The sequence below is a fragment of the Neodiprion fabricii genome, chromosome 1, assembly GCF_021155785.1.
Source record: "Neodiprion fabricii isolate iyNeoFabr1 chromosome 1, iyNeoFabr1.1, whole genome shotgun sequence".
Taxonomy (NCBI): domain Eukaryota; kingdom Metazoa; phylum Arthropoda; class Insecta; order Hymenoptera; family Diprionidae; genus Neodiprion; species Neodiprion fabricii.
The window spans coordinates 25011316-25083404 of NC_060239.1; the positions used below are offsets into that span (position 1 = coordinate 25011316).

General features: G+C 43.2%; 2 protein-coding genes across 2 annotated transcripts; both read left to right on the forward strand.

Annotated features, from left to right (window-relative positions):
* Positions 1-34677: 34677 nt before the first annotated feature.
* LOC124188116 (homeobox protein Nkx-2.5-like) lies at positions 34678-37823 on the forward strand. The gene is made up of 3 exons (XM_046580494.1): positions 34678-35598; positions 35718-35806; positions 35900-37823. The coding sequence occupies exons 1-3, from the start codon at positions 35295-35297 to the stop codon at positions 36671-36673; spliced, it is 1167 nt and encodes a 388-aa protein (XP_046436450.1). The 5' UTR covers positions 34678-35294; the 3' UTR covers positions 36674-37823.
* A 6017-nt stretch (positions 37824-43840) lies between these two features.
* On the forward strand, positions 43841-50585 carry LOC124188117 (homeobox protein bagpipe-like). The gene is made up of 3 exons (XM_046580496.1): positions 43841-44858; positions 49184-49400; positions 49502-50585. The coding sequence occupies exons 1-3, from the start codon at positions 44363-44365 to the stop codon at positions 49833-49835; spliced, it is 1047 nt and encodes a 348-aa protein (XP_046436452.1). The 5' UTR covers positions 43841-44362; the 3' UTR covers positions 49836-50585.
* The last annotated feature ends 21504 nt before the right edge of the window (positions 50586-72089 follow it).

A 72089-nucleotide genomic window follows, 5' to 3' on the forward strand; every position in this document is an offset into this window, starting at 1 on the left:
GGCGGTGTTCGAGGAATTCATCTTAATACATAGTTTGTCTTCCTAATCAGGTTCTCAATCATCGTCACAGCTACAATATTTTGTCTCCAGTAGAAAAATAGAGGTAAACGGACAAAAGCAGAGCTGCAGGCGGTAACGTGGAGCCGATCAATCTTCCCTTTCGCGAAAATATTCTCCCGGCATTTCAGTTGGTATTTGACAGCGAGTGGACGGTTGTCCGCAAACATGGGCTCTGCAACGAAGGCGTATATACTATATGCATATATATATATATATATACATGAGTATTATACATGGGAAATAGACGGATGGTAAATCCCTTGGGAAAATCCAGGGATACAATGGATTTCAAAATTTTATCGTATTTTAGCGTAATTTTCGTATTTCTGTGCGAGTAATCTGATATTCTGATAAGAAAACATTGACGGTTGCGGGTAAGACAGGGTCCTGTAATGCCGGTACGCAATGGTCATCCGACTCTGAGTCAGGGATGCAAACGTTATCCCTCGGATCCATATTGTATTTTATGCTTGCGCCGTGGCCTGCGGTTGAAGTCGCCGTATGTGCTACGGATCATCGATGCGTACCTCTTACCTGCACGGAGCCGAAGTTTTCCATATTATTCCAATGCCATGCCAACGTAGATTTTTCAAACCAAGCCGAGGAACGAGAGCCAACATCGTACGTCATATATAGATATACAATACACATAGAATATCGCGGTTGAATCACGCGGGTAAAATAGAAGAGACACCGCATAATATGAGTAAAGCAAAGGGATACGGGGTACATTACACACAATTAAGGCTCTACCTTTACTAATTGCCTCGTCAAACAGCCGGTTCTAACTCGTCACTGACCTAACTTAAGAATAAATATCAATCTCGCAATGCAAATAGAGTGAATGGTAGTCCGTGGTAGCCGGCCCGTCAAGTTGGTAAGTGTATTCATTTCTCAGCGGTATCTCGCAGTCGATATTGCATACCGTCTTCACGCGGACTTGCCTACCTGCCTTTCCACGAGCTTTGACCGAATCGTACGTGGGGTTTTAGCGGGAGAAAGAAAGAACTTCCAAGGAATAATCGGCTAGAACGAGCGAAAGATTAGCGCCGTTTTTAGCACGTCGGTAAAACGGTGGTCGTGCGGCGAACCGACGATATCCAACGGCAGGGCCTGGACGGTAAACACTCTTCGTCAAATACCGAAAAAGAGTCAAGTTACATTGTTCTATTTCAAGGGCCCCCGACGATCCTTGTGAGACAGTACGATAGCCGAGAGAAAATAATGTCCTTTCGGTAGTAAAGGTGCCGACCGCTCTTAAGTGCTCGTGCAGTGTTTCGAAAGCTTCAAGGGTGTTTGGCGAACGTCAGGAAACGCTCGGCACCTGGCTCACAATCAACCGACGGGAGTATGGGCCTGGGTAAAATAACCCTTTTCTACACGCCCATTTCAAGCTCTGTACACAACTATGACCGCTGCCTTTTCCGCAAGGATTTAATGAGAAATCCATTCGTTCGGACGTCGGATGTAAAGGCACTGCTGTTATGCCTCGGAGACACTGCGGATTATGCAGGCTATTAATCGACTGACTCGACCGGAAGACCATAACTCATTATGCTATCTGTTACACGTCATGATTCAACTTTGATATCTATGCGGTTAGCCTAATAGCTCAAACATATCTAGCCCCGCCGGGTTTCTTCGGCCTCGACTATTTCCGTCACAAGGAATATTCCAACGAATGGATTACGAGCCTCGATTCTTTACGAATAGATATATAAGGTTACTCGATAAGTACGCACTATTTGCACGATGGTATATTATCGAGTAACACAAGATTCTTTCGACACAGTGATTTGTAGTTCAAGAATGGTTCGAACCTCGGTAAGTCGATTGGAAAGTTAATATTTTTCAACGGATTTCTGATACCGCTACTTTGACGTCGCAACAATGAAATTGCAGATCACAGTTCAGACGTGATGAAATTTTTACTCGTACAGATTTCTCGACCGTGATCAGAGTCCGCGAGAGATCGGCACACTTGGCTATAATTGCAAAAAAGATGCCTGTCGACGGATTTCCGGGAAACGTTCGGGACGAGAAGATAAATATCGATAAATTAGCATAACGGAGTCCGATGGCAATAAAATCCTCAGGGATTAATCTGGTCGTTATTTAGCTGAGAGTAAATGAGCAGCGGGTGATAAATAAACGATCTGCGCGTGTATTGTCGGGACTAGGGAGGGTGGCTTATTAATATCATATAAAGCAAGGCGTAACGCGTATCGCGGATGATGAATGAACGAATGAATGAACGAACGATACGATACGTGCACGGACCGCGTGAGTGGCGGCGGCGAATCAACGTTCGGGAAAAATCTACATCCCCTTTTTAATAATCCGACCCCCGTTCTCGCACACACTGGAAACCATATCTCGGCGGTTGTACGGTGGGAAAATACACACCACCCCGCTGACTGAGGATCAGCGCGTGTAATCTCATTGTAACGATATTGTGTTATTTGCATATCGTGACGGGGACCATGAATTTATTACTGGTACTTAGAAATCGCACGGTATTAATTCGCCGCGTCAACGTTACCGCCTGTTTTTCGGGGGTTAACTTGCTCCGCGCGCCGAGCCGGATAAAACAGCTCCAGTTTCCTTGCTCCAGAAGAAGTCGACTGCAAGAAGGAAGCAGTCTTTTTACCCGCCCCTGGGACAAAGGGAGAAATTCACCAAGGGAGGAGCCGCCCTTTCACCATCCCCAATTTCGCTGTTAATAAGCTAATCTAATCAAGATTCAGCCCTCTGTCCTCCCGCGCTCTCGGGAATAGTCGAGAGTAGCTTCTCCCTCCGGCTTCGAGACGGAGGAGAGTGAGTGCAGGACCGCGAGGAAGACGTCGCGGGGAGAACCAATTTTTCGCATTAAAATTCCCCCGCTATGGAGGAGAGGAGCAGTCGCGATGTGCCGCAACGGCGGCGTCCATGGCCTTATAGAGGTAGGCCTAACAAGGTCCAATACTTACCCGGCTGCGGGAACCCGGGCAATATATTAGAGTCGAAAGCACGGGGGGCCCGGGCATTGTTGCCGCCTGTCGCCGTACGTCCCTGGGATAACTTTTGTCCCCGGGTCGAACCTCGACTTTTCATATACCTGCAGCACGGATATACTTGCCTGTATACGCTGGGAGACGAGGAACCAATTCGATTGATAGGAGGTGAATCCCTGTTGGGTCGTCGTCGCCAGGATGGATTCGTTGTAATTCGTTAGAATCAGCCTGCGGCCTCGGAGTTTCTCGGTTAATTGACGTGGAACGTTGGGTTCAACGGGGCAAATTACGCAAGCGTATAAGCTTATATTGGAAATCCTGGAGCTGGCGATGCGCGCGAGATGCCGAGAATTCGAGCTGTTCCGACGAAGTCAGGTATTCCGGACCCGTGATCTTGAATCAGGCGTTATTCGGCCGGGGCTAATTAGAAAATTAAGAATTCAAAGAGCACTTTTTGACATGCGAGCCTCGCGAGATCGCTGATACAGAGCGTGGATTCACCGACGTCGGTGCGGGCTGCTTAATTGCATAAAAGGAGTGAAAAAGCCGCCTTCGCGAGGCCCGTAAAATTTGTTTACGTTGCGACGAAAAAACGAAGGTGAATCCGCTGACGTTCTCGCTCGAGATGGGGTGAAGTTTGGAAAAAGGGAGCAAATCGAAGACGGAATACGATGAGGAGAAAAGGAGGAGAGGGAAAAAAACGAGCCACCGGGCCCCGGGCCCCGGGGGCCGGGTTGGTTAACGGATGATTTAATTAAGAGAGGCACAAATTACGGACTCGCTGGATGCTAATGCCCGTCTACGCTCGATTCACTCGTAGCTCCTTAATTAGTCGGTGGATTCATTAAGAAATTAATTTAGGATGAATAGGATGCGGTAATGAGTCTACTCAAGTGGCGCGCGCAAAGCACCTGGTTCTAGTCTTAGTTTTCGAACTTTCGATATACTTCACCGACTGGGAATACCTCCGGTGTAACCTTACGGTTATACCCCGCACTAGCTATCTATAACTGAGCTGTTACGTGGATGACGTGAGATTCGAATGGTCCAATAACGTTGCCTACTTCACAATTAACCAGATAAGGCCTGGGAACCCCTTTGAGCACTCGATGCGCCACTCGGCTTCCGACCACCTCATTTGCTTCGCTATCCAATCCTACATCTCCTAATTACGATCGACTCTATGATGTATCGAATCACGCTTCATTTATTCGGTCCAATCAAGTCTTGCCGAATATGTGCCAACCGCCCAATTAACTTGCGGATGCCTTTTTTCACATCGACGTATACTTTCACGGATTCTCAACATCCTCGTAACTGGAACCGCCACCTTCGAAACACTCGATCATTCGTCCGATGGTAAAAACTAGAGATTGAAAGCAACGTGTCTGATTTTTGCCAATGTGTTTTATCGGACGAAAGTTATGACGAGAAGCTACCGTTTTCGGCAGCGGTAGATCGTACGGTAGGTGTACCGAATCAGTTGATCGCATGTCTCGGAGAAAAGCTCATATCTTCATTTCGTGTTTCGTTTTTATCCCCGTACAATTTTTTAGCGGCTGATAGGGCCGGAACGAATACCTTGCACGATTTCCTAGGACTCGATTACTCATCGGTATGGAAAAAGTGAGAGAACTTGTTGGACGGAGTTTGTCACGGCATGCGGTAATCTAAGGGTAACGTGTATCATCGCACACGTAATGCACCGTGTGGCTTCTGAACTGTGTAGCGTATACGAATCGACTAACCGGGGAAGTTGCGTCGAGCAAGGCGTACAGTCCGCTGGTGCCGAGTGCGTTAATTAGTGCGATGCTCACGCGAGCCAGCAATTAAAACAACATCTTCATTATTAGATGTATGTACCAAACGAAAGGCAAACCTGTGCAAACAAACTCCGATGAATCGGTACGAGAATCACCGGTCCGGTTTTATCTCTCCGTGCGGAGACCTTCGTTCTTCCAACTGAGCGTCCAACTTGTAGTCAAAATAATTTTCAGCTATCCGTATTTTCAGAATCAAAATCACTGTCCACTCTTTCAGCTCATGCCCAATAACCGAGTAAGTACTAATAATGACGAGTGCCTTACGAATCTGCCGTGAAAAGTTTTCTTCAGATCTCAATAAGCGTTGCGGGAACCTCTGGAACGAATTTAATAAGAGCTCTTCTTCTTCTTTAAGTTCTAGCTTACTTTCAGCGTGAAAATTTTCTCATCCTTTCGCATATCGATCCAGAGCCTAAGTACTTTTCGTACGTCTTGTTTGTCCTCCCTAGCCTTCTTTCGCAAAAGATTGCCGCTGCTGCAGAAAAGCTCATGTCTTTTCATCATGTATGTACAAACGTTGATGCATCATTTTTTCAGTGATAGTAAGTAAAAAAGAGATTTTTTTTATTTTTTTTTTTGTTTGATAAAGTAGAAACAACAGAGCAATTTAATTGGTGTAAGTTTCATTACATACCTTGGAACTTTTTGAACGTCTACAATTAAAGTCAAGATCGCATTTCTCGATTCGCAAGTCAAAGAGTAGCTTGATGAAATTCACATTAATCCGAATAAATCAAAATCGAGTTAGCACAAAATTCCGAAAGACATATGAAGTTTATCTGTGTATCAATTCGATAATTGAGTAAAGTTCATTGAGTTTCCGAGACCGCTCAACTTTTGTTAACTTCCGATCACTTTCCGTCAAGGTGGTCAAGCTTCTCGACCGTATTTCCGTCTTCCTTTTGTATCTTGTTTTTTCTACTCATCACATGATATACCGACGAGTAGTGCTCCGATTTTGTTAATCCTGTGTCACGGACGAATAGCTGGTGGCGAGCTTGAAAGGGTGAGGGGAGTCAGTGACATAAAAACAGGGGCTTTAAAGTGTTTCCGTTTATTAAATGAACACCGTCGGCCTCCATCCCGTCCCGTCTCGTCTCGTCTCGTCGCGCCGCGGTCGTGTTGTGTTTGACATTCGACACGCGTCGGCATCTCTCTTGATATCTACTCACCACGTAGACCTTTCGGCTATTCCCGACGTACGATCCTCTCTTGTTCTTTTTCTTTTTCATCCAGTCTTTCAGTTTCCTTTCAATTTATTTTCACATTTTATCATTTAGACCTTTTTCAAAGTCCCGAGCGTTGAATCGCAATTAGCTGACTGCCGTGAAATGGTCCCTCAAAATGTAGCCGTACACTCAACTAAACGAGTTGTACCCAACACCGACACAATTCCGCAGGATTAGACTCTACGGAAAGATGAAAGCTCATCGATCGATGATAGAAACATCACCCGATCTTCTTCCTTTTCACGCATTGTTCCCATAAATGTCAAAAGAAAAGTGCTGACACAGATCGGACTAAGAATTGAAAGCGATGCATAATTAATATGCCGTGTATAATTTATAGCTGATTTCACATTTCCATCCTTGGCAATAATCGTGCTGCGGTATGTATCACAAAGTACAAAGTAACTAACTGACTGTATAGATACATACAAGAGAAATGTTCCTAAGAGAAGCATAATCACTATTACAACTACGTACTTCAATTACAAAACAAGGTTGGAGATTATCTCGAGCATCAATCAAACGTAAGCAGTCATCCAAAGCGCACCATGTGAAATTTCAGCCGCGCCTAGCATCCCTATTAAAGTTTCGATCATGGTATGCCGGTCGACTATGGCTTCTCATCGAATATAATTTTTTTTTTTTTTACAATTTCGTAATTAGCTCCGACGAATCGTGCTCCGATATCTTGGATAGGAGTAGCTTATAGTTTTGATGCTCTTTGCCGGTCATTTGTCAGATAAACTCAAAGATTCCGCACTGATGACAGTGTAACGACCATCCATTAGCCGAAGCTGGCTCTTCCCGGGGAATCGGGCAATGTACATATTACACGTCACTCTCGATGAATTATCATCGATAGATTTGTCAATAATGTAAATTACCCACCTTTCACAGTAATTATCACTCCTAGTCATGCCGCAAACCGGCTTGCCTGCCTGACGCCGCCTCAGCAACTTTCGACTTATCTAATTCCAAACATTTTTATATCGTCCGTTTCGAGTCTATTGGCGGACAATTTACAGTTAAACAATCTTCTCGATTTCCAATTTTGCATAATCTTTACAAAGCGACAGCAAAAATTTAACGTTTGATCATCGAATTGAGATGACCAATAACTAGAATCCATTCGCTTCGATTTCTGCTAATTACAGACTTTATTATCTCCCTAGTCGTTGCTATTGAATAAATCATTCGCACAAATTTGCTCCGACTTTTTGTACTATCAGTGTAACGAATGCTTATGACTGACCTGCAATTGAATCGAATCACCGAAGCGGCTACTGCCGAGCTTCATGAGATCCGATTAAAATAACGGATAACGTTACACGTCAAGTAGTATCCTCACAGAGCACACGCGCACGGCATTAGCTTGGCGGCTGAAAAGGTTCCCAGATAAAAGAGAGCAACGATACAGGGATCGGTATATCGAGGAGTGAAATCATTGCTCAAACAAGAGTATTATCCGAGGCGTCAAAAGTACCGCAGGAGCATTGGCAACAATGGGAGTCAATTGAGCGACCCTGGAATCCCCCGTTCGTTCGACCACGTTTAAGGGAAACATATGCTAACCCCCCTTGATGAGGGTTGGTCGAACCCCGCCGGAGTTCCCACCCTAGGCGGGGAGCTGCCGAGTAGGCAGCGAATTAATCCGGAGTTAAGTCCCCGGTAAACACGATTAAAAACCCCGGATTGGTGACCGGTTGCTGTTTGCATTTCGCACAATAAAAATTATTGATGACTATACGGCCACGCGTCGACGTAAAAAAAGAGAAACCTGGTATATTACAAAAATTCAGCTACTCTGACGCAGTCGATTTTGCCCAGTCATAAAAATACTCATATCGCGTCTCACTGTGATTTATATTCCTACATATTATTACTCGTATGACCCATGAGCTTTATGCGGGATGAGTTAGGATATAAATTTCAGTTCTTCCAACTTTCGGACACTTTTTATGACTGCCGTAATTTGATTCAACATTTTTTTTTTGTTTTTATTTTGCTCGATGTTCAGTAGTCTATTACTTTTCACGTACCACTTTCAAGTTTCGTCTTCACAACTGTGTACAAGAGATTTAAGAGGCAGAAAATTTTCTTATCTACAGTATTATCCGGTTATTTTTAACTTACACTATCCCACTCTGTATTCACAATTATTGGATCCATCTGCCGCAAAAACAATTAATCCCTCTGAAAAACAGATTAAAACTAACCCTTTGGATAGTTGAGTAGAATTTTTTGAATTGAGTAAACATAATCAGTTTTGAATTGTTGGTAACAAGATTACTGTAGACAAATTTATAAGCAAACATTTTTCTGGATCACAACCGAAAGAACAATTTTCAAACCGATATTGGTAAAATGAATAAAGAGCAGCATGTAATCATAAACAAGATAGAAACTACAAGTTCCCGCAACAAAACAAATGAAAATTGAATAGAACGGAAAATAGGACAAAATAGAATTTGCATATTTTTTTCATAATACCATATCTTTCAGCAACACGAAACTACATTGTGATGTAACTGATGCGAAACTTGATTGAAATTTGGACAAAGGACCGCCTTGAGTTTGATCTGATCATAATATTACTGCGGCATGGATGAAAAACTTGAAATTAAACAATCTTGCGGGGGTGGAATTAAGATCACTAAATTTTCAGCGCATTAGACCGAAGACTAAATACATTTAGAACCGTGGATCTCGAGGGTGCATCTAAGTGTTTTCGGAGATAAATCGGATCGGTAGCTCTCGGGGTTTGGCGTTAGTTCTCCAGTTACACGATATTTCACGCTCTTTTTCTCCCGCTTTTTTGCACCGGATGCCATCAGCGTTTTTCCGTTTCCACTTGAAGGGCGCCGCTGTACGTGTTAAGTGCGATACTTGAGTGGCACTTACAGAGTGATTATTGGCTGGTAAGTTGAGATATCCTTTGGCTGGGCAATCTTCTTTTTCCTCTACCCACCCGACTACAGATCCATTCGAACCCATTCAATGACGTCAAATTAATTTTCCTAATCACCCGGGATGCGCTCAGCTGTCTTCTCGCGCATCCGGTTGCTTGCCTGTGCCATCAGTAATCATCAAGCTCTGGAAAGGGTGTCGGCGTATCGCTAATCGCTTTGCCCGCTAGTGACACTACGCGTCAACCGGTATTATCGGGGTTTAATGAGCGCGTACTATCTTAGACATTGCCAAATTCAAGGTCACTTGTCGAAACTGACGTTTGGAATTGGCACTGCCTGTTTCGTTGCCAAGACAAAGGCCGACTGACTTTGCCGTTCAATGTTGGATCATTCGGTTTATCCATACTTGTGTCCATGTCCGCAGGGATAAAAAAAACCGTTTGTTCGTTAGAGAGCAATGGACTGCTGCAAATTAGTTCTATCACCACCGGTCGACATTGAGACGAGCTGCTCAACAGTAAAATATAGTCACTTGGATTATTCGCCAGAGATATTTCGATGTGGCGTATTAAATTTCAACTAGAAAGTTTCTTTTTTGTCTTTTACTATAGTTAATAGACTCACAGGTGAAAAAAAATGGTACAATGGTTCGGAAGAGTTTCCCGGAATAGGTATTCATTAATTGGAATATTTCGATACTGATTGGACCGTGCGCTATATGTATAATTTCATAGCAGTTCGAACTTGCTACTGAAATAAATCTTGTAGAAGACGCACGGTGGATGGGAAAAAAAAAAACATTCACATGACGTGATAAAGAGATTATTCAATTGCCCTATTACCCTATTCCAGAAGTTTGTGGCGTGCGTAAGATAAATAATTGTTACTGATGCAGTTACGAAAGGAAATGAAGTAACCGTTTACCCATCCGCGAGATAAAATCGTTGAAATACGATTAAACACGCGCGTGTTGGATTCGATTTCTAGAAGCATCAAATCCACGCCAACAAGTCAAAAGTATTCGACAGGTTATTAAAAAGTGAGACAAGGGAGTGGGAATACGCGATGCAAATTAGTTTTCGTTTTACTCAACTTATTTAATTTACGAGCTATAGTAAAATTAACGACTATTTGATTCGCTGTTATACTTTAATTAAGAGCTGTTCTACATTCGGCGTTTGTAAAACGATCATCGTATGAAAAACCATTTCGGCTTCATCTATTCGATATACCGATTAATAATCGATCAATATTTGATGCCTTTGTTATACAACGAAAGTCGAAAAGCGCAAGTAAGCGAGTGACTGGATAGTTGCAGCAGCTCTCGATGCTGGGACCGAGTGAACTTTCTGGCGAGCGATAAAGAAGTGGGAGGATGAGAATGGACCAAAACCAAAAGAGGAGGAGGGAAAAAAAAAAGTGGAGCCGAGAGAAAAAAAGGCCAAATAAAAAGACAAAGGAAACATCGCTTTCATCCGAGCACGTACTAATTACCTACCGGTTGCATTGGCGTGGCGCTGGACTGACCTAAGGAAAATTAACTAGGTTTAATTAAACCGACGCAAGTTTCGGCGTCGCGCCGTTCGCGCGTGCTTCTTCCTCTCGAGCTACAATCTCAAGCCGCCGCTACGGCAGGCTGCTGATCGCGTTCAAACTTACCTACAAGTATCGTGCATGCGCGCAACACGTGAAGTGGTAATTATTTAAATCATGGCGTTTGCTGCGTCTCCTCAGCCTCTCAGGAGGACCAAAGATCGGGACTTGAGATTTCCGTGGAATTCGAGGACTCCCTTCTCTCTCGTTCACCCTCTTTTCCCTCGTTCTTCACCACCGCTGGCTCGGGACAGTCGTATAGAAGTCCGCGGATTCACGGCAGTATTCTAGCGTACGTTGCGTAGCGAGATTCGAATTTAAAATTCTAATCTTATGATTTGTGGGGAGCCGGCTACTTTTGACGGCGACTGTACCAAATGACTCTATTAGCCAGACTTTGTTCGAAGCCGCCTCCGCGATACGAGGGTCTATAGTTTAAAGGACCAACCAGCCCGCCACAACAGCCCATCGTATAACCACAACGTTTTGTTTTCCTTGTTCAATCCGAGCACAATGTTAAAAATGAAAGTCGAGCCTCCCCGTGACATAGACGAGTTCTTGGAAGGCACGGAATATACACTACGCGTACGGTTATACATTTTTACCACCGTCATTCTCATACTTGTATGTATACACATATTATACACGCGCACAAAACTCCTGAGGCACACGAAAATACGTATCAAGCTACCGTATGCACAATAAATTAACTACGCACACGTCCAAGTTAATGTGTTGTACCAACAACGCGAGATGTTCTCACATACATGTATATATTGTAACCGTAATTGACGTCTAGTCAGTCACCCTTGACTCAACAGTCTAACAACACCATTGTGAGCCATTTATGCACACCTCACTAATTTTAAGCGTTTTTTTTTTCTTCTGCAAGAGTTTTTGGCCAATTCACTATATTTTACAATTTCATTAAACATACCTCATAAAAACTAATTACATTTTTCACGATATCCCGATTCACGGAACAAACATGTTCCGATTGATCAGAATACGCAATCATTCTGAGAATCACGCCTGTGCCTCAGGTCCTAATTTTGTTTTCAGTCATCACAGTAACATTATTCTTCGTTTCATTTGCGGACATTCCGTAGCTCATTGTGTTCGAAATTACATCCGTGAAAACACAAGCAATTTACGAAAAGTAACGTTTTTAAAAACTGAAACTGTGAGTTCAATTTTATCCCAACGCGAATGCTCAAAATTCGATACTGCTGCATTTCTGATGCTGTAATTCGCTTCTGGAATCTCGTCAGCGATCGGTTTTCATCGAAACGGTATAATTTCGAGAAAGAAAGGAGTTCGGATCCTGCCGGGCGATCCGGAGATGAAACATCCGGCAGAAAACAAAGTGCATACGGTAGAGAGAAGGCGGGCGACGCAGCGCGTGCAGTAAGCAGTTGCCAATTGCCAGTTTCCACACGTTCAATCAATGGGTTTCTTCAACGAGGCCACCGCGACCAGGTCCTGAGGCTTTACGGTGTGCCTGCCGTGCCCACTTCCAGAGAAGAAAGAAAAGCCCTAATCAGCATGCGTACCGTCCAGCCAATTAGAAATACTCTGTTTTACCGACTGTCACAGAGGATCGGGTATTGAGTTGTACGAGCAAAGTTATGTTTGCTTCGTTAGCTCGATGGCTTCGCCGCTGCTGAATCAGTTCAACGTTCCGTATTGTATATACAGGGTCCTGCGGTTGATTTACTGCTCGGCGACCACTTCGGGAATAAGTGCGTATAAGAGAGAATCAGAGCGCCCGCTAATAGTCTCCTCCAGCCTGGATCATTCCCGCGCCCCCTTTAGCTACCCCCTATGCTCTACCTGCAGACCTCCGGATAATATTCCAAGTCTCTAATTGGAATTGATTAGGGCCTTGGCTTGCAACAAATATAAGGAGACCACGGAACCGTTGAGGATTTTCACCCTGCGGTACGGGGTCTGTGTGAAGTAGATTACAAGTAGACTTTTACCGGAACAAGACAATCCGCAATCTGCCAAATATCACTGAATAAATCCACTCGGATAGTGCGATTAAATGTAAAAAACTATTCACCATAAACACACTTTTGTTCAAGGATTTCGTTTTGTTACGGCACTTGAATACGTGCCTTTCAAAAATTTCCATTTGTCATCTATCTCTGTCATATTTCGATGTATCTTGATCAAGAGACTGTGATTAACCAGCGATTGTTTTGTTGTACCGCCGTTCGAAAAATAGCAAACCGCTAATGATCCGTCTCAGTTTCGAATGTGGCAGGTAAACGTACGAGGAATAAAATCATCGCCAGACAATTTTAATATGGATATGAAAATCTGAAGCAATGGTAAGCGAGGCAAAATCTTCCGACGCAGGATTCAAGGTGTGGAATGCCTGGACTGCGTATACGGTAGATTATGCACGAGAGTGAAATTGGATCTTGTTATTTTCGCGAGGTTTGCTGTAATTACTTGTCCAATCCAGGTTCTCGCGAAGAGACCATACGGCGTGTATGCTTCTATCTCCGTACCTTGAGGTTGCCCGCTCGCTATCTCAGTCGAACGCTAACGAGCCTGTTAGCAGCAATTATTCTAATTAATATCTTCTCCCGCCTCCACCTCGGCCCACGAGGCTCAAGGGTCCTTCCTTCTTTTCTCGTTCGTCCTTCCATCCCGTCCTCCTCAGCTCTCTCGCCCATCCTGCATCCGGCCTCGTCGCGCCTCGCTCCGCAATCCTCATCTTCCGTCGGAGGATACCCTAACCCATTCGCTTTACGATGCTCAAAGGAGTTTTTGCGAGAACGGTATGATTGGCTATTACGCCTTCTTCTTCTTCCTCATCTTCTTCTTCTTCTTCTTCTTCTTCTTCTTCTTCTTCTTCGACTTCCTCATCTTCTTTCCCGGTACCAACTGCAGCCCATATACTTGCATATGTATGTATACAACACTACCGGCTCTCCCGAGAGCACAAGAGATATGGCAGTGTTGTGCAGGCTGCTGGCGCAACGTCCAACCGACTCGGATTGAGTCCTCACTCTAAAGAGGCCCGTGCGCCGTGGGTTCGAGACGTATCCTATGCCCAGCCGCCAGCCAGCCTCTAATTGTGTTTGCTCTCGCGTTTAAGACTTTTTAGGCCCTTTTCGCTCGCTTATTGGCGTGGGCCCGCGGGCCCTACGAGCGGTCGCGGTCGCGTTTCACGTCTCGAGGATGCGTCGAGGATGGTTGGATCCACATGCCCGTTCGAATTTTAAAAACAATGAAAAAATTCGTCTGATAAATTTGAGCGAGAACCAGACGAGCCGAAAAAATGCTCAGACCCAAACAGAACGCTCAATTCTGATTTGAACGGGGACGTACAGCTAGAGCAACGGAGACCGTGTGCCGGGACAGCAGACGAATTCTTGGCATTCCCGTCGGCGGTAGGTGCCTATATATAGTTATACGCAGAGGCAACCCCGCAGGCCAAGAAGAGGTTCGAGTACGCGCGGATATTGCAGGACGTTAGAGACGCTAACGGCAACTCGATTGGACTCGAAGACGAGCCCTGAAGACGGGCCAGCAATGCGATTGAAGCTAATTTGAAATTTTAAAACCGTTTGGCAAGCACGTACGGAGGCATTCGTGGATCGAGGAACGCTTTGGCGATGGTGGTGGTGGTGGTGGTGCTGTTGCTGCTGCTGCTGCTGATGCAGCACGCAAGAGAAACAAAAGGAGACAAACCAAGGGCCGGACTCTGCAGCACGGCAGCCACGGCGCGCGGGGCAGACTGAATTATCGTGATATTTAAATTAACAAATGACATGCGGCATTACCATAGCAGTCCGCCGGTAGCCAGTTTCGAACTCCTCGCCTCCCCGGGACAAAGACGTCCTCAACAGTTTCGCCGCGATGGTGCGACGCCACACCGTCCAACATTTTCTGTCGGTGGGTACCTGCTGGGGCAAATCGCGACACCGCGCTGCTACCGCCATGACGGTACTCCTCCATATGAGACGCCATTTGTGACCTTCTTTTCGTGCCCCGTACCTACACCGAGACCATCATCCAGAGCCCGGTTGTCCAAATTAGACCTCTAATAGGACAACGGCTGTACCTGTAACTGTATACACAGTATACTACCAACGGAGCGATAGAGAAACAGCCATTAGTGATAAAATAATTAAACGCTTGCCGCGGAGGCTGGGTGGAGACATAGAGAAGGATCGCTACTCGGCCTCAACAAAAGAAGCCGCTCGCGTTATCGGTCATCGTGATACTTGAGAGGGTTGGGGAGGGGGGCACATTGCTCACTGATCACCAATGTCTTACCAACCGCTGGTTCCTGCTCACTGGTCATTACTATACAGCCACTGTTAGCCTCCTCAACACTGCCTTATTGGCTACCGGACGCACCGGGCTACCGGATCCCTCACAGTTTCTTTTTTTAATACACTTTTTGTGGCTTACGTCGACGCTCATTTGTTTCGACGTTACACAAAGGTCGTCCGATCGCCGGTTACTCCACACTCGTCATCGTTTCGGAGCCGGCTGTTCAACGATGATAGACCACCGCCGATGAGCGTGGAATGGCGTAAAGTTGAAATTTAGTAATATTTTGTACAGAGAATCATTGATGTTGCTCACAGGTTATCTGGCTCAAGATCGCGGTGATGGTGTCTTTGGCAGCAAAATAGGGGAAAGTAGAGTATATCAAACCTCCATGTTAAATTGGACCGTTCCATTGGAAAGTATGGGACAAGAAATGTATTCCTATAGAACGGTCCAATTTATTTGGTAGTTGAATATACCCTACTTTTCCCTACCAGAAGAAAAGCGGCGATGCAGCTCTACAACAGAACTGTGCGAAATCTGAAAATCACATCACAAAATGATTTAGAGCTTCCAAAAAAACGTCTTGGGACTAGAAACGCTTCGTCCAGTTGCACACAGTACTCTGAAAATTCCAACTCTAACTTCAACCCTAGTGTATAACAATGAACGAAAAGGAGTTACATACGTTACTCGTCGTTACAAACAATAGGAATAGGATGCGAGGAATCGTAACAGAAAAAAACAGTATTCTCTTAACTATTAGCAGAGCCTTGCACTATTTTGATATTGTTACTGCTATCAAGACTACTTTTTTGAAACCTTGTTCTAAATCTTTTGGTATTACCGAACTTGAGCATAAGAAGTTTCTGCACTGTTCACATGGACCTTGAAGTGATTGGAATTTCGTTCAGTGTTCATCGTCCTCTGATCCCAACGCGCCGACGTTCTACAGGATCCTGGAACCACTGCGAGGGCGGAAGTCTTGACAGAAAATACAACGACCACGGTATGAAAGACGTGGTCAGGAATCATAATATCTTTGGGGATATTTTCTTGCGGTGTACGCTACCTATAAACAAAAGACCATCTGCACCAAGGCGACGGAGCGGTAGGTACTATACGCCGAAGAGTAAAACAGCGGAACATCGAGCTTCGCGTGTTCCCTCCGCGGTGGCTGAACAAGAAGATGAAGAAGGTTGAGGGAGAAGAGGAGTAGGACGAGTTGAAGTAGAAGTAGAAGTAGAAGGGAGAGGCGGTGGCGGAGGCGCAGGGGGACGAGGAGGAGGAAGGAGGAAGGAGGACGCGGTGGTAGAAGGAGACTTTGGTGCTTCGGTGAACGGAGGTAGATCTTGGCGTGGAGATAGCAAGGTGATCTGTGGGACCTGGTGTGTGGCTCGGCCCCTTTCCGAGTCGGCACGGTTTCTGCGAGCCTTCCAGGGTAGAGAGACGCGAGATGGTACCACCACGGTACCGTCGGAGGGATACCAACTCACAGACGAGAAGGGACCAAGCCAGGACTCTGGCTGGACGCGGCCCAGGGCCCCCAGGACTCGGGACCCTCCAAGGAGGTTGGATTGAGACGTCTTGCCCTCTTTGTACTTCCATGATACCTTCGGGCCAGCATCGTATTTACGAGTGACGCCATCCGATGTAGTGCAATGCTCGAGGCGCATTTAAATTCGAATAAAAAATTCGAATGCACGTCCGACTACTCGGAATCATGGTTTATCCTGTTGCGGTGATACCGGCACGGTCCCCCCGCCACTTCGCCTTTTCCCCCTTTCTCTCGAGCCTAGCTCGCCAGTCTTCTTCGAATCTTTGCCCAACAGTCGCACGTTTTCTGCATACGGATTTAATTTGCTTTCGTTGCATTTAAAGAGAATGGTTGACCGAAAATTGATACCTTATATCGATTCCATCACGAGATGATCGTGAATTGACGATATATCGAGTTATTATCGCGAGACATCGTATATTGTACTCGATCTAGATCGCTCGACTTACAACCATTTTAAAGAGAATAGTAATGTAGCACCGATATCTGAGCGTTAGTTTATAATTCTAGTATGTTTCGTTTTTCCTATTTCTATTTTTAAGAGGGCTCCGTAGCCTTTGAACATAATAATTTCATCAATGCTCAATACACGACTATCGTTTGATGAAATTAACAACAAATATTTCATTCAATTACATTTTCATCATTTTCTACTTTCACCCTTCGAGAAGCTGATCCCCAAAGATACGAGAGGTTGTCATTAGACAGCAGATAGTTGAAACTCGTTTTTTGATCCGGATGATCCCTGTTCCGTTTCATTCGAGTGAATTCGTCGGTTTTTCGCCGAGTTCGTCGTTACGCGTCGATGTCACAGAGGCTCGGGGAGATCGGATCGGGATAATGCGAACTCGGGTAACGTGCGTCCGTCATATCACAACAAAGGCTCGGCCTGCAGCATAAGCCCAATTAGCTCCCTGGATCACTTATTAGAGCCGTGGATCATTAGAAGCGGAGGCGGGCAGACGGGCAGGCGGGCGACCAACCACCACTGTAATACACTGCATCCGATGCCAACCGCCACCTGCAGGCGGATGAGAGCGCAAATGCAGCGAGAGATTGAGAATCTATACCCAACGTCCCGTGGCCGCCGCCGCCGATACGTGCCTCAGATACCGATCTCTATTGTCATTTGTTTGTCTAACTTAACGGATTAGCGCGAGTCATCTGCGTCAAAGCGGACCGCCTCAGTGATGAAGCTTCGATACCAAAATGAGCCTACCGACGTCCCGGCCTCTACCAGGGCGTTCTCTCACTCAAAAGGCCACCCCTGAGACTCGCGAAGAGGTCTCTCTCGGGGAAAGATATCGAGCTGTGACTCATAAAACGATTACTTACCGATCGTCTTTCACTTTGCAGGCTCGCCGTTGAACCTTGGTTGTGTCAGTGCGAGTTAGGCCTCTGCCGATTTTGCCACCGAATCAGGAAATCTGCAAATTTACAAAACAAGAATTAGGATCTACAAATTACCTGTCAGTTGACTATTTCATAATTTGAGATCAAGATATCAAACAACTCGAACGTTGCAGTTCTGAGTTACATTCAACGCGTGTTAATGTACCTCAAAGCGGATACGTTTCTGTGAAAAGTGACGGTTTAGAGTAATTGTTTGGACTTTCTCTTTCAAGAATATCGACTGAAACTCGCGGGTAGAAGAGTATCCGTTAACGAAATGGATAGTAGAAATACCGATCGATACTTCATTTCAACCTATCCTCAAATTCAACGCAGTTAACAGTTCCTTTTTTCCCCGAGTTTAACGAACCACGCGGTTATACCGGAGCTGGGATACACTCACTCGGAGCTTGAACGTAATTGCCGCGATTTCTATAAAACGTTAGAAGAAAAGAGATGCGGGTTTTTCCCATTCCCTAAGACAAATTCAACCGCTTCGGTATTATGCTTCGAGATACCTCAATGAGACGGATGACCAGTAACAAGTCAAACCTTCAAACATCCCGCAATCTTGTACCGCGTCGCCCGGATGTGTTCTGTAACAGCTTCGCGGTGTACATAAGTGGTAAAAAATTCTGGCAAACAGCGCGTGACAGAAGGCCTGCAACGTAGACGAGATGAAATTGGGTCCGAGTACAACCTGGCTTATATACCGCGGTAATGTGTAGTGGTCGAGCTAATCTTAAAGACGCGCACCTTCCCGGAGATGGTCGTTTTGCATATTACGACTTTTTGCAGTCCGCGTTGAAGCGTGATTGGCATACACGTGAAGATCGGCGTGCAGCGGATTCGTATACGTATATAACCAGCGTACGTTCGCACAAATTTATAACAAATTTCATCGAGGAGAATTTTCTGCGAAAGAGTAAATATTTGCCGTGCTCCATGGCAACCAGTCGGAGCCTTTGAGCCATCAGGAAGTCACCATGGAAGCGTCTGTCCCTAGACACGTGTACGTATGTAAATCGGGACTCGCGTAGCAACGCTCGACGTTAATTACACGGTCATATTAATTAATCTAATCATTGAACGCCGGTATGTAACTATGTACTAGCGGATTTGAAGCAACGATCCTTGTGCAACTCGCGCATATCGTACGCGTCTGTGTGCCTTGGCTTCAGGCTGTCGCAAAATGCTGCAACGACGTTACAGCGCAGAGCTTTTGCAGCATTGACGTCGCAGGGTGCGCATTTCTGCATCGTAACCGCACGCGTTGAAATAAATCCATGAGAACGGGAACCATGAGTCCCGCAAGCTGAATTCGTTGAGAGGAAAAAAGTTATTTACGTGGGAGTATATCTTCGACAAAGATGAAAATTTTCCAAACGATTAGATACGCGGAAGATGCTGCGGAGGTCTCGAAAAAGCAAAGGCGCTGTAGGTCGGGACTTGGCCGGGTTTTCGAAACAGGTATAAGGGTGTCGGCGGACAATGGCGATTGGAAGAAAAATTGTTTCTTAAATCCAGCTGACCTTTCCGTTCGGCACGACGACATTTACACTCGGGTGGTAGTAATTTGTATTTTTTGGACCCGGCGGGGGGCGGGGCGGGAAAATTAAAATTTCTGGGTCCCTGTGGATACCGGGGACCTGCCGGCTCCATCGTTTGTCATCGTTAAAATAATCTCCTTTGTTTGCGCCCAACTTACCCCACTAAAAAGGCAGGTAAAAACGGGGAACCTGCTGCAGACCCGCGTGTAACTCGGAGATCGAATCAACCACTGGACCACTGTTCGCAGCTTATCACGTTCGGCCTATTTCCTAGATTTATTACCCCCGAATCTCTTGTCTTCGATCGCAATCTTTACGAAATTTTGATCCGAGCACCTGCGGGTCAAATATTTTTCCCTCCATTTTGCTCAATATCATTCGCTATTCTACAGATCTGTGCCAGCTACTTCGGCGTTTGGTAAAATATCGCGTAACCTTGTTAGACGGCGAAGCACGCCGTACATTTACATACAGGGCATAATTAATTACCGAGATATCTATGTAAAACTTCCTAATAAAGTCGTAGACTCGGAGCAGTATATGCGGCGAAATGATGCTGCCGGAAAGACGACTGTCTTGTCCTTTGGACAAAATTCCTTAGATTTTTTTCTATCCATCGTCTAATATATTGCCGACCGCTTCGAGATATGTCAATAAAAGATCACGAGGTAGGTACTAAAACCAACGTATAGTGCACACGGTAGTTGTATACGTAAAGAATCATATCTTCGTCGGCTTCCTTCTCATTTACGATTTTCCACTATCACCGTAATTTAAATGTCAAGATAACAATACTCGTAACGGACCGGCGGACTCAGATTAGGTAAATATTAATGACACTGATAAGACGTTCCGTTGATTAATTTTTATCGGGAGCCAGGGAGACCATCGTGCATCGGAAGAGAGAGAGAGAGAGCGAGAGCGAGAGAACGGCAGATAGAAAGAATTTTCCAAAATATATAACTACAATTAATCGTTTTCATCTTCCAAGAGCCTGTAACGACTAGTTTTTATCGTCTAGTCAACCAGACGGTGAGTAATTTAGGGAAACGAGTTGAAAAAAAAAAACGCCGAAACAAAAAAATGATAGCCGAGAAAAAAAAAGAAATGAAAACACATCCGTAATATATTATATTTTGTCGGAAAAGTAATACTTGCGTTAGACGGGTTTACTTTGCATTTAAAAATGGTCAAACCTTCGAGATACTTGATACCCACTTACGATTTCTTACTCTTGAGCGACGCGTGATGTTTACAAATGATGGTCAAGCAGGTTTATAAATACATTTTTATGCCCGAAAAGTACCGCGGTAAGAAACACACACAGGAAAAGCCGAAAGTCTTTTAAAAACGCGGTTGTATTAGGTGTTGGCATTTACCAAAGTTTCCTCAAAGGATCCGCCTTCGTGCTCGGATCTATTTAATCTTCGAACGAGATGATATCCACTGCTATATGGGATGTACCAACGCTTAATGAAGATACAAATAATAAACCCGAAAGGGCATGCATATACCTACATACGTGTGTGTATATATATATATTTATATGTATATGTATATATTTATATGTATATGTATATGTGTGTGCATGTACGTATATATGTATATCGGAACATGAATTATACCGAGCGGACAATCCTCAGCGCATGGTTACTTCGAAGCGCAATCAATAACTGTTCTCTATGACAGACCCACACGGGCAAACTGCAGCTCGGATTCTATCCGGGTGTGGTGAATACGATGCGTATAATACAGGGCCCCGTTTAGCCGACAAAGGCCCGGCACTGCCCGACTTGCATTCAGCATTTGTTTCAGACGATACCTCAGATCGTTATCTCATCGTGTCTGTGTGTTTGCCAAGGTTCACCCAGGACCGTCTTAAATTTTTACAAACTCGAGTTCGGACTTTGGGCTCGACGCGAATCGACGCCATCTTGACTCCGTTTTATCTAGCTCACGGGATCCCGTTGGTTCCGATTCCGTTTCTCAATTTGCAGAAGAGCTGATAATCTCCGGTGGTGGAAAATATTTTCCAAGCGTGAATCAGTCGCAAGTGTACCATTGGCGAAAATCAGTGTACGCGCACTTGTTTTTTTCCAGTGGTATATACTTGAACGTGGGAATCAGTGAATTTTCACTGATTCAAATTTAGAGATTAGCGGTTACGGATCTGCTATAAATTTAACCGATTACTTGAAATCCGAGTCTTTAAAAGAGAGTTTGAACAGGCTATAAAGAGAAAATGGAAACACGGGAGAAGTATGAAACGAGAATCGAGTTTAGGATTTTTGTAGTTTAGGAGATTGAGATATTTGACATGCGTTAGTATTATTATTGAGAGAGTCGTAAAAACGGCAACACGATAAAGTTTAATAAGATACGTCGGAGAAATGGTCAGAATAATTTAAACGTTTTGTTAATTTAACGAGTTTCAATTAATGTCAACGTATTTATTGAACGATAAATTCATATTCTTGAAATTCGGGTATGCGTGATTTCGGAGTAATACTAGACATATGATGGCAGAGTTAATTACTCGCTTCTTTTTAGCGCGTGTTCGAAATATCGCATTAAGAAAACCGAATAACAATAACAATATTCAAAGTTGTAATTAGAAACAGGAAAATAAATTGTTACTGCGTGAGCTCTTGACTGTTTTCGTTGCACGATCTTAGCTCTTATCGTCGTAACTTGTTGCAGAAGATGAGAAAAAACAGCATGAGAAGAACGATTACCACTCCGTAAATAGACTTTACGAGCGATGAAACCACTGACCCGCTGACGCATTTCTCGGGGAATCCGTTTGCTCAGCGAAATACGACGACAATGTTCAATCAAACAAAAAATAAAATAAAAACATTACCACTTTTTTTCTTTCAACGGTTGCATAAGTTAGATCAAGCCGCGTGTTGGTAGAAGTTTCTCATCGAGGCAATTACCGATGTTGAAAGATGCAGTGAATTTTTTTTCACCTCCGCCGTGTTGCGTATTACGCAAAATTTTGAATGGTGTTCAAGTATAAATAGTACGTTTCGAAAAGTCGGTGAACTCTACACTCAAAACATGTAATTTGAGGATAAATGTTCTCCTTAGCAATGGCGCCATATGCATACGCGTGTACTAAACAGAAATGGTAATTGCCTCTGGCACACCTCCGTAAAAATTAATACGACTATTGCATGATGGTATTAGAAAAATATGAAGGAAAGAAGAAAAAAAATTACAAAAAAAAAACCTCTAATCAACAATCGGCTCTCGTACTTACCGCGAGCAACTTCGGTATGTTTATAAGTAGAAAAAATTCATTGTCGACTTCGAATCAGTTTACAGAATTGTATTGATTTCCGAAGAGATAAACGACACCTCGTAAATTTATTCACCGTCATTCGTAACTGTGGCAATTTCGGGACAATAATCGATCTAAAGTATAACCGCGAGTACAGAGCACAGTGTGTCGTATTTCTCTAATGACACGGAACACGGACAGAATAGTGGGAAATTAGTTTGATTAGGTATGCAAAATGAGGAAATAATTGGAAGCATACAATTCTAAAGGTGTACTCGGGTTTTCTCGGAGCTTGAGGCGATCGACACCGTCGACGTGTACGGCACAAGCATCGGGAGGCGGGTATCTATAACCGATGTCAATTACGATGTAATTACAGAGAGAGAGAGAGAGAGAGAGGAGGGTCAGGGTATAACAGAGTCGCCGGGAAAGATGTTGTCGAGTCGGGTGGTTTCATGCCTACGGAGTCGACAAACATTGACGAATCTGAGATCAGGCCGCGTCATAATTTAAATCCAAGCCGAATGCTCCTCGTAGAAGACATCCATATCAATTATAGCTGGTAGGGTAACTTGAATGGACCGCTAAGGAGTCCGTGGTGGAGACAGCTCCGCAGCGTCCGAAGCAGTTGGCTCTCGATATTTTACGCAGCGGGGGACTCGGCGAGTTTCTAGCCCAGCTTCGCCGGTCCGTTCGGTCCTTCCTTCCTCCCATTCTCTCTTTCGTACAAATTAAATTAATTTTCAACCGACAAACATTACTCTCTTATGAATTCCTCCGCCGGCTCCGAAATGGAGATGTTTCTCATCCCACTGTCCGGAGTCGAAAACCCGAAACCATTAGTAACGAATATAGGTATACTTCCTTTTGTTCTATTCGATTCATTTTCTTTTTTTATTTTTACCTCCTTATACACATGCGTTTTTTGTGTTTATTATCCTTCAACGGTTTCGATTTTTTTCTCACTTTTCAACCGTTTGCCCGCTCGTCTCTTTACTACCTCGATGAGACGTCTGTTCCGACAGTTTTCCGCCGTGTTAGAAGATTATTAGCCACACCGAGAACAACTCTTGGAGCGGGTCGTAGAGGAAACCTTAACCGAAAAAATAATCTTGCTAATTCGAAAGACTTTTAGTCCCGTTTCCCGAGGTCTCGCCTCGACACTTTACGGATCTAAAAATGCTTAGACGTATCCGTCTTGGTCGAGCGTATCGTACCTACTCACATCGATTTTTCACTTCTCACAATCGTCACAAGCAGTTCGTTCAGGGTTCAAATCTGTAAGTATCTACGTGATTAGACATGGAACGGAACTAGAAGGAAAGATTGGTAACGCGTTTAAAAAGAGACCCCTTACTTCAAGGATGCGATAAGAGCAATGCCTGTTGCAGCCGTGTTATTTAACAGCAGTGGCCGATGTCACGTACAATTTCTGTAATTCAAAATCGGAGAATTGTCGAGGCTCGTTTTGTACAAGAGCATGATTGACGCGGTGACAGAAAGAGGGACCGTAAATGATAGGGAATTACGACGCATATCCAGTGGGGAGATAATTACGAGTTGGTATGACTGCCGGGTCGGGAAACGAGAGGATCGAGCGTGTTTCACGCGCATTTGTATTTCGGTTGGCGGTCGCGATAGCGCGGCTTTATCTAAATTGTAACAACACAAATGTACGAATGGGTATGGACGCATGTATTCACGCACGCATGAATTCGAGCAATCGAGTTACATGCCCCGATATTTCATTCCAGAAACGTACAGTGCAGCGTAGTTTTGAACGAAACAGGCGCGTGTGCGCGGTATCGTTTTAAATGTACAACAGACAGACAGCGCAATAAGCGTCGATACGTAGGTAAATACGTCGTCGCACAGGCTTGACGTAACATCGGTGTGCAGAATTGGTAAAGGAATTGTGACAAGCGGCGTGTCGTCGCCGCGAGTGATTTCTTCCCGTATTATATACCGTTACAAATTGTTTATCGTCTTCAGGTTGGCAGCACGATGCCCTCGCCTTATCTCCGCCGGTTGACCCCAACGATACTTTTACGAGCTTGCGGTTCGATCGAATCTCTTATTGGCCGAGAGGCTGGAGAGCGGCCAATAGCGCCTGGGTGATACGGTGTCCGAGGAATTAGGCGATCCGCTGCAAAACCCGCGGCTTTAATTTTTTGTCACATATTTCAACCGCCCGGTGTCAGTCACTGCGATTCCTCTCCCATAAATCCACGTCAGACTCGCGTCTCCGAGCCGGAGATGAATCTGCGCTCTAGTTCAGCGCCCGATAAGCCCGGGGCCAGTTTGAAATCTCTGGAATACAACATCCCTTATCGCGAACCGAGCCTCTCTTCCATGCCGACCAGCTCGCATATGCACCCGCAAAAGCGACCGGCTCTCGCCGTCTGCGGATCATCGCAGGCATCTCGTACCTACAACTGCACCGGCCAGTTGAGAAGGACGCCGAGCATCGTCAATCTTTATCATTACTGGCCTCGGGTCTGCAACAATATACAATATCGGACCGGCAGACAAATTGGACCACCCTGGGCCTACCCCCCGGTGTCCTGCGCACGCAACTCAAGAAGAAAACACTCACTCGCTGCACCGGCGAGACTCTTCGGATACGTCTGCAAGCCCACCATGGGGTACCATGGAATTTTAACCCCGTTGGTCAACGGTCCGTCCAGTACCAGCGCCGCGTTTATTCGTCGTGAGATATGCTCTCCTTGCCATGATCTTTCACCCTGTCAAACGGTAGTGTGAATGTTTGGCAGCTCATGCTTTAGCTGACACTTATATTATAGGACTGATACTAGTTTGTAATCGTAGATGTGGACACGTAATCGTTGATGAGTTCGGCTTAATAACCGGCAATTAACTTCGGACGCTATCTCCGATCGAGTCGTATAACTTTATGGATAGCTTTACGACGCCCTAACGTACTCTTTAGGTTTTGTAGTACGAGGATCGACCGACTGTCTCCGATAGGACGAACATCCGTTTGGAACGAAACATCTATGCATCATTCCGAATCCATTGGCGACAGACAGTTTACACGTTATGATATGTTTGATTACCGTTTTTTTTCACTCTAGCTTCAGGGTTTTGCAATTTAAATGAGCCTCGCTCTTTTTCTCTCAATCGTAGCAGACCAGTGACCATTTTTAAACGAGTATTTAATTACATGTACATTGAACGTGAGAAATGGCTTGTAAGCTTTTTTTCTTTCTGTTCTCTTCTGCGCAGAAGAAACGCATGAAGCAAGAACTAACAAATCAACTGAAAGGAGATCAATCCAATGGACTTAATGTAACATCATCCTTGGGAATCAGTTGAAATAGTGGTCATTCTTTCAGCTCCGCAGCATGAAATTTGAGATAAAAATTTTCGGAATGTTTCCCAAAACAGTGTTATCACGATAAATGTTTCTCGTAATATTCTTTAAGAGCAGTGCAGGAAGCGTCGTCGAAGAGAAAAGTCGGGGATAGGTAGAGTCAAGATTTTCTTTTTTTCTCGGTAAAAAATCGTCGAACGCCTACACGGACACCCTTGTTCGCACCGATCAAAATATTATTATAATTCTGAGGGCGAATAACGACCCTAATTGACTTCTCCGGGGGCGAGAGTGCCCGTGACTCCTCCTTTCACCTTTCCTGGAGCGGAGGCAAGAAAAAAAGAGGGCAAGAAAAAAAGAGGGCAAGAAGGATTAAAAAAAAATCCTAAATCCAATTTCCCTTTCCCGTGCCGCTCAATGGACCGTGGGCATTTTTTGCCCTCGTCTTGTCCTATATTTTTTCGTGATTTACGAGTTTTAAATAAATGGCCTGGGAAGCCCTTTTCAGCAGCAGAGGTTCAAACTAATTTCGTAATGTGGCATTTGTAACCCTTGTCAGGAATTCATTAGCGGCTGATAACTAACTTGATTAAGATATCGGGAACGGTCTTTCCTCCCGGGTTTCGGGGTGCTTTTTTAGGCCGGTTCAAAGAGCGCGCCCCCGCATGGACGACTCCTGTTCCAGGCAATCGGAGTTTTTTTTCCCCCCTTATTGAATATTTCAATGGAGAGACTATATGCTGCCTGTCACTGCCTCGTATATTATTCTCAAGATAAGTCAGAAGTCAGCTAGACTGTGACCACTTGTACCGTTGCTGTATAATCGAATACCCGATGTATAATCGTAACTCTCGCCTAATTTGTTAACGAAAACGATTCAATATATTGAAATTCTATCCTTGACCTATAAGAAACTTGATCCCAATTAAAAACTACGAACATAATCGTATGGTTTTTGGTATTTTAATTAACTTGTATAAATTCTAGTTCCACGGGATCATTCGTTTCGAACGAATAAAACTAAATAGATTCATCGCCGGTATGACGCGTTTAATTAATTCATCACATTTTCTCGAAATACAAATTAGTCCTTCACACTTTTACAACCACGATATAGTGGCAGTAACGCATTTCGTGGAAACATGATATTTGACTAAGGCAGTTTGTGATTTCCACAATTAGTCGCCCCCCCCCCCCCCCCCCCCCCCCCCCCCAACAACAATACACAACTATGATCACCGACCGTAGCGTCATCTGGCGATGAGGCAACTAATTTCAAGCTCTGGATATACGGTCAAGTTTAGTCGACTCCCTCTTCTGAAGCCTCCGAGATTTTCTATCCATGGTAGAGGACCTTCTATCGACCGACGTTAATTCCACTCTCCTGCCGACGTCGGCCTGAACTGAGATAAATCTCTACTTTAGCGACGTCGATAAACGTGAAGCTACATATGTTCAGAAAGGATTCTGTCATCAAAGAAACAAGCACCAACAAACTGACTCAAAAAGATGATATCCATTCGATCGGTAACAATTGTAAACAATCATACTTCGGCTATGCTAATCCAAACTATTTGAATTAACTCGACAAGTTTGACAAAAAATTGTTAATTATCGTAAAACAAAATACGTAAAATAAAAATGAACCCAAGAATAATTTCTTTCTGTTTGTAATAATTTAATTTTTCCCCTCTATCCTACAACTATGCAACGCGGTACGTGTGATGAATTCGCAGTGCTAAATGATCGAGATTATTGGTTAAATTCCCATAGCAAATAGTGTCGAAATTGCTCCTACCACTTCTGAACTAATAATTAAGCTGAGGGCACATCCCCTGTATATGAAAATAAATAAATATTTGCGTTCTCGCCTGTATCGAATGCCTGTTTGGCTCTTCTTCTGCAGTCTGTCTACGACTTAAGTGGTCCAAGGTTCGTAATCAACAACCTGGCTTGTTTATACAATGTCGGACAACGATAAAACGACAGTTAACCCAAGTCAAGATGAAGTACGTCAGCACAGAACTTGAGCAATGCATTCTTTCCCACATACGAAGGGTTGCGGTTGCTTCCCATCGGTTCAGAAATCTGAGTCACGCCTCCCGATGTCTTGACATATTACGATTAAGATATTTTTTACCTGAATGATTAAGTTAACGAATTAACATCATGTCATGTTATTTCCCGCCTTCGCATTTTCACTTTTTCACTAATTTCAAGATAGGCTGTTGGGTGGAAAAATGTGAAACTATGAAACAATGGATCAGAGTAAAAGTAGTCTTGCACTTCCCAGTTGGTGTAGATTTCCTTCGAAACAAGCAAACTTGTACGAACTACCGACTTATTCACACTAATTTTGCACAAGCGCGTGTAGAGTAGAATTTATTATAGAAAAATGGCCGATTTCGAACGATATCATGTGAAATTTTATCCACACGCAACATTTTTAATAATACTGTATGCAGAGCTGCTTTTCTCCCACTTGCAGTGAAAGTTCAAATTAATTTACTAAAGTCTTTCCAGTAACTTGAATCGCGAAGAACAATTAGTGCAGCAAACTTTCGAACAATTCATGCACAGATTTTTCTTTTATCTTATAAATCGTTATGTGAAATATCTTCAACATCACGTCAGTTTAATTCATTCAAAATCACTCTTAGGGTATGTCTTGTGCGCCTTGACTATACGTCAAATTTTCATGTCGTTGTACTACTTGTTTGATTTTCTTACATGTTTTCAAAATGTAAAATTATATGCATCGCGTTGGTATTTGAAAACGACGGTAAATTACTCGAGACGACGCCGACGGAGAAACCAAGTCGCAGACAGTGGCGTCGTGACGTTGTCCAGATCATAGCTGCGTCTTCGTCTGTGTATTCAAGTTTTAGGACGCGAGTTAAAAAAGAAGAAAAAAAAGGTTATGAGATAAGATTGTAATTGGAATCAGGCTACCGTTCTCACCGGATTTGATTATTTTTATTGATAACTACAACGTCGTTCGCCATATCGAACCAACGATCAGACGATACCAAAGTTGTTTTTCTTCATTAATTTACTGATAACACGGCTTCAATCAACCATGACGTACTTTTTCATTCAACCTTCGAAGTCTCTTAGTGAGAGTCTCGATTTCATAAAATAATCAACAAACGATATGCAAAATCGTTTCAATCGGATTGAGGTATTTTATGCTTCGATCAATCGAGAAATTGAATTTAAATTCCTCATTATTATTTCCCGTCTATACACGACGATAATTTCCAATGTATCTATAGCGTCGAATGTTGAGGCAAGTCTCGGACTGGAACGATGTTGAAATACATTGTTAGGAGAACACATAAGTTTCTACGATTTCCGAGCCTATCCGTAAGTCAGAGACGACAGAAAGCGAATCTGGTAAATGTAACCCGCAAGGGATGCATCCGTCTAGACAGTCAGATCCACGCAATTGTCTAGAGCCTGCAGTTTTCAGGCCTACACGTACGGGGTCGAACCGCTCGTGAGAAAATTTTGCGTCTGGCTTAGATATAGAAGTGCAGAAATTTAGTACAAGCTTCTTAATAGCTACTCTCGAGACAGAATATACAGGCCATTAGGTGTACGGCGGGGAACAGAGAATCGGTTGCAATAACGCTAAACCGATAAAAATTGGCTTTTTATAAATAATAGTAGATTCTAGTGAAATGAGAATCCTCGAGGTAACGTTACAAATATACATGGTTGAAATTACAAGTAAATGTAGTTCAAGTCAGTGTTTAGTGTGATTGCAATTTTCAATACACTGCACTCACTGATTGGAGAATTGTTGATCTCTTTGCTTAGTTCACTGCATCTTTTCGGTTAAAGGTCTTCGCATCCATTTATTATTGGTCCAACGTCAAATTGTCCAAATCGTTATGATAACCAATGATTCCGAGTACAATTGCCAAACGTTATAGTAACACAAACTAGATTTTCTTGTTACAGATACAGAACGCGTTTTTATTTTGTACCGAGCACTATAATTTTTGGATCCGATAAAGACCAAAAAGAGATAAATAATGAGAAGTAACTATAAGTAAGAGCTAAATAATGAGAAATAAGTAATGACAACTTGAAATTTTTTTTAAGTGAAAATGGAGATGTGTGACCAGACAAAATTTTTCGATCCTTTCACAATCAATCGACGCATTGTATCATATATATCCTCTGACATAGAATACAGAAATTATTACCGCAGTGAATTTGAAAAATTCATATACTTGATAATGTTTCGGTTTAATCGCAAAAAATATCATACATACTCAATTCCCGTTTAGCAATGAATATAATAGAAAGATAACTCGATATTATTCCGCAACGATTTCTTGGGTAAAAAAAAGTTAATTACAAAAAATTTAATTTCTTGGCTCTTCCCAGAATTTTCCAAGCCATAAATTTGGATTTGCATACATAAATTAAGAAGTTGTGTTTGTTTATTGATCAATATTTAATTATTTTTTCTGGGCGCAATATGCCCCAAAATATATTCTTAAATTAATCAAAACGGTACTCAGGTGAAGTTTATTTATTTTTTTTATTAATGAAATTAATTTACCGACTTTTGCGTGACATTTTCAATTCCTTAAAATTCTCTATCTTTTTCTGATTTTCTTGATTGTTCCGATGCATGCTACACCGACAATGATGCATAAACTTCCGTTATAACAAACGTACAGCACGTTAATTGTTAACCAGCTACAATAATTTCAGAGGTCTTTATCAAGTTGCGGATTAAAAAATTTGAACCGTGACTTCTTTTGTGAGTCAAGACACCGACGATTAAATCGACTGACTACACTAATTTCTGAATAATTATAAGCCCTTGTATGATTTCAGTTAATTTTTTTAAGAAATTGAAAATATGTAGGTGCCTTTCTCAGGGTGCGCATAGGGATAAGTGGTATAAGTGTGGATATCACTGATAGCACCTTCTTAATACTACATGGCTAATAGTCACAGGAACGAAGCATACATCCGAGTGAAACGAAATATGACGTGTAACAGAATATTCAAGCGTTAATCGTGCAAAAACGAACCGCGCTTGATCCTTCCACCGAATCTTCATCTCATCCCAAATTTCTAACTAGTAATTTTGGATATCCCCGTGATCCAACGTCCGCATCACGTGTTCCACGAAATCTTGCGATAACTAATGATATCACCGCGAGTAAAAATTGATCATCGATTCGAGTGCGAAAATGACTCGTACGTTGAACGATTTCGGGCAGTCGATCAAAGGAATCTAAAGTCGGAAGTGCGGTAAGGAGCTGCTCAGTTTGCCAAAGGACTACTTCCGGTCTTTGCTGCACCTACACACAGGCGGTTTGAAAAGATCAGAGCCGCCGTTTTAGCCGCACTGTTGTGCAAAAGCTGTCGCAACCGGCGCCTATGCCAATGCCCGATTCGTGCGTGGATGCCTGGGTGCATCGGTTACGTGAGAGCAGAGAGGAAACCTGGAGCAGACGGACAGGCCGAAAGAGATCCTTGGAGCGTACGCGTATCTCCATGGGCGGTGGGACCCCCCATGCTAGTGAGACACACCACCTTCTCTGTAGGATTTTGGTAAGCGATGTCCGAGGGACCCGTGCCAGGCCTCGCCGATCGGCGTTTACCGCCATGCCATGGACACGGCACGGTTGTTTAGACGTGGGAATACAAAGCGCCCTTTTATATGCGCCAACGCCACCGTCGAGGCGTCTTTTCGACGGCCAGCGTTCGTCCAAGACTCTGGAATCGGACACCGCGACACCCGGCTGCTTAAGCCTCCTCCTGACGCCCCCCGGGCGTATTCTTTTTACACAATTTTACGCTACTTGAGCTTTGACGAGAGAAAAATAAAATCGTGCCATTCGGAAAGGGGATTCAAGCACAATGCGTAATTAAAAGCGACTCGAACGGGGCTGAACTTGCGGAGAGTAGCCGGTTTCGTTAAACTCTTTGACAAATTTTCAGCGATAAATCAGAGGTCACAGCGAAATTACGATTGGAACGATGTCTCGACTCGGGTAGCCTGAAAAAAATTGATTCTTACAATCAGTCCAGACCTTGCTAATACAGGCTCGTCAAGTTTCTCAGGGACTTAGAAGTAGCCAGCCGTGATCCTATTCATCGAGAATTCATTCGTTCAATCACGCTTTTGTAAAATATTTTCTAACAAGTCGTCGCGACGCCTCATTTTTGACTAATGAAATTATTTTTAGCAGCTTTCGTTGAATTTTGAATAAATGGGGAAAAAAATGTCAGAACCTAAATTGTCAAATTTATCGAGCGAATAATTTTTCAATTTTGCAATGACGTCATTGCTCCAAAGTCGTCGTCGTGTTTCAGGCGTCGCGCAGACGCCGACGCCCGCAGCGCGCGTTCCCACAGTTAAAAACGGCGCCTACTATCGCCTGGCGCCTGCATCTTACAGCTAGCCAGGCACGCGTCTCATTTTTCAAAGAATTAAAACTCGAGAAGGAGTCAACCGATCCCGGCAAGATTTTTACCAGATATTCACCACTCCGTCGTCCGAGTTGCTTTTAATTTTCATGAATTTAGCTGGTGCCGTTTAATTAATTCCGAATCTTCGAAACGGAAGATCAGAAATTCAAGTGTACATCCCGACAGACGCGTCTGGAACGTGTTAAGAAAAGAAACTGACACTTGCTCGGCTGAGCTGTCGCTGACGGTGGGAAAATGAATTGTCTTGTTTTTTTCACATCCCGGTTTTGATAGAGTTAACTTTTCCTGCTTTCCTTATCAGCATTTTTGACTGACACATTCCCGTAAATAAGCTTCAAGTGCGAAAGAGACTCGGATTTAATTCGACACATTTATTTACCTTATCTCTAGTTCAAAATTGTAGACTAGTTTTTAATCTGCATTTACGTCGAATGATACCTGCACTCACGTATCTGAATTTAATACAGCTGATCTCCTAGAGCCATTGCTAATATTAACGTCCCGCTGAGATATGAGCAAAGGGCAATGATCGAGCCAAGTTCATTAGCTTCGAAACGTGAGCTGATCCGCGTAACTTGTTCAATTAATAAATTTGAATCATTAAACGTTTGATCGTGCAAGTCATGTGGGTGTGAATCGTATAAGGAGCAAAGTATAATTCTACTCATCGTGAGCTGAAAAAACGGATTTCAATATCCAGCCCCCTGTAATTTGCAACCATTGCTTCATCGGTACGGAGAAAAACGTGAGTCAATATTTAATGTTAAAATACTCCGGCAAGCTGGTATCGTCGGGATTGGTCCAGACCTTCTGAAAAGGCGGGTCTTTGCCTCGATTCTCCGCCCAGAGAGTCCAGAGCTGATGCAACAGTATGGCTGGCTAAAAAATCTAATAAAATTCATCGACACACGTCAATCAATGTTTTCTACAAATATATTATGATACGAAATGAACTTTGTTCCAAAAGTCGTTCTGTGTAGTTCGAGATATAAAATGTTTTTGCCAAGAAAAAAAATTCACTGTACTTTTAAACGAGTAGCTATTCATAGGGTGAATATATTTACAATAATGTAATACGCGAAAGATTAGTTCGATAAAACGAGGCGTATTCGAAATGGCAACCACTTTTTACTGGAACACTAGATAGCAATTAAGCCGATCCATTGGAAGCTTAACGAGCTCCTAGTGATTCAGATTCTAAAAATGCCTATTTTATTCTTACCAAGAATGACGATTTTTTCCGAAAATACGATACTTCGACTGATACTAATACTTGCAAATCAAGTATTTTCCATAAGCCTGTTTGAATTAATTATATTCAATACATTCAGTCATAAGGATATAAAGACGTATTTTTGTTCTTCACAAAAACCTGCCGCAAAAAAATTCCTCGGTTATCGTAGGTACGTCAAGAACATGAATTACTACACAAATTGTGATGCGGTACCGTTAATTTTTTTCTCTAGCATCAGCTACATGCAAAAGTAAGTAGACGACGAAATGTTTTATTTTTTTTTACCAAGTTTTCATAGATAGAAACCCCTAAAATATTTATATTGTATCTGATGAAAAAGTAACTGACAAAATCGCAATTATGATGGTAAATTTATGCTTCTTGCTATATAGGATAATCACGATTGAAAAATTTGAATAAGTCCAACCGATAAAAATGGTGATGTCGGAAAATTTTTAAAACACACGACCTAACATTTTAAGGGCTGATAGCTGGGAATATATTCGACATTATTAATTCGAATCGAATGCTGGAAAACATTTATTTGCGTTAGCCGTATATTTATCAGCAAAAATTTTATGTTTCTAAAAAATGTTCGCAATGTCAGTGAAGTATTCTTGCAATTTCTCGCGAAATAAACTAATCCAAATATCAATTGAATCCAGTCTCCATATTTCAACCGGAGATTATTCGGAAAGAGATCTCAATGAATCGAATTTGTAAATGATCGATGCAGCGCATACACAAATCGCTTAAAATGATCGTCTCGTACTGGCAACCAAGTAGGCAGGTTTGATGTGTGGGTTAAAAATGGCCGATAATCTGTGAGCTCACCACCACAAACGGCAGTCGGACATCCGTGGGTTTCTCCGACAGTGAACACTTGACTGTTTGGAAAGGAGTCGTGGCGAACCTCGGCGCGCACTGTGCCTTTGCCCTCCGACCTGACCGGTGTGACCGCATCACGGACCGAGAGATCACATCGTCCCAATTAACCGTTTCACTGGATTTTACTAAGTAGTCGTTGTGTCACATTTAGTGACGTCTCCCCGCCTCACGTGCTAGTGCAGTAAACCTTCAAGTGTCTTACGGTCGTTAGTGTATATTACAAACGTCAGAAGTGGATGTACGAGGTTTTATTACGCTGTAAAATCGCTAAGCGTAATTCCTCCCGAAATCCTTACACATCGAGGTGTCAAACTCAACGAGGATCCTCCTCGGGATTGAAGAGGTGCCGAAATATTTCGCGACAAATTCAGTGACACGTGCGTGATCGGTCTCGGCTGATTGATAAATTTCCATTTTTTGTTCGTTCGAGAATTTTTTAAGCGGAGATTGAAGTGTGACAGTGATCGGTGCGGCATTTAAATATTGTTGGATAAAACCGGTCTTGATAATTTGAAGAAGTCACCCAGTGTGTAAAAGTAATCCAAATTCTTTCTATACGGGACAGATTGCTTCCGCTGCATACGTAATCAGGGAAATTTAGAAAACGAGTGATTGTGGATTTGAAAATAAAAAAACAAACATTTTACGAACGTTGAGAGGTATTAGACTTGAAAATGTGTTAGAATGCTGTCGTCCTTCACTTCGGCAACCCCGTTTAGCGTCCGCGATATCCTGAACGAAGATCAGCAATTTTGTGCCATGGATTGCTATCCACAACAGCAACAACAGCAACCTCAACCACAACAGCATCTCCCACAAGATTACTACACGTATAACATAGTGCCGGATAACAACTGGGAGGTAGAAAAGTACAAAGAGCAACAAGGAGTAATTTCCGGCTACCAGAATTACCACCCCGAAATGAATCACGTTCACCAACTGAGTCAAGTCATGCCGCCGTATCAGGAGACCTCGGTTGCCGAGGATGGTGAGTAGTTGCTTTCCGTTTACACCCATTTTTACATTAAATTAAATAACTCAACATTCAAGTTCCGCGACCGTTAGGTTTCAATTACAATATGCACAGTATCATTTTCCGATTCACAGGAAACGTGGTAACGTCCAGCAAAACTGAACTTCGAAAGAGTCAGTCCGGGAAAAGATCAAAGCGAAAGCCCCGAGTGTTATTCTCGCAGGTGAGTAGAACAGAAAGCAATATACTGTTTTTACTCCAAATACGATTGTCGTAAAAAGGCTGCTAAGATAATCATGAAATTGTACATTTCCAGACCCAGGTATACGAACTGGAACAACGCTTCAAGCAGCAAAGATACCTGAGCGCTCCGGAGCGAGAGTTACTCGCCCAGACATTGAAGCTGACGAGTACGCAGGTGAAAATTTGGTTCCAAAACCGGCGGTACAAGAACAAGCGGGCGCGACTCGAGGACGCGGAAAAGATGCAGGCACAGAACATGAAGAATCAGTCCCTGAAGAAGATCCCGGTACCGGTACTGATCAAGGACGGAAAACCGAACATCCAGGACGCGTACAGCACGCCTTACTGGCCGAACCTGCGGCCTGAAATCGGGATGGGAATGCAGCCGGCTGATTTCCGCTCCGGAGACGTCAGGCTGAGCCCGGAATTCAGGGGAAATCATCAACCCGACATGCGTCTCGACACGAGCGTCAGCCCGGAGTTCCGATCGGATCTGAATTCGGAACTCAGCGGACGGTCCAGCTTGAACTCCGATGTGCACAGACACATAAGTCCCGAGTTCAGGGCGAATTTAACGCCGGAAGTTCGCCCGGCGATGCAGTGCGACGGAAGATTGGTGAAGACCGAGTGTTGCGTGAATCTCTCCAGCGATGGTTCGCCCTATTCCGATCACAAGATCGTCGGCGTCGAGGCCAAGCCGATGACGAACGAAAACAGAGTAGTGCCGGAAATTTTGGGTACGGATTACAATTTCTCAAACTACTTGGGCCCGCCGAATTATCAGATGCAGTACGTAAACTACATGGACCAGGTTCCGATTGAACAGAACCTTCAGAGGCTGTGGTAGTGCAATATCATTTTAGGCTTCGCTGCGCCAACGCTTAACCAAAATTATAACCAAAAAGTATTCACTAGGATTATTTAGGAAGTTTGAGTAAGCAGGCTGACGTTCAAGTAGGATGATAATACTCAACGTAAATAGGCTAGTTAACGAATATATAGGACACGTTATTGGCAGCTGTATTTTCTAGAGTAGCTGTAGGATAGTTTTTTGTTCTCTATGTTTTAAGTGCCGCTCAAGAGAGCAGGGCGGAAATTGTTTGAGTGCTTTTTGCGGAAGCATCAATTCAAACCTATTCAACCTGTGTCTTCGCCAAAAACTGCAGTTGACGCATTCTGTTAAATTACGTTGCGAAGTTCAAAATTTCTGTATCGCATTAGAATTATCGTTATAACTATTATTATTAGTAGTAGTAACGCCGTTCGTGTACGATGGAAAATTTATTTTACATACTTGAATGTAGTTAATCGTGTCAATACTGCAAAAGTACGCGCTCGTACAACCGATTTAATACCGTTTATAATTTTTCGCAAACTTTCCAAGTTCATCAGAATCAGTAGACATTAATGTTGAGTAAGAAAAAATTATACCGATAAATTTTGAAAATAAAATCAATGCCAAATGTACAGCTAATCGAACCGAGTGTCTTCGCATTGTCGTTAATAATTCACGGTTTCATTGTTCGAAGGTTGATTTAATCCCGTTGCGAATTTGGCAAATAAAAAAAAGAACCAAAATATTAAGTTTATAAATAGGTGAGTTCTGACAGCTTGAGCAATCCCAGGGGCGCTTTTAGGTTATCAGCCAAAGCACGATGGGTCATCTGGCAGTCAAGTGGCCCAACTATAGCGTACATATAGGTGGTGCCTTTACTCTCTATACTATTATATCGCCTCGTGTCTTAGCATGGTGCTACTGATGCCATTAAGGGTCCTGGGAACGTAACGATAAAACTGTCAGGCTTAATTTTACCCGCCAGGTATATCTGTTCCACGGAACAAGATAATATTCTCAAGTTGGCGCTAAATAGCAGCCCACCTCGATTCCGATGTCGATGATTCTGAAACCGCTTGGCTATATTTTATTCCAAAATTGGAAAAGCACCTGCAACACGTGTTGACCATGATTGATACCAAATGTACTTAATGGTTATTTTAGCCAAATAAGAAGCAAAGAGATGGATGTCTTCTTCTTTTTTTTTTAATAAACTGTTTACAAAAAAAGAAATATTTTCCCTCAAATTTCCTCCAATATCACAAATATATTCATATTTCATAGATATAAGTTTTATCTCCTGGTAAACGTAAGGTCAACACTTTAATCGCAGGACAATGGATCATTCGTTATTCAACCAACATGTTCAGATTCACCCTTATTTGTTAAACAGAACTCCATTACATCGCCATATATTCATTCAATCAATCATGATAGGTACCGTTCAACGTTGAAATTTGATCTTATTTAACTATACCTAAAGCCAGAAGGGTGACTACCTCCGCGCATAATGCATCAGATTTCCGTGTTCCATTAGAGCAGGCAAAATCGCCCCCCGCGTTTGTATTCTTTTATCAACCTCACGAGGTCGTAATTATTTAATCGTATGAACACGGAATTACAAAAATTTTCAAAATTATTAACCATCGGTTTCAATTTTTACCCTCGCATTATTTCGAAGAAAAAACAACATGTTGCAAGTCAATTTGATGTGAGAATCACTATGGAAAAAAAAATGACGCTAGAAGACAAAAATTGATTCTCCGTTTCGAAAACAAGCTTATCAATAATACAAGGGGGTCCGTGCACTCCGACATCTTCTAATACATACGCAAGCTCGGTAAGTACGCGGAAAAGCTTTATACGAGTCTATATGGTAATGTGGACCAAGTTCAAATTATAGTTTCACGAAAGCTGTTCGCTTTACCGACCGTTGCGTGAGCTTTGCAAGCTCACACGCCGGCTGAAAGTAAAACCGAAAACATTTACCGTGAGAGGCTAATGGTCTTCTGTAGCAGCCATGGGGAATTCCGCGACAGTGAATCATTCAGTTTTCTTTCGACGATCAGCGAGTCAGCCCGAAGATTAGTCAGACCTCCGCTGCGATGATTCGCGTCGCCCCTTTGACATGTGAAAAGTATTTACTCTGATTTACGTAATACAACACTGTCCAAACACCCTTCAACTGTTGGAACAACTCGAAAGCCAGGCTCATGACTGCGGGCATATTTTGGACATAATTTGGACATTTGGGTGTCACGAATCAATTAGCTAAGTAAATTAACAACTCGATAACTGGGGCCAATTCAAAGAGCCTGTTTGAGCAACGCTCAACATTAAATCTGCACGAATTTGTCATGTAATCGATCGTTTCCAATTCGATCTTTGTCTGTAGGGTGAATTGGGATGTTGCACAACGTGGACGTGCGAAAAGCTTTGGACAGAAGGATCATATTTGAAAACCGCGGAATAAGAGCTAATCCGATCTAGAATAGCGTGGAGTTATACTCTTGTCTAGTTAACCCCAATGTTAGTATACCCTGGACTTTATATGCTCGGGGTATATCCGAAGTCAGGCTAGAGTTTAGAGTGAATATACCGGGCGGTGAAGGCACAGTAGTGTATACTAAGCACTAATATTACATCTCCGGACTGACAGACACGCGGGACTCTAAAACCCAAGACTAACAAACAATCCGCAGTCATCCGGTCCCGGTGTTTTTATAATTTTACCAAGACGCCCTCGTTGGTTGGTTACCGGTTTGTTACTTTCTCGTTAAATATGCGTCGGTGTAGAATTTCTGAGATTGCGATTGAAGCTTCCTTCCCACCTCGTACAACGGCGCCCTGAACGAGTGCGCGCGACATGGAACCTGGGGGGTCGTGATCGGAGAGCCCGTTCCTCCGGCTCAACGAGCCGAGACTGTCACGCGAATGCCGTAATACTTTCAGAAGAATACTTATCCTTTGATCCAGCGTCGCGTCGGTCCGATCAATCGACAAACTGTCGAGTTACGGGGATCAGCAGTCGATTGAAAATCTTAAAAATTTCGAAAGCATAGCAAAATAGGATTGCAATTTCCTCGGACACGATTATTGATCACTGATTGAAATGTGTTTAGAATCCACACCTCCGCATTTTGCGATAATCTTAATATCGCTTCAACGAATTCGCGAACAGTATGCTGACAATGAAACATTTTGTTACACGTTCCAACAATTACTGTACCGAATCATCCAAGTGGTATACAACCGTTCCGTAAAGTTTTAGTAGATATTTCACCGATGTGAAAAACTGGGTCAGCATAATTATGCTAATTTGCAATTGAAATGCGACTCCAACTGCGCGCATAAAAGCGATGTTAAATTTATTGAACGCGCTTCACTCCTTTCGATTCGCGTTGAATAAAGTGCCTGTTGTTGTAAGGACGAAACGACGACCTGCTTTCCTGGCACCCTTCAGCCACCGTATGATTGGCGTTGGTATGAAATACAGACGGAAAAATTGAACGGCAGAAAAGAAGTAACGAAAGGAAGAAAAGAAACCCAATGATTCGCCGGAAAGAGGGATGGACGAGATGGAGGGTGGAGGACGGCGGGAGGGTATGGAACGGTCTATAAGGTATAATTTTCCGCGCCAATTAAGGTCTTTAAGGTCTTTAAGAATCGCAACCAATTGAGCAAGAGGGTCAGAGAAGACTGGCTTAGGGGAGACCCCTGTCATTTGTTATTGATTAGATCCAGTCCAAGTGAAGAAACGACTCTTCGTGTCACCACCGACGAAACGGCGGATACTTCGAACTGATATGGAAGAAATTAATTTCACAGTGAAGTTTAGGCAATCTACGCACGATTTTCAATGCTCGTTGGTCTAAGGCTCGTCAATTTAACGAATCACTTATCACAACGTATGGCTGCAACATGTTTGGCTCTGCGAGAGACAATCAGAGTTTTCCCGCTGAACATATTTTAGTCGGTATTTCGGAAAGTGCGGTAGGAAAAATTTATTTAAATTCTAAATAGTTACTGGGTACGATTGGCAACTAGATTTTTAAATTATCTAATACGAAATTATAAAGCGTGCAAATAGTTGTAATTTGAATTTTAGATTTTACATTCAACAATTATGATCAGCTGATTGTTGAAACAGTGAAATGAAACTATGAAAAAAAGTACAAGATTCCGATGTGCGGATACACTGTTAAAAATTTCGAGTTCTTGTCACGCGAAATTTCACACGGTTTTGGGCAAAACCGACAATTTCCTTGATTCACTTTGAGTCTGACTGCACATTCGTGCAAAATTTACTTAAAACCGTGTATAATGCTCGCGAAAATTTCCTCGTTCGGATCAAAATTCGTTTGAATTTTTTTGAGGTTGAGTACAATATGCACGAGTTGGAGTAAAATTCAATATGTGTGCATGAAAATATGCGTGTAAAAACAAAAAGGAAATCTTTTTAAAGGTATTTGCTCAGTGATGCATCAAAATTCGTGAATGGTGCGAGAAGCGTATATTATCGGTTGAAAATACATCGCATCTTGACGCTTCGGACATTGAAAAATATTTTTTTAACCCATATTTCATAACTGCTTGCCAATAAATGTGATTCGATTTATAAATATGTTGCAAGAACTCTCGACAGCCTTATAAAATTATTTGAAAACATCCACTTCAACAATAAATAGTAATTCATTTTTATTTTTGTGAAATCACGATTCTGACGAAGGCTGCAAATTTGTCTTAAAAAACCATGGTATTACGTAGTTCGATTCGAAATTAAAAGAATTTTATCAAAACCTGTGGGACGTTAATCGGAGCGCCGGTCCATTCCGTGGCCGACTTCGGGTCATCATCGAGTCAAGTGAGGCGTGAGCTACACTTCTGCGGTTCACACTTAATTAAACAGACTATAGGAGAGCGTGGAGCCGTAGGAGTTGCCACGTGGCAGACAATGGTGCAAGTCTTTAGCGCCGATTGTCATGTAAAACATACCCTATATATGCAACGGGCAGGCAACACCGCCTCCAGCTAGGGAAACGCCTGCATCCGGTACACCGTAACTTGTTACCGATGTGAAGATGACTCTTGCCTCTCGGAAATCATTCTTTAAATAACCGAACTGATCGCGATACGCTATCGGTTGAATACTGGTAGAATTAAACGCGTCTTCGCTTGAAAAGCTATTTCGGAGCAAACTAATAAACTGTTGACGGAGTGCACCGGACATTATGTGAATATTGAACGGTGCTGAAAGCGGTATTGACTGTCATTGCCGGTAACACTGCTGGAAATTTTCTTCTTTTCAAGTTGTGAATTTACCTGCATCAGACACTGATCATTCGTTCTATTGAAAATTTCCCATCGCATAGTTGTGTATATAATATATAGTCCGGTAATCATATTAACATGTTTAGTGCACTTTTCAGTCGTGGCCAGGTTTCAATATTAATGGAATTCACTATTCACTCGTCAATTGAGCTTCGATCGATTAAAAACTTCGAGATATATTATTTTTCAATAACTGCTAAGGCTGTCCGGAGTTTGTTTGAACGCAGTCAGATCAGAGTAAATTTAGAAATATTTGAAAATCTGAAAGCAAGGGTCAGCTGGTTTCTTTTGATTAGAATCATGTGAAACTGAGAAGATTTGCATGAGACATCAGTTTTTGCATTTAGATGTATTCGAAGTAAAAGCAGCAGCGAGAGATCGGATCACCCGCTTTTTCGATGCTGCGCATTCTCTGATCTTTAGTTGTTTAACAAAGTTACCACTTTCAAGTGAATGTTGAATCCTTTGATGCTGGGAAAATTACTCTGGTTAGCAATTTATTTTTACAGTAAATTCCCCAAAGATTTAAAAAATTGACGGTTAATTTCCCACCGTGCAGTTTCTGAAAAAAATTATCGATGTGCGATACAATTATTATATGTTCACGTTGTTCGCCTGGTAGAGAAATTTCTCAACAACGGTGATGAAGTCGAAAAATTAAAAATTGAACCCAATTTGATCTAAGGTGTTACAATAAATTGCACTTTCATTCTTTTTAAATCCAACCGGAAGCGCGCTACTAAAAGATAACTTCAACGAATCAATTTCAATTCGTGGAAAACTTGATCCAGATAAATTAAAACAGGCGTATATTTGATTGAATTGCTTTATTAGATCGATTAGAGTTTTCATTGGTAGATTAATAACCTGCTCTGCCGCTAATATAAAATCAATATCCTACTGAAACCGTATACAAGACGATAGATGTAATGGTATTAAAAAAAAAAAAAAACAATGTACGCTCACTCAATATTTGAGTGATCTCCTAGATGACAGGATGACAAATCATCGTTCCCCCATCCCATTAAGTCTAATCGACTATTTCTGGGTCCTCGGTTTGATCGCACCACGAAAAATTTTAAACCGTTGCCAAAAGCTACTCATCATTCAAGAGGAAAGAATATGCAAAGATAGATATCAAAGGCTGTAATCACATCGCGTTAATACTTAGTGGAATGTCATAGAAGAAAATACGCGACAATACGTACGTAGGTATGCACAATATACACAATATACACGTAGGTGCGTAGAGGTGAAAAAAAGTCGGGCGAAAGCATCCCTCGCGGTATCCGCTGTGAATCATATTAATACTCAGGGAATACTCAGTTTAAAAGCCCTCCGAAAGCGTCCCCCTCCGTCCGCCGCACTTTCGCAGAAGCTTCCGGGCGAGCTCGCCGACCGAGGGCGTCCAATTGGCTGGTCGAAAGCTCGCTCCCCGTCCCGTCCGGGGATTGGTTACTGGGCGAGGCTTACGCGGGAGTGAAACGGGTCTAATCTGATAACGCGGTAAGGTTGAACAAGAATGAAAGGCCGAAAGCTCCACCTACTCGTAACGAGTGAAGCAGGAAGAGACGCGCGTTCGCTCGTAAGCGCGAGAGAGACGGAAGATGCTGCGCGCACGACCGGATTTCTCAATGAGTGGAACGAACACAGAAGCATCGGGAGAGCCGTGTGCGTGTGTCGAGACGCGTGCGAGGGAGGAGGGAGCATGGGATCCGTAGGGAGTGGGACTGAGACGCAACGACGGTGTCGAAGGAGGGAGATCAGAGCTCTAGTGGCGATCTTAATTTGAAAAATAAGTTCGCCGTGCGTCAAGCACACTTGCTCGAAGCACCCTCGGTCAGAAGGGTGTTTTCTCAGGTCGTCTTGCGTTGTTCTTAGTGATAGACAGTTACGATTGCGGCAACGTTCGGACAGTTCGAGTTTCATTCCAATGTACCGTACTACTCGAAGGACTCGAGAGTATTTGGATGTTGATTATATTTAAGTTAAGTTGAGATTGAGCTAGTTTCGAAGCATATTTCATCGAGCAATAAACCAAAGTGCGTCGGAGTCGAGTTGTACTCCACAAACGTGAATCACCGAAGGAATATAAAGCGGGAAAAAGACTTGGTTTTTTTTAGAAAAAAATCTGGCCCGCAAGTGTCTGTGATATCACTAAAATTTTCAAACCATGGTTTCACTCGAAAGTGTGGGTACTTCTGAAACGCTTTCTTGAACTAATCGGTGTAAGCTGAAAACGCGCCTCTGTAAGAAGACTGTTGAAGACGCGTTGTTTCGGTCGAGATTTCGCGTATAAAAATCATCGAAAATCAAAACATTGCAAAAATTTTAAAGAAGGGAGTTGTTTCGAAAACGTCACGTCGCGACATGATGGACGATCCGAAAAAAATAGAAGCCTCAAACTCGCCGAAAGGTTCGCAAAGCTCCCAACCGACTCCTTTCAGCATAGCGGATATTTTAAGCCGCGAAATATCCTCCCAGGAACCGGAGAGACGTCAAGACGCTTCCGAAGAGGTTGAAAAACTGACACATCCTCTTCAGGGTAAACTCCTCGTTGAATACGCGCGCACCACGAGCAGCCACCCTTTGACAGAAGCCGAGGCTCATCTTCAGGGAACCCGGTTTCCAAGATTTCCGTCACCGGAGTTGAGCATGGCTCGCGAGCTCGATATTCTCAGACGAAATTTAGCCCAGGCCAACCTAACCGGCTTCGGGAATCTTCAGCACCTTGGACAGGGGAGCTTCAAGCACTTGGAAACTCTCGGGACGATCGCGGCTTATCAACAGAGCGCCACCGAGGCCAGAGACTCCGCGCAGCGACAACAGGACGAGGCTTTAGATATGAGCAAGAGCAAACTTTTCGGTAAGTGGAGGATCAGCTAATTGCTCGTTTTATGCATCCTTCACTGCTGGAAAAATCCTGTGCGCGTGTCTACGCGGACTACAATTTAATGTCAATCTAACGCTAGCTGATGTCCAATTCTCAAGTCGAACATGGAAACTTTTCTACGTGAGAGTTCGAACTCATGAATTTCAGCACCATCAAATTTTAGAGTCATATGATCTTTACAAATTTTTTTACACCGTTATACGAATCGGCATTTCATCCAAGCATAGTTTTGTCACCGAAAAACAGTCAAGATCCGTCATGCGTCAGAATTTTTTGTCGGAAACCCTTCAATAATTTTTATCGGACGAAGTTGAGCGATGTTCGAATCTAACGGTCACAGTTCGAATATGCTTTTGCTTGAAAAAATTATGGACACGCGTGCATGCTTCCGATGCAGTGGCTGGTTCAAATTTTCTTAGACTTTCCCTCGCACGTCTCGACGGTTTTTTGTCGCCAAGTTATGCTGGATAGAAAAAAAAAGGAACGTTTCAAGTGTTATTCGAAAGAAAACAAGACAAATAAATGCTGCGTCGGCCGAGGCATGCATCGAGTGGTTCAATCTCGGACTAAAAATAACAAATTTGAGGGGTGAAAAAACTAGGGATGATTTCGGTAATAATATCATAAAATGTAGCTGAATATACTTCGCGACGTAAAAGGTGCGACATAAATCAATCCAGAATAATCGACTGTATAGGAAAAATACCAATTGCATTAAAATGCTACGGATGATTAGGAAATGGAATTAAAATTCATAGTGTATCGGAAAATATTGACAACCCAATAATCATTGTTTGATGTTGATTCGGTTGATTTATATCCATTCTGAATTTCTTTTTTTAAGTCAACTCGGCCAGCGATAAGGTAATTGAATTTAATTTTAGTAGCATGAGTGGCACTTGAGCTAGCAGACGTCATAAGTGGCCACTACACTTCTTGTTGGAAACGAAGGTTGGGGGCCTCAGAGACGCGGGCGGCACAGACCCAAAGCACTTGTACGTCCGAAGGACGTCGCAGACAGGGATGAGGACAAGGGCAGAATCCTTTGGATATAGGGTTACATGCTTCCCCGCATACCGCCACAAAGTACAAACAGAGCAGCATTCTCCTAGAGTGCAGAATCAATCACAGGTTAACAGCTTTTATCGCGTAACGCCGGGTACAAACGCACTCGAGATCGGACGAACAAAATTATCCGCGTAATAACGGTAAATTTTTCTAACGAATCAGGAATTTTAAAGCACCGAACAACGGAAGTCCGAACTTGGCGTTGGACGCAAAACAAGCTGAGAGCATCTCTAGTGGTTTTACACTCCTGCGAGAGTAGGTATCTAGAAACTGATGGTAGAGTTTAATTTATCACCGCGAGTCAAGATTGCTAATGCCGAAACACTCGAGTTGAATTTTGATAATTTTCCAGTGCCGGATAGACACGTGTGAAGAAACCGAGAGACTGCGAATCGTGGAATTTTAACGTCACTCAAATTCTCCCGTGCATTTTCGAAATCGGTAATTAAAAAACGTCCGCGTCAGCGAGAGAAGCGATTCGACCGTGTTCTGTAATGACAATGGCCTGTTTACTCGCGGTAAACTATATCCACGTGCAAACACTGTTAACATTTAGTGGCGGAGGCGAGGCTGCAGCAGAGAACGAAGTAGAGCGGCGGCGGTACGACGGGGACATTTGAACGGAATCTATATTTGATCACTTTGGACGTCAAGTTGATGTCATCTCGCGCTTAATGCGTCGAAGCCCCGTCGCTTGCCAAACATCCTCTAGTGGGCTTGATGATACGTATAGATATAGAAGTAGGTATTAACTCTTCGCGGACACGTGGTGAGTACACGTCTCGGAATCGGAAAAATCTGCCATCATTTTCGAACCTCGTTACCAATTTTTTCTTAATGAATCGTAATCCACTGACTGAGTCCGAACCAATGTAACCTTGAACCGTGACGTTAATTCGCACCGGGTATCGTTATAGACCAATTGGGAGAACGAGAAAAGTGCTCAGAGTCAGCAATATCGTAACTGGCAACGATGTAGTGAAAAATGAAGCCAAAATTTCTATCGTTGCGTTCTCACGAAGGGAACGTTATCGGTGAACGGATGTCGCGTGGTTGAAAACTGGGAAAGCAGTTATGAGAAAATTGTGTCCCATTGGCGGACAATTTCCTGTTAGGTAAATGTACAAAAGTGCAGAACCCTACAATTAACTAATGCGTTCTCACCTTTTACGGCAGTGATACGTTGCGGGTGGCAGGGTGGCACCTGCCGGTACCTGGTGCCGCTGATTCAAACCTCTGCACTTATGAAATTACCCTCTTTTCGCTTCCCAGGACTTTTGCTAGTTTAGAGTTACTTAATACGCTAATGGCACCGAGCGACCCGCAACTCATCTCGACGCGGTTCTTCGCTATTTCACGATGGTATAATGATGGTAATCAGAATGACAAAGTGAGAACTTTGTCTAAATTGTAATTGCCTCGAAAATATACCTCAGAAGTTACTCAATTTTATTCAAGTTTACTTTTAAGAGTTATTATCTTCGAATCCTGCAGGTGTCTTAATGATATCGTTTCATTTGACAAGTTTGAGAATTACGAATCTGTAACTTCGGGGACGTTATTCGCACACTTTGTATACTCATTCCAAGTCAAAACAGTGATAGTAAGGAATAAAATTGATTGCTGTCTGAACGATGAAGTTTTCGTTCACTAATTGTTTGAAAAAGATTTACATTCGTCGGAGAAGCGTATGGAACTTTTTGATTGAAAAAAAAAACGTTTACTCTGGTTATATAAATCCATTCTAATAAACTTATGAAACTTAGAAATTTCATCTTTGTATCTCTCGATGCTTCGATACCGAATGTTTGAAATATCAGACGGCTCCATGTTCGTTTCATTGATGTACGTTTTTCGAACAATATCAAACGCAAAGGATCTAATAGTATCCAAAAAGCGGTTGATCTGATTACTCACGAAAACTGCTTTCACGTTAACGGTGTCTAGCTACAAAAGGCAAAGGCTTAAAAGTTCCGACTGATGCGTGAAAAAAAATTCCCTTGAAATACCTCAATTCGATGAGAAATGCGCATTTCTTTGAATGAAAAGGCGTTTGAAAACGAAATGAAACGATGGAACGTCAATACACAGAGTCGAACGTGTAAGGGTGTATTAAAATTGAAGTAAAACCAAAGATTCGGGCAATCTGTAGGTGGGATAGACCAGATTTGTTTTGTATACAAACTCGTCGAGGAATGGCGGTATTATTTCTAACCGCGGTGAGGAAACGTCGTTTGCGAGAGTGCAAGGATACCAAACTTCACATGGACGAACGGTACACAGATTTGGAACTAATCACCGGATCAATGCACACAAGACGATCGGGACGTCAAATATTTCGCCGCGCTGCTGGCCGAGTCAAGTATCGTTTAGGATCATCCAATAATAAAGCCTGCCGAGTAAACACATCAGAGTAGCGGCGACATGTGTTAATGTTTGAACGAGACATCAAAAGCCAACAAGTCCCTTCCACCCTCCGTTCCTTCACCCCGGGCCCGGTTCGTCGCTCCGTATGTCTGTGTCTCCGTTCCTCGGTTACTTTTCCAAGCCTCGCAAACGGCTTACTCGATCGCGACTCGCAGAGCCAAAGTACGAAATGTATACAAACGAGCCTGATCTAACCATTCGTGATAAAAGTGGCACATTTCATCGAATCCTCATCGATAAAAGCGGCGATGTTCCCATCTCTCAAAACAAGGTTCGCTGTCAAAGCCGGACCATAATTCGTATGTGGCACCTCTGTTTCACAGATGCTTTGTACATGTAATTACAGGAGATGATTGAAAATGTACCGAGGGTCTTTTACAGGCAGCAATGATCCTCAGGCTTGTTCGCATGCACATCGTTCGCACGCATGCAAGGTACGCGACACCTTCCTCCACTATGTTATCGAACATTAGAAAATAAAATTAAACGTCCGCAGGGTTGATTCCAGATCAGAGACGATAGTTGCTGTTATCTTATTTAATATATAGGAGGTGTTGTATCCCTTGCATTCATGTGAGCCATGTAAATAACATATAAACTGCAACCTGGCTTGTGCTCTGAAATAAACACACAGTTATTTCACGAATCTCTACTCAATTATCTCCCTTGTCACGTGTCTTGAAAATAATTAACAATAAACAAATACAAAGAACATAACGCGTACAATTTCTGTAACAAAATTGAAGAAGGTAACTTGCCGTGGACCGAAGCTCAAAACCACCGTTTAACATTTATGCTCACAGACGACGTCGAGGAAGATATTTACGACTCTCAGTCTCACGGGCAAACACTTCAAGGCAGAAAGAAGAGGAGCAGAGCTGCCTTCTCTCACGCACAGGTATACGAATTGGAACGACGATTCGCGGCGCAAAAATACTTGTCAGGACCGGAAAGAGCCGATCTGGCTCGAGGCCTCAAGCTCACCGAAACCCAAGTCAAAATATGGTTTCAAAACCGAAGGTATCTATCCAGTCGCCCGGTTTCTCTGTTATCCGACACTGCCGCTGCTCCCCGAATACTATTATATTTCTAACTCAACGTTTCCTCCTCGCTGATTCAAGGTACAAGACCAAAAGACGCCAGCAGCAGGAACTCGGCGCCCTTGTAAACTCTGGATCCGCACGGCGAGTCGCGGTTCGCGTTCTTGTTCACCCGGACGAGCATCTTCGAGGGGTCCCGCTTCCCGGTCCCGGCCAAATTCCCGGACAGCATCCCGGCGCCCAGATACATCCGGTGAACAAGGCGCTCTCCGGTTTTCCCTACTACTGCCTCCCGTATCACCCCTTGTTGTGCCCACCGCTTCATTCCGCTCAAATACAATCCCAGACCTCGATACAGGATATGAATCAGAGGCAACGAGAGATGCAGCTTTCGAAAAATGACGACGAAAAGTAATACACCGTTACGATAGGATTATTTTGAATATTGGACCTACGATTGGTTTACTATTTTTATTTTTTTGAGAAGCTCAGACACGGTTTTCAACTTCCCGAGCTACGTGACGATTCGTTGAAACATTACGGAATTTTAACTGGTTTGCGAATATTGTATCCGCGAAACATCGTGCAGAAAAAGAAACTATAATTTTATTAATTTTTTAAGATCGTATATTATCTGAATCTTTGGACATGCCAGCCAGCCGTTAGAATATAATTGTATAAAATACTAATAAAGGCACCGGAATCGTGTATACTGAATAAGTTGTAAAGTGAACAGCCAATCGGGGACGGAGAATTGTAAGAATTGAAAGAGAAATTGGGTTCGGAAGACATATGCGTTTGTTAAAACTTGTTAATTATTCTTCCTCAAAAATAAATTTGGATTCATGAAGCGGAGAGATTCGAGCACTCGTCAAAAATTATTATTGAATAACTGAAATTCACTGACGGCACAGTATTTAAACGCCAGATATAATATGCAATTATTTGTTTTTTTTTTTTTTTGCACTCGTTTTCCCGATGCACGAATTTCTTCGAACTCAATAGTTATGATAATTATTAGAAATATCTAATTACGTTCTGCGGGAAACTACAGAATCGTTGATATAATAGCTTATTTATTATAGATATTACGAACTGTGTATATTAGAGTGTAAATAAATGTATAGATTGGGACCTACGGTCTGGATATGAGGAACAAAAAAAATAAAAATACCAATGAAAAGAAGAACGTGAAAAAAAATTTACTGCCTCATTTTCCCCGTAACTCTAAAAATGGAAGAAAGAAAAAACCGCCACAAACCTTAGAAATATTAAAGAATTTAACTTTTCTCTTTAAAATGTAAGTCCCCAGCCATCGTGATACTCAGCCGGCAATACGGTTTCACTTTTTTTACACCCTTCTTGTAATTTTTTGTCCCAAAATTGGATTCTTCTCTTCTAAAAAGATGTAATTTTTTCTTATAAGTGTTTTAATAGTTCTGTCTGCCCGGGTGGGTGGCCCGCAGTCAGAAGATATGTTTATTCAGTCGCAGTCAAGCAGACTTAACCGTAAGCCAAGAAAAAAGTAAGATCTGACACTCATCTGTTGTAAACAAAAGAGTAACGTTACATCGAGCAAGTGACTTTGGTTCGAGCCGGCAGAATCTTCAAGAACTGTCTTCTGAAAGATGATATAATATTTTTTCTCAAAATTTTTCTACACACCGAAGCATATCGTTATTATAACGTACAGAACAGAGCGACAAGAATTTCGTTGATTTAAAAATGAGCAACGAATAATTATTCGTTGCCTCCCGCAATTTCGTCTTTCTTTCACTCTCTTATTTACAACTTTTGTTTCTGGAAGCATGTATGCAACGTTTTTTATCTGTATATTTTTCCAACTTCCACCTAGACGCATAGGTATACATAACGGTGTCGGTAGTTATGCGAGTGTTGGTTCTTTGTTACATGAATGTATTCCGATTTTTTTTTTTTTTTTATTCTCTCTACACGGAAGATAATGTACAGGCGCTTCTGCAGTGCATTAGCGCTCTGTTTATAACAATTTCTAAACATTCTGAGACCATCATACACTTCTACCGAAGCAGTCGCTTGTCTGTCTAGTTGTAGCGTTATTCGTGCCGAGGCTAGTCCTAATGACTTGTGGTTTTCCGACACTTTTTGCAATCCTGTTGATAAAAGAAAAAAAAAAAAAAAATTGGAATGCAAAAGAAACCGCTGAAACTTCTAAATTTATCGCAAATTGACAAGCTATCAATAATCAAATGCGATTATTTAAAGGCCTAGAGCCAGAAATTACTCCAGAAGCTCTTTAACATCGACTCACTGCCAAGCCAGGTTATGAATTTTTCAGCTAGAAACATGAAATCTCAATTATCACTGATATGTTAATCATTTGGCTGTAAAATTCAGCAAGACAGGAGTGCTACCGGTTCTTATCCTGACTTATTGTGGACACCAAAAATATTATTTAATGATCAATTTTGATCCTAGAATTGGTTTTAAAGTCTAGCAAAAATAATTGCAACGATAAATAATTAACACATGATGTAAAATAACGCAGGGTATAAAAAATATATTTAAATAAAACTCACAGGATCAATTCATGGCATGAAAAATCGTAATCTCTGTCACTTTTGCAAATAAATTATCACTAACGTGAGCAGTGATACCTTTATACTTATTAATAAGACCTCAAACTTGTGACCTGCTTAAAATTTTCGCTCAGCAGATGTGTCTTCCACACCGAAACGGTTGAGCTTCGGTGACCTATTCTTAGCCGACAGTTTGTTGCATCTTGTTCGCGGATTATTTAACGAGGGAAGAAGGCAAAAACGCGGAGTGCAGTGCTGAGAGATACAAAGCACGGGCGTTTCAAGCTGAGATTCAAGCGGTAATTAAGTGAGGGCGAGCCTCCTCGGTGTCCACCACCTCCTCCTTCTTCTTTCCCCCTGGTTTACACATCTTTATTCATTTTCTCCCAGTTGTTTGATTCCACTTCTTAATTTCGTTCGCAACTTGGCCAGGGATTCGAATGTCACAATTGCATAATCGACGATCATTCGTTGGAAATGAACAACTGATCAAATCGTTCGATCACTAAATCGAGTTATACTATTCATGCTGTGAGAAAATTTTTGGACAAGCAATTCTTTCGCATCTTATCATATTACACAGCTGATTAATCGTAAAAATCGGATTACTCATTGGGGAAAAGTGTGAAGCAAGGAGGAAATTATACTTGCGAATTTCTTGGCTTCAGAACGACAAAACTGGCGGGTGAAATTTATTTAGATAATGAATCCCTGGCGGGCGGATTGAAAATGTCTGATTTTTATTCCGGTCTGAAATGACGCGTACGCAATCTGTAATCGCCACGGTGATGAATAACTTTATTCGCAGGATACCTATATACACTTGCCTCGCAAAACGTTCGACAAAAGTAAATGGAACGTCGGAATTGCTTCCGTTGAGTGAATTTTTTTAGCTGATGCATTATTTGTCTTTAAAAACACGTTGAAGTCGAACTTATCAAGTCGGAGATCTATTTATGCGTACGGAATACCTAAGAAAACTAAGAAAAAAAGAAAGATTGAAAATCACCCAAGTTGTCATTGCGACAGCTTCGTGTGATAAAGATTTTATCGTCTACTCCAATGACAGTGTAACAGCAGCTGGGTGTGTCTGCGGGTATAAAACTACTAGATTCCGTGAGACGTAAAACGTTCCCTGAAAGGTTGGCTCTACCGGGGAGTGTGAGGGTGAATAAAGGGGAAAGAGGTAGCTGCCATTAACAACTAATGAAAATTAGCCATCGTCGCTTGATTGAGCGTCGAATCGTTACTCTCTTGTTTCACTTGGGAATTATCCGAGTTGCGTCATTAGACCTGCAAAGTATTATTCGCGATGCTCGGCTGTTTTCAGGGTCTTTTCCCTGCACCCTTGCAGGTATCTAAACACGGATTTTCAGCAATTTTAGAAGCCCAACTCGGGTCAGATATTTTTTTTCATCCCTCAATGGTGAAATTTCACACTCGCAGCTTGGTACACGAACCGCCGCAGAGGTGATTGAGCTATAAAAATTCGAGATTCGTACGGAATATGAATTCGATTAGAAAAAGATTGCCGGTTGTAAGCGCGGCGAAGAGAATTGAGAAGAGTGAGATTCTGAAATTTTATTCAGAAATTCAGTTCGCCTGCAAGAGTTCCTCCGCGAGTGAATTGCGGGTTTGGAGTTTGAGATTTCTCGCGGCACTCCGCGGGCGATGCTCAACTTTTTTTTCCTCCTACCTCGCTCTTTTCCCTCGTTTTCCCGCAATTTTTTCCCCTATTTTTCTTACGTCCCGCGACCAATTGGGACCGTTGCCAAGGAGACCAAGCTACGTGGTTTCGACTATTGAAGAGGTTAAAGTGGACTTCGACTCAAGTCTCCCATATTCAATCCTCCAGATGCCACGGATTGACTTGAGAGAAAAGAATTACACAAATACAGGTAATTTTAAAACGCAGCCTGAGTTCAATTGTAACGGAGATATCCAAAATTGAATATGAGATCGCAGTTAAAGTTGTCGCAAATAATTACGATAAAAAATATCTTATGTGCCCAATGACCGATCGATTTTGATACTCAACTTCCTCTCGTTTCATTCGGTAGGTCGATAAATTTGCACTCGTTATCGTCGAATCAGAAGCGATCGATTAAAAGCGTTCGAGCATTAAGAATTGCGGAGGAGTGATATAGATTGAAAGCCGTTCCTGAACCGCTGGCAAGACGGAAGGAAAGGAGAGCGGATAAACGGAAAGATAGAATAAGTTGACGGGCTACTAAGGAAATCGTTTTTCCGCTTTTCCTCCCGTCTCAAAGAAGCAATTTACTGATTTTTCCTTCGAACGGCGTTGGGGAAAATTGTTCCTGGATTGGCCAATCAGTCCCGCTTCAGACTGCAGGGCCGCACCTACGAACGCCGAAAGTACTCGATTGTAATTTACATACCACATATTTTCTGTGTAGCCGTAAAATACGTTCGCAATTTCTTCGCATCCAGCGACCCGGGGAGCGTGTGCAAACGACGCAATACATCTCGATTAAAAATCGTGTATAACTTACGTGCGTTACGTACGATACGTGTATACGTGTTTCTCTAAGAGTGCTCGCGGTTAAAAGGTCACTTAGTCCAACGTTTAAGAGCTGTTTTTGCCAGAAATAAACTTGGAGTGGTACTTGAGTGAGTGCGTACTTGAAAAATACCCTGTAGCTTGTGCGGTATAATATCCAGGGCACGTATTATAGGCTAACAGAATTCGTGTACCGATGCTTTGCCGTTATACGAGTTTACACGAAAACTCGATGTTTATATCAAGGATATTAGCACACATCCCGATCTTTATACTCTACGCAAGTTTTATTCATGGATATAAGAAGGAATCGCTATAACCGTGTGCTTTTCGCCGTTGCACCGTCGTCGTCGAAAGTTTAAGCCAATACTGCATCTGTCGTTTAACGTCAAAGTGACGAACAGTGTAATCGTTGTGATTTTATTCGTGAGAGCGTCATTTGGCGGATCGTTAATTTTCACTGTTTATTTCACATTTCTAATAATTCACTTTTCACTCCCTTCAGAAGGGCTCTTTCTTTCACCAGTATTTACATAGTATAAGGTATCTTACCGAGGAAAAAGTGGACGAGAAAGTTTACTTCTGAAAAGCCACTTGACCCAAAAATGCTTCTGCAACGTACGAAAAACTTCTGTGAGGACTTTCTAGGAAAAAACAAATCTTTGATTATATCCTTTGAAATACCTTTTTGAGCGTCATATTGGTTGGTTAATTATTCGTTCGTATATTTATTAATTTATTAAATCATGTACCTACCGCATACTCGACGAGTGAGTTTAACGCAATCCAAAATTACTTGTTTCTTTCTTCATCTCACATTAAATAAATTTGCTATAAACAATCGTTGAGATATTCAGAGAGACTGAATTTTTATTTTATTTTTTTTTTTTTTTGAAAATACGCTTTCTGAGACGCAATTCTCGACTGAACCTATGTATGCAAAGTAAATGGTATCCGAAAAACACTGATTCACCTTACACCGAAATACCACGAACAGTTTAAGAAACAAACGATTTTTTGTCTGTAAAATAAAAGAAAAAAAAATCACGAAACGGCCAACCAAAAGCTTCTAGAAAAGCCTGAAAGTTTGGTACTGAGATTTTCAGTATTCAATTGATCAAAAATGCTAGACCGCCGTACACCGGAAGTGAAATACTTGAGAGGCGCCGCGTCCGAGGATGTAGGGAACAGTGGCAATTTCTTTCCATCCAAATAGCCTATAAGGTGTAATGCGTATGCCGGAGGCAATGGAGTCAAAAAAATTCGGCACCGATTGATAGAGGTGCCTTGTCGTCAGGCTAAAAGCAATCAAAATACAATATTTGAACAATTCGGATGCGCCTATTCCGTTAAACGATTCCGACTATAGAGACTATAAATAGTTTTCAAATTACCCCGGAGGGTCCGCGGAGCGTTTTAGCGGCCATTTTGGAAAAATAAACGACATACGAAACAGATGACTGCTTTGGCGAGCGAAGCTAACTCGTCAACGGAGTGACAGGCGTTGCTCGATTGTTTTTCAGTTTACGTTAACGTTTCGTTTTCGTTTCGAAACGGTCGTTGAACGGTCCGACCGTGGCTGCAGTCTTTATTGCTGCAGTTATATTGGGTGTTAAGCTGTTAAGCCTGAACTATTTGATTTTATGAGATTGCCACGGCGCCAGATGGCGACGGAGCTTCTCACAAACTGTTTGGGTTCATTTATAAAGCGAACTCTCCCCTATCACTCCCTCCCCGACCGTTCGCTCTTTTTTCCGCGGATACCGAACGATTTCTCAAAAGGTAAATAATTTCACAGATATCCAATAATTCGATGATTCAAACCGAACTGTCCGCAAACAAGAAAACAATCTGATTCGTAATCCGCTGGAGATATAACGCAAAAGTATATAATAGTATATATATAAGTATACCGAACTAAATTTCGGTGCTACTGTGACATTCAAAAATTGAGCAAATTTCGGCGCTTCTACTTTTTTTCTTCACAACAGTATTTTCCACGTTAAGGATAATTGTCAAACTTCGTAAAAATTTTTTTATAAAGAATACGATCGACAAGTGTTGATAGGTGGATTTTTCAAATCTGCCCGACCGACTCAGTAAACGTCATTTCCTTCAAGTCCCTGTCGATATTACGCTTCCGTACCGCGATCTAGCACGGTAGATTTCTGTGAGCAGACCTACTGACCGCAGGGCCATTTTACCGACAGTTTTCTGACTTATCGGCACGCCGACTCGAACAAAAATTCACTCATTTGCCAGATGGCGGAACGATCCTCGCTCTCGACTCGCATCGTACAGAACTAATTGTAATGGCTCATAAATCCCCGGGTTTTTTTTCTTCTATACCTCGTTTTTCCCCTCTTTCTTTTTCTTCTGCAAAGTTACTTTTTCTTATTTTTCACCGCAGCAGTGTGAATAATCGAATAATTATCTTTCCGTCTCTTAATTGGGCCACCACAGTAGAACTTTTTTTTTCCTCTCTCGTTTTTCTGTTCCTCTTTTTTCGTTTTACCTTCTACTCTTCAAACAATCTTTCCCGCTAAAAGCTTTCCCGAAGCGGTTAACGAATCGAATGACCGTCGGAATCTTTTTCCAACATGTTTTTTTTTTTGTTTTCTCTTCTTACAGTTAGATCGTATCCAATGCGTAATTGTTACTGCAAGAAATATTGCACTTGTCCATCAGTCGTAACGTAAATAACAAAACGAATAATTATATAGAATTTGTGAAAACAGTCGTGATTTTTTCCGCAATATATTCCGATTGCGCGGTGAGTCGAAACATTTTTTGTTCGTAGATAGAATCGATCCGCAGCAGCGGAAGGCGTGATTGGTACACGACGGAGCTTGGGAAGGACGTGATTCTGATTTCGGTCGAGGACTAGGAAAGCCGTAATTAGTTAATTAAGGTAATTGGCGTATCTCGTTTGAATCTCAAAGGAGAGAAAAGCGTCGGAGTTGCGAGAGGGCCGAAATAGGCGAGCCGATCATATCGCGGGGTAACAATCTTCGCACCTTGAGCCGTGCGACCGTCAATTTACCTAATAGATTATAAAATTGGTCCATTTTTGTCAATCCCATTGGCGTGTTAAGTGAGGGCCCCCCTTTTGTTTCACAAACAATGGACCGACGTTTGCCAGTCATGGCGGCGCCCTTTGACCGTCCGGGGACCAATCGCAGGTCGTCTTTGGACGGCGGGCGCTCGAAAAGAAACGGTGCGAAGATGATTGAGATTTTCTGAGGGGATAAGAGGGGGGCCGAGACTCGTTCCGACGCCTTTCCTCCTCCGGTACAAGCTGCGTTTTTCGACGCCGCGACGGCCCGCAGACCGCAGCCCGCACTCCGCGTCTCCGCAAAAACGGGCCCAATTTGACGAGGATTCAACAATTCTGCACGAGGGTTCCGAACCCTTTGTGATGGTCTGACCTAATCCAATTCGCCGTTGGCTCAGGTCCTTTATTCCTTCGACGGACAGCCGTCGAATCGCCGCGTGATCGCGCGCCGCCCCGAATCCCGGATCTCCCCGCAGACTCCAATTCCAATTGCCGCACGGGCAGCCGTTGGAAGTTTTTCGAATCGGTTGACAGTCCCCGGCAGCGCGGACGGAACCTAGAATTTTGCCAACTCATTCCGGCGGCGGCCCCTTTGCCCCGTTTTTTGCCCCCGCCCGTACAGTGGTTCGATTTTCAGAAGGTCGTACGGAACTCGCTAATTGATTAATCATGATTTTGTATACCTATATGGGCGGTCACGCCGTTATTATTGATAGGGCTTAAAGGGTGCGGAGCCGTGGACGAAAAAATCCGGGTAAACGAAGCAGTTCTGAAAACTCTTTGATTGAATTGGGGTAAACCTGTTTTCTACACTGTCAGGATCGAGGATCGGCCTTGCACGCGAGTATACGCGAGATAAATTGAATTCGCTAGCTTTATTTTTTTTTTTCAAACATATACCACGCGTTGTTTCTTACGGGATGAACAAGTGGTCAAGATTTGGCTAATTAGGTATGTGATAAAATAACGCAAATATTTTATTTATTATATTCTAACCGATGACTTTTATGCCTGTTAAGCATTATTAATCGACGCGTTTTGAACTTTAGAGACTACAGAAGTTCCGGATTTACAGGTAAATGACGAGGGACTAACTAGACTCACGATACTTTACCACATAGGTAAACACAGTAAAGGATGAAAAAACGTGGAAACGAGTTGGCACAACCGATACAAGTCAGACTTTCAACACGTTTGCAGCTTAGCGTCATTCCGCAAGATATTACACACGCGGCAATCATTTATACATGGGATAAAAACGTTTTGAATAACGAACGACTCGAGTCCCATACGGTATAATAGTTTATACCGGTAGCTCTAACAATCGTTACGTCATTCACAATTCGTGTCCGCGATCTATCTCTCCGTCGTGCAATATATTTAGCGGATAGACATTGTAATCGACACAGAAATCAATGTGGTTATAATAACGTGTATTTCAGTACAAAGCAGTCAGCCCTTGCGTAGGTAGTAGTATAAGAGATATATTGCAGGTATACGTGGTCGTATAGAAAGGAGTAAGCGAGCTGTGTCAGCTAACCAAGTTACGCCGAAATCAGCCATCAAACGATCAAACGTCGCCCGGTCGATAAATCACGTTGCGTAAGCCTTAACGATATTGACAGCAATTAACTACGCAATTGAACCGTGAAGCGGAAGACTGCAAAACAGCAGCGGCAGCATTAGCGGCTTTGCGTCTGTCTCTCGAGCCTGGCAACTGCCTTCCGTGCAAAGGACTTTATGCACCAGCTCTCCGAAGGCATGACCGTCCAGCCATACAGACGGCTAATAGTTTGTCCGGGAAAGTAACGACTGGCTGACGCCAAACGGTGTGTTCGAGGTTCCTCCTCGAGACGATTTTCATCTGTTTTACTATTTTATGGATTTCTGGCTCCAGAGTGCCGCCTGCACTCGGGGCCCTTCGGGGGCCTTTAGGACCTTTAAAAACCGCTTCTCGGCTGAACCCGCATTTTCAATTATCTTTTATTGAACGCTCTTTCGAATCGATTTCACATCTAAAGTAACCGCTTTCCCCTTGCTAGCATGGAAAACCACTAATCGACGATGTCCTTTTGCGGGTAACTACTTGACTAAACTTTTCTATTGTCCACAAACTGGTCTCCGACCGCGCTAGTCTAACCTTGAAGATAAATTTTCGCAACGTGGATCGTTACTCCGTACAATTTGGGTCAATCCTAATTGCCACGCGAAAGAAAACAGTGGATTTCCAAACAGCAATAATTACCACAGGGACGCGTGTATATCGAAGGACGGAAATCTATCACCCGATTAAGAAAAGAAATCTGACCTCTTCTACATCACTGTTTGTCAACAGCTGATAGATATCAAACGAAAAATACAGCAAAAATAACTTTTCACACTATTTTAAGTAATTCAATGTTCTTTGTTTCAAGCTTATCGTTTCTTCAACTTTCACGATTAAAGTGTCGTTCCGCAAGCGTGAAAACAATTTCTGAAAAAATTACCGGTCCTAGACGAGGTCTGGAATAAAATTAGTACAATAATTTTCCGACTAAAATTCATTCCTGATTAAACTTGAGGCAAACAATGACCTTACGAGGACGGATTTATTTTACCGAATGATCATCACAGCTCCAATACCTTCTATCAATTACCTTCAACACGCTTCGTTGAGCCAAATACTCGATTGTAATGACTGATTTTTTGTTGGTCAGTCGACAAGAAACTGCCTTGTTAAAATAGAAGAAAAATGAACGAAACAAAGAGAACAGAATGAATCGGTCCGGTCAATCGCTACGTTAATTACTCGGTCGATTGTTAATTTTTCAAATAAATTTGTAGGACGGCTTACATTCTATTCACTAAGAGCGTGATCCTTACGGATCCTCGACGAGCCGGTTAAATTCTTGTAATCTCAGAACGCGAAACGCGAGTCTCATTCGGCGGACATTTTACTTAAACATGAGTTTGCATTAGGTGCATAAGGTGAAGCGAAGGTTCGTTCATTCGATGGCGCAAAAGCGTCAGCGTCAGCATCAGCATCAACAGCAGCAGCAGCAACAAGATGGCGGCTAGGGACGAGAGAACACAACCTTGAAATCGGTTAATTGAATCAAAGGGCACCGCCGCCGCCGCTACGCTATAAAAGAAGGAACACGTTCGGGCTTGCGTATTAAAGGTTGATAGAGTAATAAAATAAAAAGCAACAAGATAAGCTTGGTAGCTGACCAAAGAGTCCGAGCTAGATACCGATGAGGTATTATACATATACGCGGCGGGGCCTTCTTTGGGCCAGGCGTAAAGGCGAGCTGACCCTCCGACGCTGCATCCCTTAAATAAAACCCTAGAATTTATTAAGACAGGCCACAAATACGCCGTCCCGCGTATAAAATTATAAAATGGAATATAAGCATTTTGTTCGTATGTAGGTACATGTATGGATACGCGAATGGGTTTGTCTGTGCCCGGGTAGATTCACCGAAAGTGCTGCGTGTGCTGCCTCCCTATCTTTAACGCATCCCAAATGTCGAATTAATTGTTCATAATACTCTAAATTCTAGTGAGCCCGGCCAGAAAGAGGTGGACAAATTATTGCCCTCCTATCTTGCCGTTCGGTGGACCGGAATTGGTATATTAAAGTGCGTAATAAAACCGCACTATCTATTAGGTGCTGGTGAATAAAACGGTCAGGAATTTATTACTCTTAGGATTGATTTTTGGCCTAACCAGATCCCCCGTATGATGTCGGTTTTGCGGGTCCTGTACAGTGTCATCGGTCAACTTTGACAAACTAGAAAAATACCTACCCATGAATCGGATTGTTAATACCAAACATTAAATATACAATTCAAATTCTTAGCGCTCCTTTAAGCCTGTAGAAAAGAAACTTTACGATTTTTTTTTTTTTTTCTTACATTCTTTTACCAAGTAGCAAGAGTTTGCAATTTTTGTACAAAAAATATTGTTTGCCATATCTCGTCTGTCAATTTATCCATCATTCTGACCGACTGTGGTAGGCACATATAATAGGTATATATAATAAGTATATACCAGTAACGTATCGCTGTCGGTATCTGCGGTATATCGCGCTTGGAGTTACCAATGCGTTAAATTCCATAACCGAACAAACGTTATAAGTCGGCTTGTAGATAATTGAGCAGTATAATGGGCAATAGAGAAACACAAGTATAGGGTTGATGTTGCGCGCAGCGCCAGTACAGCAGCTGTAAAACGAGTAGATGTTTCTTTCAGTGGAAAAAAAAAAAGTAAATAAACAAAAACGAAGAAGCGTTTAAAGAACGAAAAAAGAGAAAGAAAACTGCTTGGGTCTAATGACTTTTCGTAATCTGAACTGAATGGAAATGATAATTTCCCAATTTATCGGCTATTCGGTAAGAGATCCGTTTAATAAATATGGATAACAGTGCCTCTGGGCTCTGCATTACATTTCGACCTCTTACACTTGCGCACATAGATACACACATTAAATATGATTATGTATCCAGTCATTGTGCAACCATTTCGGGAAGGACAATCAAGATAACGTTGGCAGTGATAGCGATTCGACTCTTGGTAAATGCATTTTTGCCATATTTAATACACACTGTATAAATTTGCATTTCACGTAGATTCGATGTGTTTGGGTAAACGGAGAAAAGACGATGCGTACTCGGTACTTATCCTCCATTTCGATTTGACGAAATTGAATATTGTCACTGCGGTTAAACTCCATCGCGGAATCCTTGATTGGCCGATATAAATGCCCATTCCGGAAGGGGCGAGGGGCGGGGGGGAGAGAAAGGCACGCGTGGCTTTAAGGGCCGCCTAGGGGGACCCAGGCAGGATCTGGGAAGGGACTTCGGGTCACGTGACGGCGCCATTGCAGGGCGCCGCGACGCGACGCGCCGCTTCAATTCATTCCCGAGACACTCGTTTTGCTTCGTCGACTTGTACAATATACGCCAATGGATGTATCCTCGGCTCTCCGTTCGCCGTGCGTGGCGCGGGGCAATTCTGCTTAGAATAATTATTATTGTATATCAACTAAAAACGACACCTACGATGTATACGAAGTTTGTGTATAATATGGGTTCGCGCGTGAATTATTATTATACATACATGCGTCAAGCGAAAATTATTAAGCAAATTTCATTCGTGTTAGTAGGTGATAACGTCGCTTATCGAATAGCAGAGAAATATCGAACGGTCAATTTGGAACGGTGATAAATACTCTTGTTTTACACGGAATAAAAACACGTCTCTTCGTATATATTTGTCAAATGAAAAATGTAAACTTGTTAAACTGGTACATAATTTAACACGACTTATTAGGTGACTGAGAATCGTTTTGGTACACAGATTTGATGGTGAAGAAATTTGCCACTGAAATCTGAGAAGTACGTACCTCATAGGGTACAAGAGGCGACACGGTATAGACAGTGACTAAGAATGTACATATTTTCAGGCAAACTCTTACAGTTTATCTGCGAATTTATTGACATATGTTAAAATACTGTCTTAGTATACGCTCGGGCCTCGGTATAACACAAGCGTTACGACGAAGAGAGGTGACACGGGCACCCTGCGCCAAGTCCCTGCGGTGCATCAAAGAGGAAGGTCACGCGAAATGGTAATTAAAACGAAACGCGTGTGCAAGAACCAACGCCATTTGATACCTAATTGTAAGCGAAGGTGGAATCAGCTGCAGGGGACCCGTTATACTTACGATGCAAGATGCCCGCGATTTCCGCTCGAACCCGCTCAAACTTCGGCGACTTCGGCGGCTTCGCCTGAATTAACCTCGAGATGTGATCGAGATACCCCGTGTCCGGTAACTGTCGGGTTGCGAGTATCCGGATCGCGAACGCACCCGGGGTGCGGAGAACACCTTCTATAGCTACTGCAAAATTGCTATGTGATTACGGGAGCCGGCTTACGATACCAATGAGCAGCCTGTGCTCACGCGAATATCATTTTTTTATATACAGCGTGGGTGTTATATGATTATAAGAGTTCTTTGCTGGGTCCTTATACATTGATACTTGAGTATTGTTCATTTTGTGTTGAACTTATGCGTGTACTGTTATTTTCTAATTACCTGATGGCTATTTGTCATTATATATTAATGAAGGATCGAATCGCACAGTCATTGTTTTTTCTTCATTTCCTTCCAGTTTGGTACAAAGATGAATGTGCGTATACGATTTTCAACGACACGTGCACTGCATTTTCGAAAATTCGCAATGTCTGATTATATTCTAGCGACTATATGATTTTATTTCGGAAGATTCGTAAGTCAATATTATTACAATTAGCATAATCGTCATCTACTGGCAAAGCGAATGAAAAAAACCACGAACGTAATTTGTGACATCGGTATAAGATTACATGTTCATTCTTCGTATTTGCAACGCTTCGTGGCTGGAATTAAAAAACCATTGAAGTATTATTCTACATGAATAACCGATTTCTCACAATTATTTCCACTAAATTCGAAATAGTAATCGCACGAAACTACTTTGATAATCATGCGCGTTCTTCTGGACAATGTTCATTCAAACACTGCACAATTCAAACCTTCGTTTACGAAACAAATTCCTGAATAATGCGAAATTCTTCGTTCTTGTAAACTTGAGCGTTTACTGTCAAAGTTGTAGGAAAGAATTTTTTCCGACGATAAACTTAAAAGCTACTCTGATCCAGTTCCCGCCAAGAATAAAAAGAAAAGAAACGTTCAAAATCATTAAATACCGCAAAACTAATTCTACATTGTACGTTGCATAATTCAAAAAGACACGCTCTTACAGACATATATTTATGGGCGGATGCTTTACGGAGCCGACGTAAGAAGGAAGACGAGACTGCCGACGCGGGCGCGCAGTAAAACCCGGAGAACCAAAGGCCCCGATGCAATTGCGTCCCTGCACCGGGGCCCGGTAGTGTTTTCGAGCCTAATAGAGGTTCTTAGGCCTCTCCATCAAAGATAACACTCTCTAAGCCTTTCCTTGTTCTCGCCATTGGTTCTCGAGATCCTCTGTCGGGCCCGCTGGGCCTTAATATTAACGCAACGAGGACCACCGACAACGCCCGAAGATTGTCGACGGAGTGAAAAGAATACCGCGTGCAGCACGACTCGTAATGTATTCGCATTTCGCACGCGAGGGGTTGGTTGGTTGGTTGGTTGCCGGCTTGTGAGAGTTGAGCGAAACTCGAATCGAGTCGCGCCGAGTCGAATGGGACGGGACACGATCGGCCCAGAAATACCTCAACGAACTCTCAGGACTCAGGACTGATTGAGATGAATCTATGGATCTCTGATCTCCACCGCCAATATTCCAGCTCCGGTATTATACTTTGTCCGTGAATGGATTGGCGATTTCGTTGCCGCTTTATACATCCACGCACGAATCACCAATTTACAATGATTATATTCCCAATGGTCAAATTATTCAAATTATCCCACCTTCCGCCACACGCGGTAATATAACAGATCCTTGCGGGAAATCTAAACGACTCCCGAATCTGATAAGATCGAGGCACAATTTCCTTGTATCGTGTCATTGACAGTTTACAATTGACTTGGAAATTGCCGAATACATTTTAGGTCAATAACTTTACACGAAATTTAAATGCAAATACGTCCGATATTCAATGTAAATCGAGTTCAATTTCTGTTCCACCTTGATCCTTCCATGCAACTTCTATTCCACCCTTCTTCAGTCGCTAGGAATTAGTGTTAAAGTGTAATCGTGACACGTCTTGCCGGACGCCTTGAGTCAGGTGCACATTTAGGCCCAGGTTAATTGATATAATGACACACCGTACCGGTAATCGACAGTCAATCTGAATCCAGTTTATCATGCGACCGGTTCGGTACGAACTGTAATTATTACATCAGTCGAGCAAGGCATTACATCGCACGCAGCCCAGCTTCGGTACGAGCATTATTCACTCGATAATTAATATCGATACTCGTTAGGCGAACATGCACATTTGGCGTGGCAAAAATCGAGCATCGATCGGTTCGGAATAGAAAGTGATTAACTCCGCATCGCACAATGCAGCGTACAGCTGTAACACAACTAACGATCAAATTCCCCGACAACGGTCTGGTTTTATTTTTCAACGACGTTGTAAAAGGAGATACTCTCTCTCTCTCTCGCTAAGGACTGGTCTGTCTCAACGACATTTCTCCGTGAACCAGTCTTATCGAAACACAGTTTTATTACAGCATTGCTTAAGTACAAGAACACAAACGCAACGACTAGGCGACTGAAGCGGATTATCGCTTCGTAAGTCGAGGTAAAAACCGTTCGAATGGAATATTTAATCTCTGAATAAAAATGTGTTACAAAATCAAACCGTTTGAAAAATAAAATGCAGCCACGATCCGTCGAACACGCGATCTATTCATCTCCGTGTTTCCAGCTGCATAGACTCAATCTAAAAACGTATCACGCCGGCAGCGTAGATAAATTCCGAAGAGTAATCTTCAAGAAACAGTCCTTACTCCAAATACAACAGATCGTGCCAACAACAAGAACTGTAAAAATTTGCGGTAACGCTAATTTTAATTCATTACCAGCGATCGCCTTGATTATACGAAAACAAAGACGCAGACGCTTAAGCAGGTATATACCGGGGGGGCACGATGCGCGTAAGTTATAATATGTGCCACATCCATAATATAACTCATCTCTGGCACAAGGCAGTTAGACCAGGCCTACATAGTAGACCCGGGTTCTAGAATCTGGGTCCTATAAGCCTATCGGTGGCTGAGCTTTGCTAAGGACACGGATCATTTGGGCGGCTTCTTTCTCAAATCATTAGGCCCTTGGGTCCTTGGCTTATAAGGACCTGTTTCTCCTCTTTCTACGGTCTGCACGAAGCGAAGGTTCAACGTTTGAGGTTATACCACGGGAGCTGGCAGGCCTCCTCCACGTGTCTTCTGTTACTCGTTTTTCTCCGTCCCGTTCCCTCTTTCTTTTCCGTCCTCTTTTCTCTCCCTCGCCTTTTTCGCTCAAGTGTATTTTGACACAAACGACCCCCTTGTTTGCCCATTCGGTTAAGCAGAGGCTGCCCGACGTGTTGTCGCAGTCTGTCGACGTCGATACGCGTCGCCGAGCGTCGCCGGGCGTCGCAAAATGTCAAAGAGTACCGGCTCTCTCCGTTAAACCTGACACACTATCAATTAGCGTACGCTTTGCCAAACGAAAATCACATCAGGCTCGATCAATTCCGACTTATTACAATAGCGCTTACAGGTATGCGCTGAGTCTTCACAGCGGATACGTCGGGCTAACGACTTCTCGACGAGACGTAATTCCATGCGATGTACGGTACGAAAGACTTCCTCAATCGACCAAAGCCAATCATATTTTATTTTCCTCGAAAGTAACCAGTACGACTTTCCAACAACCCGTACCTACGGTATAACTCACCGCCTGACTAGATGTTCGCAATTCAAATCGTTTTTACATTACACGATTCCGTATACCAAAGCTGTTTTAGAACTTGAAAGATTCGGATACTCGGTCATAATCATTTTCTAGAACCCCAATTTTCGAAACAGTTTTACATGATCGGAATATAATTTAAACAGTTTAAGACCTGGCGAGATAAGAATAATAATTTAATACAACGCGCGTCGGAACCCGAATCATTCGGAAGTCGAACCGTCAACCGGCGTCACTTTTGACAGAGTGAACGAGGTTCGTGCCTTTCACATCGGATCGCGTTAATTAATTATAATACCTAATAGCCGCGGTCAGTTCTGTAGACCTCGCTAAAAATCGTGCAATAAAATCTAAGGATTAACAAGCAGCCGTGATGATGGGTAGGCATTTCCGAATGTCCAGAAGCCGTTCGGTCAGCGACTGTAGCGGAATATGTTTAAATATATATAAGATTAATGAAAAATCAAGCAGCTAACTAAACGAGACAAGGGTGCCTGGTATCGAACACTATCTGACTAGGCTGGAACATAAGTAACTGATCCCGAAACTCCTCTCTCTCTCCCTCTATCTCCCGCTCTCTCTCTCTCTCTCTCGCTCGCTCGCTTTTCAGCCAGACCGTTTCTGTTGTCCCCGTCCTTCTCTCGCTCGTTGCATTCATCATCCGACAGTCGTTCTCCCTCAGGATGGCGGGATCGCTGTTGCGTCGGTCTCGCTCTTGGCTCGCGCATGGCGTGTATAATTTCACCAGGCGGCGTCCTCTTCCCGTTGACGATTCCGGGGATAAGACCCTCTCTTTCTGGCATATGGCGGCACGGATGAAGGCGAGCGGCACCCTTTGAAGTCCAGTTGGGAGCCAATTACACGAGTCACACAGGGCCGCACCACTCGAATACGAAATATTGTGTGGCACGGACTAATATGGGTATATGTATAGACGCGGTATACGATTACGTAGGCACACACGCACACACACACACACACACACACACACATGCATCGATTAAAAGCGAGAAATATGAACCCGATCAAAGGTCGAAATTAATTGGGACTCCCCAATGGCGCCTAGAAAGATGGCGCTAATTCGCCCGGAAATGAAATTCGACGAAACGAAATGAATTTCCTACACGTATTATACTATTGCTGGACTAAATTCCATAACCGAAACCACGGGCAGCAGCACCGTGTGTGCACTAATTCAACCGCTCTATCCATAGACGGGACAAAAAGACTAGGAAATCGACAAAAACACGAAGGGACTTAAACGAAACGTAGAGCTCATTGAAACCAAACTCGTTGGCCGATCAACCGACCACACGATGCTCAAACTAATTGTAAGCTTACCAAAAAATCACCATTCACAAGTACGACAATCCGGGGCAGCTTTCTAACGTTACCTCACCATAGAGGAACAACTTGTAACGCTGTAAACTCGTCTTTCAATGGAATTTCCAGCGCACGTAACGAGAACAAAGAAATGAATTTTCACTACGCTCTTCTGCTCAATGAATTCCGTGCCCTTTTTACTTCCATCGAATCCGAGAAAGAACCCCACCGCAGGTTTACCAAGAACACGATTGCTCTCGTTACCAACACGTGCTCGAAACTTCTGTTATAGCGCTCGATCAGTTGGTCTTGAGTTCGGTTTTCTTGATTCATGTTAGAGCGCGTCACCGTACGTCAGGTTGAAATAGTTCTGGGGTTTGATTCAAAAATTGTGCAGACTCGAAGTTTGCGTGCTAAGGCAGAGCCGATGTCTGCGGAGTTACGACCAAGGGCGATTTGCCCGAAAGTTTCTATAATATTTTTGTACCGACACGGGACATGCAGCTTAGACGGGAAAAGGGCTTTCTCGAAGTGAGCGCAATTCGAGAGGGACGGCGCAAAGAAATTGCCGGTCGGAATAACCGACGTGTTTTATGCATGACGTGCGGGAGCTCGAACTTTATACCGAATCCGAAGTTGTATACCTGTAATAACGGAACGACGCTCGGTCCTTTCTTTTATTCACCGGTGTTGCCGTGTGATACAATTTGCCAGAGTTTCGAGAATTTTATGGCGGATGTCGGACCCCGAGTCTTTATGTTGGTGCTAATCATGCCGAAACTCAGACGCGCCGCGCTCTCGTCAGAGGATCAAGGTGTGGAAGACCATCCCGTGCCGTAAGTAGCCCTATTGTTTATTTTGCGAGCCTTGCCGAAGAAAGGGAAGCAGAAATCCGTTAAGAAAATTACAAGCAAAGGAGCCCGAAGTCAAATTCGAAATCTATGTCGTAAGCTGTAGAGGCTCATGGGATCTTGGAACAACTTGGGATCGCATTATTGGCAATTGCATCTGTACGATTGACTGTGACTGTATCGACCAGTTTCGACGGAGCGAAATCCTCAAATTAATTTCGAGATGAATATCTCTTTGGAACGGTCGAGTCATCGGAGAATTTTTCGACAGTTACACCGCTTCTCGTCTTTCTGAAAGTCATGTTCAGAACGGATTTCATTACTTTTAGAAAAGGAGGTGAAACAAGCAGCAGTGAATCGTCAAGCAGACGGTACCCGTGTAGAAAGCGTGATCGTTCAGTGTCCGAAGGAACGAAGATCAGGGATCACTTAGGAAGCCAGAGCCGGAAGCTATCACGTGCCGACGTCGCGTAATATGCAAGACTTGCATGAGCGAAGGAGAAGACAATAGAGAATCCTGGCCGAATAGGATTAACCGGATGAGAAATGTCGGATAGTAGGAAATAAAAGGCCGCACGGTAGTTGGGTAAAGAGCATAAGCAAACGCTCGTGTACTTGTACCTAGAAACATGCGCGCACCAAGGTTTGTCGCATATGTCGCAGCGGCAAACGACGCGTTGACAAAAACAAAATATAAAATCATCGCCATGCCGCACTGCAGAAACGCACGCGGCGGTCCGAAGCGTTACGGCGAATTTCTTGCCGGCGTCGAACCGCGAAGGATCTTCTCTCTTGTCCTATGCGCGGCAGAAACGATTCGACGACGAGTTTCGCCTCAAGCCCAAGCTTAATTATTGAACCGGTTAGGGAAATTAAGCTCGCACGGTCTTCCGAACATGATAAAAACCTCGTGGTAGCCAACGGTTACGATCACCGGTGAAGAGGGGGCTGATGCTATAAAGCAGTCGGGTCAGGTTGTGCTGGATTACGTTGCCATCCCGGATGACGAGCATCGACGGACATCCCGAGTCCGAGGTTCGATCAACGATGACTGAAATCCTCACCAGAGCCAAGGTTTGGCGTTGTCGGGGTGTTTTTTTTTTTTTTTCTATGCAAGGCAATTAGGGCAATGTGACGACGGGATTCGCACTCGAAATTTGGAGTTGCACGTGCACTCCACGATCCTGGCATGATCGTGGCAGCATAATGGGGTGTGGAGTACCACGGCACCGAAATGCCGGGAGGGTGAAGGCCGCGTCTTCTACAAAGTTTGCGTGTCAAGAAACGGAACCCTCTTCGCAACAAGGCTCGGCAGCGTTTTCGTCATTTCTTTTTATGCCCGTTTATTTTACTTTGCATCGGGTTGGTCGGCGCACCGATCGCAACTGGCTGACGCGGCTTGTACCAAAAGGCTCGAAGACTGCAGGCTGTGCAATAAGGACTACCGCTGTCAGAGCCAATCACATCTTAGGCATTGTCCGACCGCGGTAACCGCGTGCAAATTAGTTATATTGGTACCACTGTGTGTCCGTGTGCGCGCCTGTGTGTGTTCACATGGAACTGTGACTTCTGCCATATGCCAAGTTGTACGACTCGTCAAGTTGAAGACTCGAGATTTTCACTTGGAAACAAGGGGACCGGACGTTTCTCACCGCGGGGTAACTGCAGCACCTGCGTGCAAGTGTTGAAACGCATTTATGCACTCCATGTACGAAACGATCGTGGCAGTGACCTGATGTGCGTGCGCACTTCTCCGTTTGACATGAAGAGATACGCGACGATTTTGACGAGTCTAGTTTCTTCCGAAACCTACGCGGGTATTTCTGCATTGGATTTGAGTTATTTGAAAATTTCGCCAAGATGAATCGGAGTCGAGGGGCGTGCGAGATTTGAGGAGAACCGAAAGATCCGCAAAGCGCCGAAATAGGTCGGATTCCAGAACGCCTCCCATTCTTAAAACTGAAGTCCGGAGACCCGACGCGTAGAGAAAAGAATGGACCAGGTGGTAAGAAATTAGTAGTCTCTGCTCTCCGAGGCGCGGGGCCTGAAGGGCCCTAATGGCCCCGTGGATGCGGTATCGACCATCCATTGCATTACCCGAGGCATCTATAGCTCAATTTGCCGACACCTCGCTAAGTATAGGTTGGGTGGGTGGTCCTTCCTCGGTATACGAGGGCCATGAGGCCCATGAGGCCCATGAGGCCCACGAGGCCCACGAGACCTACGGGGTCCGTAAGCCCCGGAGGAACAACGATAGACCAGGGTTTACCTCATGCAGAGGTCCCATCACGCGTCGACGGCATGCGGCAATCCCGAGGAGACAATGGCGATACGGTGATGCAGCCCTACTCCGCTCCACGGTCACACCCACTTCCCATCCGTGATGCGATGCTGAATTTATTTATTAGCCGTATAATCAGAATTTCGACCCAATGGGGTGGTCCGCGAAAACACCGTATATAATACTCCAGGGTACGTAGCGTCTGAGCTTTTAAATATACCGACGCGTGCTTTTACCTAGCTCGCGACAAAATCTCGCGGAACGCGGAGAAATCGCCGCAGGTTTCAACTTCGAAATGTCGATACTGGATGGACGACGGAGCATCGATCGCCTCTCAGAAACGTTCGAAGCAGTTACGGAGATAAGTTACGGAGGCTACCGGTCTTTTGTCTCGCACATTCGATGAAAAGTGTTTCCACCTCATTGTCGGTCTTTTCCCCGTCTCTCCGTCATCGTTTTTTTTTATTTTCATTTTTTTTTTTTGCTCAATCCATTGATTGCAAGAAGAAAGCTTGCCACGGCGGCCATTAATTAGCGTCGGCACAGCATAGGCCTGTAATACCGAGAGGGCAGGGGGGAGGGTTAGAGTCCGAGATACTTCATGACATCAGCGTCGTCAACAATGTCCGTATGATAATCGCTA

What these genes read in the sequence shown, in the direction of transcription:
- LOC124188116 (XM_046580494.1), top strand. Translation starts at nt 35,295, where the DNA reads ATGCTGTCGTCCTTCACTTCGGCAACCCCGTTTAGCGTCCGCGATATC. An exon ending in GACCTCGGTTGCCGAGGATG is followed by an intron (nt 35,599 to 35,717) that starts GTGAGTAGTTGC and finishes TCCGATTCACAG; the next exon opens with GAAACGTGGTAACGTCCAGC. An exon ending in CCCGAGTGTTATTCTCGCAG is followed by an intron (nt 35,807 to 35,899) that starts GTGAGTAGAACA and finishes GTACATTTCCAG; the next exon opens with ACCCAGGTATACGAACTGGA.
- LOC124188117 (XM_046580496.1), top strand. Translation starts at nt 44,363, where the DNA reads ATGATGGACGATCCGAAAAAAATAGAAGCCTCAAACTCGCCGAAAGGT. An exon ending in GAGCAAGAGCAAACTTTTCG is followed by an intron (nt 44,859 to 49,183) that starts GTAAGTGGAGGA and finishes TTATGCTCACAG; the next exon opens with ACGACGTCGAGGAAGATATT. An exon ending in ATATGGTTTCAAAACCGAAG is followed by an intron (nt 49,401 to 49,501) that starts GTATCTATCCAG and finishes CGCTGATTCAAG; the next exon opens with GTACAAGACCAAAAGACGCC.